At 42.0% G+C, this 72,089-nt stretch overlaps 3 protein-coding genes and 15 non-coding genes across 18 annotated transcripts in view; 17 read left to right on the top strand and 1 right to left on the bottom strand.

Moving 5' to 3' along the window:
* The window catches only part of LOC139441823 (uncharacterized), a 3,506-nt gene extending 1,694 nt beyond the window's left edge, over positions 1 to 1,812 (bottom strand). Inside the window, exons 1-3 of the mRNA XM_071222579.1 lie at positions 1,717 to 1,812; positions 889 to 1,254; positions 356 to 655 (exon numbers count right to left, since the gene is read on the bottom strand). Of these exons, the coding sequence (XP_071078680.1) occupies positions 356 to 655; positions 889 to 1,254; positions 1,717 to 1,768 (718 nt within the window). The 5' untranslated portion in view covers positions 1,769 to 1,812. The remainder of the gene's footprint in view (positions 1 to 355; positions 656 to 888; positions 1,255 to 1,716) is intronic.
* A 406-nt stretch (positions 1,813 to 2,218) lies between these two features.
* On the top strand, positions 2,219 to 5,629 carry LOC139441822 (uncharacterized). Its single transcript, XM_071222578.1, has 6 exons — positions 2,219 to 2,270; positions 2,979 to 3,341; positions 3,763 to 4,074; positions 4,564 to 4,641; positions 4,944 to 5,036; positions 5,376 to 5,629. Exons 1-6 carry the CDS (start codon positions 2,219 to 2,221, stop codon positions 5,627 to 5,629), a joined length of 1,152 nt encoding a protein of 383 aa, XP_071078679.1.
* A 19,014-nt stretch (positions 5,630 to 24,643) lies between these two features.
* LOC139441816 (multiple epidermal growth factor-like domains protein 6) lies at positions 24,644 to 49,210 on the top strand. Its single transcript, XM_071222573.1, has 13 exons — positions 24,644 to 24,698; positions 25,399 to 25,704; positions 26,051 to 26,335; positions 26,695 to 27,000; positions 27,362 to 27,658; positions 28,186 to 28,488; positions 35,036 to 35,120; positions 35,470 to 35,520; positions 37,200 to 37,250; positions 37,802 to 37,815; positions 47,524 to 47,580; positions 48,031 to 48,099; positions 48,493 to 49,210. Exons 1-13 carry the CDS (start codon positions 24,644 to 24,646, stop codon positions 49,089 to 49,091), a joined length of 2,478 nt encoding a protein of 825 aa, XP_071078674.1. The 3' UTR covers positions 49,092 to 49,210.
* Positions 49,211 to 55,479: 6,269 nt separating this feature from the next.
* LOC139441840 (U2 spliceosomal RNA) lies at positions 55,480 to 55,672 on the top strand. Its single transcript, XR_011651681.1, has one exon. It is a non-coding gene; the product is annotated as a U2 spliceosomal RNA (small nuclear RNA).
* Positions 55,673 to 56,645: 973 nt separating this feature from the next.
* Positions 56,646 to 56,838, top strand: LOC139441839 (U2 spliceosomal RNA). Its single transcript, XR_011651680.1, has one exon. It is a non-coding gene; the product is annotated as a U2 spliceosomal RNA (small nuclear RNA).
* Positions 56,839 to 57,811: 973 nt separating this feature from the next.
* On the top strand, positions 57,812 to 58,004 carry LOC139441838 (U2 spliceosomal RNA). The gene has a single exon (XR_011651679.1). It is a non-coding gene; the product is annotated as a U2 spliceosomal RNA (small nuclear RNA).
* A 973-nt stretch (positions 58,005 to 58,977) lies between these two features.
* Positions 58,978 to 59,170, top strand: LOC139441837 (U2 spliceosomal RNA). The gene has a single exon (XR_011651678.1). It is a non-coding gene; the product is annotated as a U2 spliceosomal RNA (small nuclear RNA).
* A 973-nt stretch (positions 59,171 to 60,143) lies between these two features.
* Positions 60,144 to 60,336, top strand: LOC139441836 (U2 spliceosomal RNA). Its single transcript, XR_011651677.1, has one exon. It is a non-coding gene; the product is annotated as a U2 spliceosomal RNA (small nuclear RNA).
* A 972-nt stretch (positions 60,337 to 61,308) lies between these two features.
* LOC139441834 (U2 spliceosomal RNA) lies at positions 61,309 to 61,501 on the top strand. The gene has a single exon (XR_011651676.1). It is a non-coding gene; the product is annotated as a U2 spliceosomal RNA (small nuclear RNA).
* Positions 61,502 to 62,474: 973 nt separating this feature from the next.
* Positions 62,475 to 62,667, top strand: LOC139441833 (U2 spliceosomal RNA). The gene has a single exon (XR_011651675.1). It is a non-coding gene; the product is annotated as a U2 spliceosomal RNA (small nuclear RNA).
* Positions 62,668 to 63,640: 973 nt separating this feature from the next.
* On the top strand, positions 63,641 to 63,833 carry LOC139441832 (U2 spliceosomal RNA). The gene has a single exon (XR_011651674.1). It is a non-coding gene; the product is annotated as a U2 spliceosomal RNA (small nuclear RNA).
* A 974-nt stretch (positions 63,834 to 64,807) lies between these two features.
* On the top strand, positions 64,808 to 65,000 carry LOC139441831 (U2 spliceosomal RNA). Its single transcript, XR_011651673.1, has one exon. It is a non-coding gene; the product is annotated as a U2 spliceosomal RNA (small nuclear RNA).
* Positions 65,001 to 65,975: 975 nt separating this feature from the next.
* Positions 65,976 to 66,169, top strand: LOC139441829 (U2 spliceosomal RNA). The gene has a single exon (XR_011651671.1). It is a non-coding gene; the product is annotated as a U2 spliceosomal RNA (small nuclear RNA).
* A 973-nt stretch (positions 66,170 to 67,142) lies between these two features.
* On the top strand, positions 67,143 to 67,335 carry LOC139441830 (U2 spliceosomal RNA). The gene has a single exon (XR_011651672.1). It is a non-coding gene; the product is annotated as a U2 spliceosomal RNA (small nuclear RNA).
* A 977-nt stretch (positions 67,336 to 68,312) lies between these two features.
* LOC139441844 (U2 spliceosomal RNA) lies at positions 68,313 to 68,505 on the top strand. The gene has a single exon (XR_011651685.1). It is a non-coding gene; the product is annotated as a U2 spliceosomal RNA (small nuclear RNA).
* Positions 68,506 to 69,479: 974 nt separating this feature from the next.
* On the top strand, positions 69,480 to 69,672 carry LOC139441843 (U2 spliceosomal RNA). The gene has a single exon (XR_011651684.1). It is a non-coding gene; the product is annotated as a U2 spliceosomal RNA (small nuclear RNA).
* Positions 69,673 to 70,639: 967 nt separating this feature from the next.
* On the top strand, positions 70,640 to 70,832 carry LOC139441842 (U2 spliceosomal RNA). The gene has a single exon (XR_011651683.1). It is a non-coding gene; the product is annotated as a U2 spliceosomal RNA (small nuclear RNA).
* A 973-nt stretch (positions 70,833 to 71,805) lies between these two features.
* Positions 71,806 to 71,998, top strand: LOC139441841 (U2 spliceosomal RNA). Its single transcript, XR_011651682.1, has one exon. It is a non-coding gene; the product is annotated as a U2 spliceosomal RNA (small nuclear RNA).
* Positions 71,999 to 72,089: the final 91 nt, after the last annotated feature.

The raw sequence follows: 72,089 nt of genomic DNA, 5'->3' as shown, positions 1-72,089 counted from the left end.
CGAAGCATCGCTGAACCCAACACAGTGATGCAATATTTACAGTGAGTGAGTGAGTGAGTGAGTTGGGTTTAACGCCATTTTAACATTATTCCAGTTATATCACGGCGTATCAGCTTAATGTGGGGGGAAAGCCCGAAGTGATGCAGGTCTAAGACGTTTACCACTTCGGTGAAACCCACGAGCACGGGTATGGTGCTGACACACCTAGAAATATAATTGGGGCGAACATGGATTCGAACCCACAATCATAGGTTTCTGGCGTGCCCAAGGGACGCAATTCTGCACAGCGAATCGCGGCGCCTTAGACGACTGGGCCACCCGTGCCCCCGCAATATTTACAGAATAACATGGGTACCTGTAGTGGGAAGTTCTCCTGTAACATCAATTCTAACGCTCCTTGAGAAATTCTTTAGTCGACAGATCAAAGATGAGCTCTTCGTAACGTGATGCAGGAGAAAGCTTGAACAATTGAACATCTCGCCTTCTGAGGCACATTCTTCTCGGGAACTGACAACTGTGTGATTATCTGCTGTGGACCAGATCCAACCTGATGTTTCATGTTTCATCAGCATGAAGCATGTTACTCTCACCACGTCCCCGGGTCGGTGTTCGTGTCTTGGGTGAACGAGGCTGTCCATGTATGGACATACGTTACCTGAAACATTATATCTTTAGTCATTAACGCCATCCGTACATTCAGAGAGAGAGGGAGAGAGAGAGAGAGAGAGAGGGGGGGGATGAGAGAGAGAGAATGAGAGAGAGAGAGAGAGATAGAGAGAGAGAGAATCAGAGAGAGAGAATCAGTGAGAGAGAGAGAGAGAGAGAGAGAGAGAGAGAGAGAGAGAGAGAGAGAGAGAGTTGTTTGTTGTACGAGCTATCACAGTATACCTTTCATCTTCAGATATACTGTGACGGATCCAGAGTTCATGCTGGAGTGTTGTGTTCTGACGGCCATAATGCACGAGTAATCACCAATGTCATCACAAGTCACATCGGGCAATGTTAGCTGCAAGTAGGCTTCTGGCGTTGTGAGTGACGAATTCACCACAGCGATGTCCTTCAATCTTTTATCATACATCTGAGTCTTGCGGTCTGTAAATGCCACAGCAAGCGTAGTCTCCTTTCTTCTGATCATGATGGAATATACCCTTACAACTTCTGGGAAGAGCAAATTAAGTCTACACCGGATACTGACAGGTACAACATTAGTAGGCGTGATCACTTCCGGGTTTACCGTTAAGTCTATGGTACAATCTGAAACAAAAATGTTTCTATGTTAAAGATTGAAACATCAACATTCGACACAGACACCATGCAAAGACAACCTCCTTCAAAGTCAATTACACAACAATAACCTTTGACTACATATTGAGGCAATTATCCACACAAGCATGAATACAGTTTCGTCAATGATGTCAGCATAGTAATAGTATTAAAGCAGCACATTGAGCCTTTGAACGCTCCACTACATCACCCCCATAATCCTGTTGTTACAAATACAGGCCACGGTGATATGCAGTCTACTCATTCACACCAGAAACAGATTTGCTCCATCATGTAACACATTCCCAAGGATTCATGTTCAAATGATTAACGCACTGCAAAACCGAAAATAGCGTTCATTTGCATGGACATACTTAGACAAAACTACATATTAAAATAAAAAAAACACTGCTAGATATAACAATGGGATACTAGTATACCTAAACTACTTACATGTCCGCTGGACAAGGATTACAAACACCAAGTACACCGTAAGTCGTCCCATATTGAAGCTCTATGTTTCGTTGCAGCTCTCGTCGTTCGATGCTGTGTATGATCGCGCAGTACCTTTCTGCGTAGCTGGCAATCTATTTTTACCTTGTGTGTAATACGTCAATTTGAATTGGCGCAATATGGCTGACGGGCGGAATGACAATAACAGAAAATACGAGTGTGCATTTATGAGTGCCTCTTGATATGCTCTAGGCCTACACGGAAATGAGTCAAAGTATTTTTCTCTAGACAGAGAGAGCAACACTCACACACACACACACACACACACACACACACACACACACACACACGGTAATGATGACTAAAACTGGTCGTAACAAAATATTAATCATTTATGTTTTCTTTCCGGCTATGTGTCATGATATAGTTCCCCAGACAATTATACCCTGCTGCATATCCCGGCTTACAACGCGTAGTGTACATTTCCAGTACAAGCAGCGAAATGATTTTGTTACCTCGGATGATACTTTTTGCGTTATTGGGTCGGTTGTGTGGTAAGTTTTACCTATTGGCACCAGAGTCTGTTGGTCATGTGAGTGAATTTGGTTTAACGGCGATTGGAACAGTATTTTTGACAGATCATGTTGTGTAAACTTGATGTGCGTTTGTTTAATTTAGTGTTGCTAGACACAACGTTGTATGCAGTCAATTACACAATTACATAATATTTGAAATATTATGCCGTGTGTTTCATGGCACACCTTGTATAATGTATATATGCCTAGTATTATAATATGGATATATTGGTAAATATATAACGTCAACACCAGAGAATAACCAGTCTCGATTATCCGCCTAAACAGATTCCATTGGAAGTAAAAGGCAAAACTGATGTTAAAATTATATGGATTGCGTTATATGGAATTATATTGTAGAATCGATAGGATTACATGTATGTAATGGAATTAAAGGAATGATGTGAACTTCCTCATTATTGTCAGCATAATAAGATCTGAGTACATCACGTCCATTGTAATACAAATGTAACTATGGGCCGTTGGCTTACACTTACGAAATAAACCGAATTGAATATATTCATTCCATTAATTCCATAATATGATTCTTTATCTTTCCTTTTATTTGTGATGTCATATGAATGGACTTCGTTTAATGCCTGCTATGCTCATTACAACAATATAACATGTTTCTTATTGATATTACAAGCACATTGTCATGATCCAACTTCATTCCTTTTATGCCAGGATGCCATATTCAACTTGATATCCTGCCGAAAACAATTCGTCTTGAAAGTTCACGCCACGCGACTCTACGATGTAGCCTCGATCTGATACTCGCGAGAACGGAGAAGGTCTACTCTATAATGCTTAAAAAAGGAGAGGCGACCGTTGTTGTTTTATTGCAGGATAGAATTGAAGAGTTGACGGAACGAAAGTATAACATCACTGGGTTCGTGACAACAATATCTTCATCCGCTGTTTTCCTCCAACTATTCCTGGATAAAGTCACGTGTCTTGACAGGGGAAATTACTCTTGCATCATGGCAGTAAAACGTTTGGGTATAGCTACGACTATGGGACCGGTTACATCTCGTTTGGAAATCAAAGGTCAGTGTTCCCATTGCTGTCTCTGATTATGTGTTTGATCGCATTGGTATTTTCCTTGCTATAAGGTTTGAATACATCTTGGTACTGGTAACATACACACCCAATGTAACGGAGTTAGGCCTACGTGTGTAGTGCAAGTAGCCTCTGTTCTGCACCGGTGTTATTAAAGCCATCGAATGTATTTAACATCCTATTAATATTGCTGGTATGTACCGAATATCGCATTGAGACATTACAGAACAGCGAAAAAATATTTTTTTATGACTATGACATAACAATTCCTTCGTAAAACATGACTTCCAAACCCTAAATGGATGAACCGTCATGATAATACATATCTACATACACAATAATAATCTGTCATGTGATTATAAATACTCAAAGACACATGCATGAAAGTGAAACTTCCATTTCCGTCCAGGTGAACCCAGGGGCATGTTCCTCATACTGACACCGGACACGCCGGCCTACACTGACGGGGAAGTGGTTAACATCACTTGCTATGTGCTCCTGAACTCACATCAAGCCTTCTGGTCGTGGTCTGCGCCAAATGAAAACGAGCACACAGAACTGAACAACTGCACATACAACGAATCTGAATGTATATACATGTGTATAAGTTCAGTGTTGTACACTGTAACCATGCAAGGCTCAGGATGTCGTCTTACATGTCACACTGGAGGATTCGTAAAACATATAACATTAAACCTATCAAACCCTCATGGCGTGAACGGTAAGGAACCGAGCTGATATATGGGTGGGGTTGGGGGTGTGTGGGTGTGGAGGGGGGGGGGGGGATGTGTTGTGTGGGTGTTGGTGTGGGTAGGGGTTGGATATTATTTTCAGCTACAGCTGCATAACCAACTGTAATTAAAAATTTGAGCCAAAATATTTTTTCCTAAATAAACTTTTGCAAAACAATTTCATTTTTGTGGTACACAATTTCTTTTTTTCAACAATTTGAAGCATTATTATTTGTCAAGAATGTTTGGGCACAATTCTTTTTCTCACATCATCGTACATTCTCGTGTTTATGTTTACGTTAACAAAAGAGAAGGGATAGGAATGATGGTACTATATGTACCTTTGTCGGCGTTTATTTTCAGCTACAGCTGCAAAAACTAATATTTTTGTAATTAAAACTATGACCCAAATATTTTTTTAAATAAAACAGATTTCAGCAATGTCAATTTTGTGCACTTTGCAGTTTATACACTTTCAGGCCTGCCAATGAATAAAACAACCAATGTTCCATTGACCAACATGACACTTGTCTCCTCGAGGAACACCACGCCACCAGGTAGGTTGAAGAATACCGTATATGTATCTTGAGCAGTCACTCCAAGATTCAGCTTAGATAACTCTTGAATCTGATTCTTCAAAATATCCTGAGTAAAACATATCAACATTAATTCTGTTTTCGTACAATTTATACCTGAATTGACTGATGTTGTTTGGTAGGACAAACAGGACCATTAAGATCTTTGTCTAAAGCTGTCAATGTTAATTACATGCAGATACATACAATGTAAATTCGTAAGATATATACCCCTATGTAGCATTATCGTACATTCTAATGTCTATTACTGTTAACTTTAACAGAAAGAGCAGGGATAGGAATGATGGTGCTATATGTTCTTGTGTCGGCGTTTGCTGTTGCCCTGGTATTCACGCTACTCTATCTCTTCTTATCAGGTAAATTTGTTTCATAGTGTCTTTTCATTGTAAATCCTGGATACACAATCGTTGAGCGTAAACACTTTACATTGAAACCATACTTCTTGATATGCCGTTTGGAATTCTGGAGCAGCCTGGAATTCTTTTGAAAGATACATAACTACAAATCTTAATTAGGCCTGTTTGTGGAAAAAATAGTAAGTGTTCTCTTGAAATGCAGTATGTCTTGAAAAAGTATATTATGTAACGCTACACTTTTGTTAAGAGCAATGGTACATGCACATCAAACATCCTTGCCTTAATGGTAGTGATTATCACGGTGACTTGAAATAACAACTTGTTCGCTTTTATTTCTAGATCGGAAATGTAAATGTCACAACCATCCTTCAAAGAACTCTCACTTTTCGAAAGGAGGTGAAAGGGCCCGTACCGACCGTACAAGACGAAGAGTAATGGTCCTTCAATCCCGAAACAGAACTCGTCCACTTCCTAACCAGCACAGAGGATATGATGAAACAGGATGTCATGAAACTGCCTATCTTCATCCTCAACACTCTGCAGACAGCAGCGTGTCACAGAATATTGAACCTGTATACGATGAGATTGATTAGACAAGAACATTGTTAATAGTGTGTACATATTCCAACAAATACATTTAAGCTGTCAACATGGTTGTTACCTAAGCACATATGTCGTTGGCGAGTGGGTGAAGAAAACGCGGCTGTAACGTTTACAATCCCGATACAAGTAGAAATTGGTCTCAACATGTAGTGGTTCTCCACATTAGAGTTTTCTTGTTCTCAATTTTGACATGTGCCACACGGTATTCATACATGTTTTAACAAAAGGAGAGTCGCAGGTGTTTAGATATCGCCCTTGTACTCTTTTTACAAAATTGCTCAGGAATAGTGTCATTCGTTCATTGATTAATATATACTGCTAAAAAGATGCTAAAAGGAACACCAATTCATTTATATGACTACAGTTAATCTGTCATGCCACGACAGATTAAAAATATGAATGAATCGGGTCCTGTTCTTCTACTTCTCTTTTATAACCGTGCCCAGGGCTTATATAAGAGAGCTAACTATGCAAACGCATTCATTGCTATACCAACCAAATGACCCGTTTACAGCTGTTTGAAATAAAATGTCAGCTACCAGGATCTTAAACTCGTTGCCGCATAATGCGATAAGGCTACCTGTCCCTTTGATGGAAAACTGAGTTTATACTTAACATACGCCTTATTGTCCTTTGTACGATGCCCAATAGATTGCAGTCGTCTGGATGAAAAACCCATAAAAAGGATCACGTCAAGTTATCTAATCGTCTCTCTGTTCAGTGGTATTCAGACCGGGTCCTGTCTCGACTGATATTTGAGTCGGTTTCACATGTAACCTGCAGGATGCATGTAGTAAGGCTTGAGTTATCTCCCATTACATTATGAAACACTGACTGCGTTCGATTGTGAAAATTTGAGTGACTTCAGTCAACCGAGGTTACCAGGGTTGACTAGAGTTAACCTGGGTTAACTAGTGTTAATCAAGGATAACTGGGGGTAGTATACGAAATAGAACGCGTAAAATGCAACCTTAGAAATAATAACGGCTTCCAGGAGACGGAGATACATAACAACCATCTACTATAACACACAACTATGAGAAGTTAACAAGCGTTTACTTTCTTTACAAAGCTGTCATTGTATCTTGTCTATTGAATACATGTGTAGCCGGGCGTGGTAAGGTATGTCTAGCCACTGAGCTGCTTGGATTATGAAAACGTTTATTCTTTGTGTTTATCAGATGATAGGAGGGAAGCTTGAAATAGGGGAACCTCCCAGCAAAAGCGTTCATGCCGAATGCATGAGGAGAGCAGGATGTCAAGATGTTACATAGTGATATGGAGTGGTGGAAGTGACCTATGATATTTGCATCTCTATCAGCATATGACCCCAACGGATATCGTTTTCATCCGTTGGCTTTATCCTGCCGAGAAACCTACTTATTGTATGATAAACAATCAATACCTTCTTCATTATATAACGCATTTTCTTTACCGATGACGTCACCTGGAGGCTGCTAACCAGAGTACCACACCCAGGGGTCCAGTAGGTATGGGCAACCTAGGTCAACCGAAGTAGGACGTATATGAGTTGTGATAAGGTTAATTTGGGTTATACCATGGTCACGGGGGATTCACCTGGATCGTCCAGTGTTTTCAAATCGAAGCACTGCTCGTCACACGTCCATTGTATTGTTTAATCCCATATTTGAAATCAAAATAATTGTTTAATTACAGTACACACTATCCAAACTTCAATACTTAACATCAATCAATAAGGCTACAATAAAACATTCCCCATCATTAGATGCATCAGCCATAACGGCTTCTAACCCTATAGTTCGAATCCAAGTATATCCCTTTAACACAATGACCCATTGTTATAGATATAAATGTAACCATGTATACGTGTGTATGTGTATTCGTGTGTTATACTGTATATATGTACATGGGTACGCGCGCGCGCGCGCGCGTGTGTGTGTGTGTGTGTGTTATTCCAATTACTTGTATATAATTTCTCTGCACTGTACTATTATCATTCACATATGACAATGTAACGAAATGTATGTGGGAGAAGGCCTCGTAAGTGTGTCACTTGAGCCTAATCCATTTAATTTCTTGCAATAAAATATGTTTAAATCAAACCAACTGTTGGCTTTAGATGGTCATTTAGTATACATTCAGTAAACAAATATGTTTTCTTTTCCAAGTTTAAAACCTCGACACATTTTCTTAACATTGATGATTTTTAACAGCTGTTAGATCACCCTATTATATTTGTCTGGTAATTTCATAGGTTTCGAGCATGTAAATTTGCAAGTGAACACAGTATTGTTTACAGGTATCTTTGCAAACTGTGTTGTGTCATTACGCCCTGGGCCCGCCTGCACAAATCACACTTTGTTACAATCGATTATAGACTCTTAATACAAAATCGCGACTAAGCCCTCTCCATAATTATTCATCGGAAATGTCTGTCAAAAGCAGAGTCGATTGTATGATTCCTACTATGAATTGAGCATGTGTTTATGAATCACTTTCAAATAGTGATGATACCAGATGTTCGCGTAAAGGTGAGCGTATCCTGCCCCACTGTTGTGACCTGTCTCAAACACATGTAAAGGCAAGTCAAACTAGGGAATTGCATCGGGCATGATTTTTGTCACTGACGCCTCAAATATGGAAATGTCTTTCTTAAAACTTTTTAAAAGCTTCAATGACGTCATGCATGTCTTAACCTTGGTTAAACATCTTCTGAGCAAGTGTTGTATGGCACTTTTTGAAATCTTGGTAGAAATGACATGATCGATTGTACCTAAAAAAATGTGAAATGAAGACACCAAAGGCTGGAGCTGCTTGAATATTGCTCAACATCCCAAAGTGGGATTCGAACCCATGAGCATGGCATGGTTCTGACAAACTGGGATTCGAACCCACGAGCATGGTATGATGCTGACAAACAGGGATTCGAATCCATGAGCATGGTGTGGTTTTGACAAACTTAAATATAATTAGAGCTAATCTGGTATTCGACAGCCCGAAGCGATGCAGGTCTAGCATGTCTGAGTGGGTTGAATGTATGCAGTAGTGATGTGCTTCCTTAAACAGTACTTCACCCACTCGCTTTGTTACTCCTATACACTTGCACCGTCTATCTATGGATACATTACGTCAGCGTTACAGAATTCTCACCATTAGTAACGACTTATCGACGATTTATGTTATTCCTTTGAAATCGTTGATAACTTTGCAATTATCAGTTCAAGGTGGCTCATTTCAGGTTTTCATGTAAAATGCTAGACTTCATCATTGAAAACATGTTTTTTGTGAATTTGGGGGTTTGACTGTTCAGGTGAACAATTGACTTGCCTTTGCATGTGTTTGAGACAGGTCACAACAGTGGGACAGGATACGCTCACCTTTACGCGAACATCTGGTATCATCACTATTTGAAAGTGATTCATAAACACATGCTCAATTCATAGTAGGAATCATACAATCGACTCTGCTTTTGACAGACATTTCCGATGAATAATTATGGAGAGGGCTTTGTTACGATTTTGTATTTTGTCTTTAATTGATGGTAACAAAGTGTGTTTTGTGCAGGCGGGCCCAGGGCGTAATGACACAACACAGTTTGCAAAGATACCTGTAAACAATACTGTGTTCACTTGCAAATTTACATGCTCGAAACCTATGAAATTACCAGACAAATATAATAGGGTGATCTAACAGTTGTTAAAAATCATCAATGTTAAGAAAATGTGTCGAGGTTTTAAACTTGGAAAAGAAAACATATTTGTTTACTGAATGTATACTAAATGACCATCTAAAGCCAACAGTTGGTTTGATTTTATTTCAAGAAATTAAATGGATTAGGCTCAAGTGACACACTTACAAGGCCTTCTCCCACATACATTTCATTACATTGTCATATGTGAATGATAATAGTGCAGAATAAATGTACAGTGCAGAGAGGTGAGGTGAGGTGAAATTGGGTTTAACGTCGCGTCCAAGATTATTGCACTTATATAGCGACGTGCATGCACGTGTATGTGTGTGTGTGGCTGCTTGTACTAGTCCGGACTGATGCCGATTTATAGTGCTAGCCCACTGAGATACCATGCCGCAGTTTAACATGAATACCCCACTCAGACACAGTATACTGACTCTGAGCCGACCAGTCCTTGTTTTAGCCCCTTAATGCCGAGCGCCAGACAGGGTAACAACAAGTACAATCTTTTAACGTCTTTTTGTATGACGCGGCCCGGGATCGAACCCTGGACCTTCCGCTCTCCGGGCGGACGCTCTACCACAAGACCACGGAGGCGGTCCCAGTGCAGAGAGGTTATATACAAGTAATTAGAATAACACACACACACACACACACATGTACACATGTACATATATATAGTATCGCACACGCATACAGATACACACGTATACATGGTTACATTTATATCTATAACAATGGGTCATTGTGTTAAAGGGATATACTTGGATTCGAACTCAGTATGCTAGAATATGTCCATGGTTATAGGGGTAGTAGCCGTTATGGTTAATGCATCTAATGATGGGGAGAGTTTTAGTGTAGTTTTATTGATCGCTGTTAAGTATTGAAGTTTGGATGGTGTGTACTGTAATTAAACAATTAGTATGCTTTCAAATATGGGATTAAACAATACAATGGACGTGTGACGTGCAGTGCTTCGATTTGAAAACACTGGACGATCCAGGTGAACCCCCCGTGACCAAGATATAACCCAAATTAACCTTGGTTGACCAATGTTAGCGCAACTCATATACGTCCTACTTCGGTTGACCTAGGTTGCCCATACCTACTGGACCCCTGGATGTGGTACTCTGGTTAGCAGCCTCCAGGTGACGTCATCGGTAAAGAAAATGCGTTATATAATGAAGAAGGTATTGATTGTTTATCATACAATAGGTAGGTTTCTCGGCAGGATAAAGCCAACGGATAAAAACGATATCTGTTGGGGTCATGTACGGATAGAGATGCAAATATCAAAGGTCACTTCCACCACTCCATATCACTATGTAGCATCTTGACTTCCTTTGACCTGCCCTCCTCATGCCCTCGGCATGAACATTTTTGCTGGGAGGTTCTCCTATTTCAAGCTTCCCTCCCATCATCTGATAAACACAAAGAATAAACATTATCATCATCAAAGAACTGCCTCATGTTTAAACTAGCAACCCGGTGGCTGGACATACCATGCCACGCCCGGCTACACATGCATTCAATAGACAAGATACAATGACAGCTTTGTCAAGAAAATAAACGCTTGTTAACTTCTCATGGTTGTGTGTTATAGTAGATGGTTGTTGTGTATCTCCGTCTCCTGGAAGCCATTATTAATTCTAAGGTTGCATTTTACGCGTTCTATTTCGTATATTACCCCCAGTTATCCTTGACTAACACTAGTTAACCCAGGTTAACTCTAGTCAACCCTGGTAACCTCGGTTGACTGAAGTCACTCAAATTTTCACAATCGAACGCACTCAGTGTTTCATAGTGTAATGGGAGATAACTCAAGCCTGACTACATGCATCCTGCAGGTTACATGTGAAACCGACTGAAATATCAGTCGAGACAGGACCCGGTCTGAATACCACTGAACAGAGAGAGATGATTAGATAACTTGACGTGATCTTTTTTATGGGTTTTTCTATCCAGACGACTGCTATCTATTGGGCATCGTACAAAGGACAATAAGGCGTATGTAAAGTATAAACTCAGTTCGCCATCAAAGGTACAGGTAGCCTTATCGCATTATGCTGCAACCAGTTTAAGATCCTGCTAGCTGACATTACATTTCAAAAAGCTGCAAACGGGTCATTTGGTTGTTATAGCAATGAATGCATTTGCATGTAACCAGAGTGGTTTATGTGAATGAATCACTAAACGCAGGCTGATTTGTGGATGCCAGTTGTTTTAATGCATAAATAAACAGAGGCCCTGTGAAAATAAATACACAGAGTTAATAAATGCACAATACCTACACATACAAATAAATCATTTCATTATAACTTATTAACAAATATTAGAATCTTATATATGATCATATACATTGTTACGATCCATCGTAATTAGCATGATTAGTTTTATCTTACTGTACTCTAAATATTACAGGATATTTATCATATATTAAATTGACAAACATAGTTTCTCAATAATTGGAGAATAATGATAAATGCATTAATACATAACACACAATTTCAGTACATATCACTATAAATACATAGAAAATATAAATGTCCTCACCAGGTGTATGGCACTGTGCCCTATGATGTCACAACATTAGACATTTGCTTTACCAGTACACACCTGAACATAAATATATACATTGTATAACATAATTACAGTGTAACATATTACATCAATATGTTTACATCCTTAGGTATATACAATAACCCTAAAATTATATTCTAATCACTCACCTCATCATACAGACATGCATTCATACATGTGCAGTTAGGTGCAGAACTTTAATTTACAGGTAAATAGCTCCAGTAAATGTACTCATTATGTTTAGTTACACAATAAGTTAAGTAATATCGACATGGCAATGCTAGTTAAGATTATCTATTACAAACATACTTACATACTTAAAGTATTTAAGCAAATTTAGCCTAACTACATTTACCTGAATACGATGACTGATATGATATATATTTATCACACCTAACAATATAAGTATCATTAAAGGAAGTTAAGAAACCAAACATATGCACCTTAACAAACCCTTCAAAGCACTAGATAAGAACACATAAATACACAATTCAAACAGACTAACTTGTGACAATTGACTCAATTATTTCAGCGATGGACTGACAACTTGTCTCCATACATAGTCAACTACAAGTGTGACTTTAAACTGACCAGTCCCATAATGCACCCTGTCAATGAAGTAAGGGGCTGGGGCTAGACAATAGTTACCATAGAAACAATAGAGAAGGCAAGCGCATGGGTGACTGTGCTATTGTATTAGTGAAGCAGGTTAGACTGAAGGGTAGACAAAAAATTAGGTATTAAAATAAGAGGTGACCTTAAAATACACTTGATGATATGTACATAATTACATACTACTACATTTTTCCCTCCCCACGGAAATGACGTCTTCGTCATTCTGAGTTTTGGTGAGTTAAAATAGATATAAATGCTTTCGTGATGTCCGTTGTAGTCTGTTCCAATGTTCCAGCGCTCGTTAAATGATCCAGGTAACGAACCCTAACCATCCAATCTGGCTCTACTGCTGCATGACTCAGCGCATACTGCCCTGAACGCACCCAACTTGGAGGGTGTCGCTCACGTGTTGACCCTCGTGGAACAACATCAGCTCCATCTGTATCAGGAACAGCATCACCTGTGACATTCATCTCGTCAACATGTTCTGCTTCAGCTGAAGGAACTTGATCCAGAACAGTATCATCATCTTTAGTTTCATCTTCAGCTTTAGGAATGACATCATCTTGGTGATGAGCTGGAGTAGTAGCACCAGCATCTTCATCCATTTCATCATCAATAGGATTTACCTCTGTTTCTCCCTCTCCTGGGATGTGACCGTCATCACCAGAAATGTTCTCCACTGCTGCCTCAGCCTCATGATCGTCACCACTTGCCTGAGTAGCAGTGTCCACACCTGCAGGAACATCCTGATTGCTATCTGTGGGGATACCAGCAGCTGCAGCATCTCTATTTGGGGTGTGGATCTCTACAATGATGTCTTGCTGATTAGTGTCTTCATCTGGGAGTGTCTCTAGCTTTGGTTGTGGCTTAGATCGTCTTGGCCTTGGTACAGGTCTTGATGATATAGGCTCTGGTTCATGTGATGTTTCAATCTCTCCAGGGTCATGAAGAGCACCAATAGGCAAGAGAAGATTCCTATGTAAAGTCCTCTGTCGACCTTCACCATTCTCTTTCTGCACTAAACATACGGGCACTTCTTGATTGGGCTGTTGCAGAATGATGTAAGGATCTTCTTCCCACTTATCTGAGAGCTTGTGTTTACCATCAAATGCCAATATTTTCACTAGAACGCGGTCTCCAGTCTGTGGTGTGGCTCCTCTCACTCTAATGTTGTAGCCTTTCACAGCCATTTCATAAGATTTCTTCAATCTTTCTCTGAGTAATCTGGTGTACTCTGCAAGTGACTGTGTCAATCCAAGTTCTAGCCCAAAAGCAAAATCTAAAGGAAGACGTTGCTCTCTACCAAACATTAAAAATAATGATGACTGTCTAGTTGTCTCGTGATTTCCAATCACTCTTCTGGTCAGGTGATTAAGTTCCCAACATGTCACATAAAGTGTGATTGAACCTCTCACACATGCCATTGCCCATGGGATGATACGGTGTGGTCCTGGACTTCTTCATGCCAGTAAGTAAGCACAATCCCTTTATGAGATTCCCATCAAAGTTAACACCTTGATCAGAGTGTATCCGCTGTGGAATCCCATAAAGAACAATGAAGTTGTCAAAGAAGGCTTTAGTGGTGGCTTTGGCTGTCATGTTGTTGGTAATATATGCCTGTGCATATCTAGTGAAGTGGTCCGTAACAACTAACACATTGTGTTTCCCTCCCTTGCATGGTTCAAGGTCCAAGAAATCCATGGACACCAGCTCTAGTGGCTGAGTAGTCTCAATTCCAATGAGTGGATCTCTCTGGTTGGTTGGAGTCTTCCGACAGATGCATCTTCTGCAATTCTTAATCCAGTCATCAACATCCTTAGACATACCTGGCCAGAAGAATCTGTCTCTCAAGAGTGCCAAGGTTCTGTCTCTTCCTGGATGACCCACGTTGTTATGAAGACCTTCTAATGCATCTTGAATTGGTCTTCCGGTAATACCAACTGTTGTCTAGTTTGTCCGTTGATTATTGCTTCTCTGTAGATAATCCCCCGCCGAAGATGGAGATTACTTGACATCTTGAGCAAAGCTGAATGAGCAGTGGAATCACATAAATCATGTCTCCTTGGTTTGTAGCCAGACTGTAAACATCTTGTCCATTGTCGTAAGATAGGATCTTGGTACTGCGCTTTCCTCCAGGCCCTATGTGACATCCTTGCTAAAGGGACACCAATAGTGTCGAGGTTCTCTTCGTGGATACATAAACTCTCCACATAAGGTTGGGCATGAATGATGTTACATACAGCCTTTACCGATTCACCCAGCATATGCTCCTGGTCTCCATTTGTCGTCATCCCTGGTAAACGTGACATACCATCTGCATCTGCATTGTTAATCCCTGGGCGGTACTTGATGTCAAAGTCATAGGGTGCCAAGGCTGCTAACCACCAATGTCCTGTTGCATCAAGCTTTGCTGAAGTGAGAATGAGGTCAACGAGTTGTTATCTGTATCAACTCTGAACTTCGTACCATAGAGGCAATCGTTGAACTTTTCAGTAATTGCCCACTTCAAGGCTAGAGACTCTAGACGATGTGCAGAATAGTTCTTCTCAGCTTTGTTCAGTCCTCTACTAGCATACGCAATCACTGGTCTCTGTCCACCCTGCTCTTGATAGAGAACAGCGCCAAGTCCATGTGTGCTGGCATCTGTATGGAGCTCATATGGTAGACTGTAATCTGCATAGGCCAGAATAGGAGGTGAAACCAGAAGTTCTTTCAAGTAATGTAATGCGTTGTCTAGCTCTGGTCCACATGTCAATGGTTGTTGACTCAATTTCTTTCTTGTTCTCTTTGTCTGCGTTGGTGGGGACATAAGACTTGACAGGGGCTTGATGACTGCAGCAAAGTTCTGCACAAATCTCCGATAATACCCTGCAAATCCAAGAAACTGTCTCACTTCGTTTGGATTCTTTGGTGGGGGCCCACGTGTCTCGTTTAATAAAGCTATATATTTAAGCAACTTTGTGTGAGTTCATTGGAGCATGAACCTTTATTGAGTCAGGGCCAAACTGTATGAATGTCAATTTCGCGGTCATGTGACCAACCTCTCGTCCAATTAAAAAGTAGCGTTTCTATCTGATGTAGTCCGTGATCAAATACAAAAGCAGAAGATAGAAATGTTTATATTTACATTCATGACGAATTCATATCTTGTGTCATATACTTTTCTTGCAACATGTTGGAACAAGTGCCTATCTTTCGATGCCAATCAAATGTTTACAACGGGTATCTACAATATAAAGTTAACATTTTGTTAACATGATTAACATTGTATTGCATTTTCCTGCAGGATTTCTTTATATTGATATATAGATATAGTGTGTGTGTGTGTGTGTGTGTGTGTGTGTGTGTGTGTGTGTGTGTGTGTGTGTGTGTGTGTGTGTGTGTGTGTGTGTGTGTGTGTGTGTGTGTGTGTATGTGTGTGTGTGTGTGATTTTATACAAAACAAAACCCATTAATTTTCCACGATTATGCTGGAACAAATGCTGATGCATCAGACAATATTGCCTGATACACTTCAAAACTTAATTGTGCAACTCTAACTGGAGTAAGTGAGTATGGTTTTACGCCGCTTTTAGCAATATCGCAGCAATATCACGGCGGGCGACACAAGAAATGGGCTTCACACATTGTACCCATGTCGGGAATCGTACACAGGGCTTCTGCGTGACGAGCGAACGCTTTTACCACTAGGCTACCCGACCGCCCCACTTGAAATGGAAGTTGAACATTCAAACAAGGTTTTAAGGCACACAAATATTATGATGACAGCCAATCATCATTTCCTCTCATTGTCAAAAACAAACAAAATGAGTCTTTCTAACCAAAGAGTTGGTTATGTATTATGTGAAAACATGTCAGTATTAAACACAATGTCAAAAGTCCTGTGTCATCAACCATGGTGCTCCTCTACAAGAATAGATATTTTCCTATTTAACAAGTAATTAGTGATCAGTTATAACATTGTTCATCGTTGTGGTGAAGAAATCGGTCCTAAAAGCGATTTCTATGAGCCTGCTCTCAGGTGGCCCAGGCAACCGGTGTCTGTATAATTGACACAGTGTATACGAGGGTTTACATGGGCTCCGAGCCTCACAGACAAGGAATAGAGTTACAGTGAAATCGTTTGTTGAGGACTTTACATGATGTCACAGAGGAATATCTACAAAACGTTAAGTCGACTTGTTTCGTTGTGACACATAAGTAAAATAGGCAAGGGTCTATGGAATATGGACAAACCTGAGGATCGTACAGGATTCAAGTACTGCCCTGAAGGGCGTAACACCAAACAAATCCCATGAAGATATGAATACAACACGACGGAAGGATGCCCCGACCTCTGCCACGGTAATGAGGTGGGCAGCAGAGTTGGCTAGCGTGTCAGGGAGAGTCTTGAACATGACACCTGTGCTGGAAAGCTGGTCACGTCAGAAACACTAGGAATAATCCTGGAGATCCTCAATATGGTGATGCCCGACCGGCGAATACCCGAGCTTCATATTTCTCATGAGAGAGTACAGTCCACTATGACCGAAACTTTGGCAAAGAAGAAAGTGTCAGCTCGTTGGGTTTCACAGTTTCAGCCATCTCATCAAAAACGGCCCAGCCACAACATGTCTCGTTATAATCTAGCTCTGTTGGAAGCTGATCCAGAAAGTTTCCTGCAGCGACTTGTGACTATAGATGAAACTATATATAAGTCCGTGCCACTTCACAACAATAAAATCAGTGAAAGCATTTGACATCACCACCACCCAAGTAGACAAAGACTGTCCCATCAGCTGGAAAGGTTACGGCCTCCGGGTGCTGGGACGCCGAGGATGTCATCATGGTGGACTGTCTTCCAAAAGGCCAGACAATACCGGAGCATATAATGATGGACGTTTAGGGCAATCACGGGGTGGCATAAGACGTGGAAACCTGATCAAAAGTGTGCTCTTCCATCACGACAATGCGCTAGTGCACAACCCAGTCATTACCATGGTTACCACCCACGAGTGGGACTTGACCTTCTTCAGCACCCATCCCTTATCTCCTGACCTGGCTCCATCAGACTCCCATCTGTTCCCAAGCATGACGAAATCTCTAACCGGACCCATCTCGACTTGTCAACAAAATGTAAATATGTGGAAGGGGAAATGTTGAGAAATAGCATTTTGATGTCTTTAAGAGGCTCAGAACCTGTCAGTCAGCCCTCGTGTCACTATCCCGATGTGGACTCCGACAATCTGTACCTCGTCCTACAGACAACACATGACATAATATATTGTGATACACTGCAGATTCCTAAGATGATATATTGTGATGCACTGGAGATTCCTAAGACCATACATTGTGATACACTGCAGATTCCTGAGACGATATATTGTGATGCACTGCAGATTCCTAAGACGATATATTGTGATGCACTGGAGATTCCTAAGACGATATATTGTGATGCACTGCAGATTCCTAAGACGATACATTGTGATACACTGCAGATTCATAAGACGATATATATTGTGATGCACTGCAGATTCCTAAGACGATATATTGTGATGCACTGCAGATTCCTAAGACGATATATTGTGATGCACTGGAGATTCCTAAGACGATATATTGTGATGCACTGCAGATTCCTAAGACGATATATTGTGATGCACTGCAGATTCCTAAGACGATATATTGTGATGCACTGCAGATTCCTAAGACGATATATTGTGATGCACTGCAGATTCCTAAGACGATATATTGTGATGCACTGGAGATTCCTAAGACGATATATTGTGATGCACTGCAGATTCCTAAGACGATATATTGTGATGCACTGCAGATTCCTAAGACGATATATTGTGATGCACTGCAGATTCCTAAGACGATATATTATGATGCACTGCAGATTCCTAAGACGATATATTGTGATGCACTGGAGATTCCTAAGACCATATATTGTGATACATTTTAGGTATCCGACGAGTTAATATACTTGATATCAAAAGACACCAGGGTGAGATTCTATTTAAAATTTAACACTTACATTTAAGTGTAAAAAGTATTGCTAACCTCTTCAGTAGCAGAGCCATTAGTAAATATCATTTCATTGTGACCTCATGGTAACAATGACATCACAATGGTCTACAAAGCATTGTGATGCAATTTCTTTGCAGCGATATCTGGGTGATCTCACCCAAGGGATATCTCCTGTGGGAGCCAGTTTGGGATGATAAATAGAGAATCTCACCCTCGTGTCTTTTGATATAAAAAATATCAACACTCGTTGATAAAAGTGGAAAAGGGTTGAGATTCTCTATTTATCATTCAACATCATTCCTTGTAGAACTGTTTTCAGTTTGTAGTAATAAGAAGAGTCCTAAGTGTAAAAAGTACTGCTAACAGCTTCAGTAGCAGATCTGATATATTGTGATACATTGTGGGTACCTGACATGATATATTGTGATACATTGTAGATACCTGACATATATGTTTATTCTTTGTATGATTCAGCATCACATTGGCAGTGTGCTTTTATATACTCCAACATTATAACCTGTTTATCAGTTCTTGCCACTGGAAATACATGTATGATGATATCTATTACCAAGTATTTTTTGATGTATGGCATTTGATTTGTAGTTGTTGAACAATGTTGTATTTGAATTTAAATGTTCTTTGAAGATTATGTCGAGGTTCATGACATTGTGTTTCAACAACAATTACCGTAGTTGTCAGGAACTTTTACTATATAAGAAACTGTAAGGAAGTTATTATATTATGATGCTTTTGGAGTCAAATGTAATCTGGAATCTTCTAAAACAGTTATAGACTAAATCAGCATGGTATGGAACCTTCTCGAAGGTATTTAAACTATATAAGTGGGCACATCTATGCCTCTCACATCTCCCATTACAGCAAGATCAGCGGCTGTGTGAACATCACTTTTCACCTTGGATATCCAGCCTAGGCCCATTTTGGAAGCTTGACACTGTTGTTGTTTGCAGTAATTACAGTACCATCACTCATTAGGATCAGGAATTGCTTACTGGGATTCCCCACCTTGTATTATTTGTGAACCATAAAGGGAGATAATTTGTATTGATTTTCTAAAACTCGTCAATTAGATAATACAATTGTTGATTGTATAACATATTTTTGTAACTTGTTTCAAAACTAAATACTTTTGGGTATAGGTTTATGGGTTAACCACTTTTCTCACAGACTTTTTAAGGAATGTGTAAAGATCAGTCCACACCGAAACATAGCTCGTAAGAAGTTGTATATCTATGTGCCAGCTGAAGGTGGTTGTCACAATGGCATTAAAGACGTTAACACAGAACGTTTTGTTTGTTGTTTAATGTTGCACTCAGAAATATTCCAGCTATATGACGGTGGTCTGTAAATAATCGAGTCTGGACCAGACAATCCAGTGATTGACATCATGAGCATCGATCTATACAATTGGGATATGATGCATCAACCAAGTCAGCGAGTCTGACCACCCGATTCTGTTAGTTGCCTTATACGGCCGGCATAGGTTGCATACAAAGATTCATGAAGACACATTGAACGGTTTATGAGATTGCTCTTGGTAAGAAAGTATGACGGAAAGACAGAGCTTGTTTCTATATGAAACCGCACCCCCGCCCCCTCGCCACGCCTTATAACGAACAAAGGAAACTGTGACCCACTCTCCACAGAATCCTCATGGGGAGGGATATGATAAGCATGTTGATATCTTCAATCATTGGAAGTCTGTTGTTGCTCTCTCAGTGTGGGCACGGGCGTTATCATGCTGAAACTCGTGGTTGCGGCGATGTGCCAAATGATGTATGGCGTGCGGGCTCAAGACTTGATCAATGTGCCGAGATGCTGATTCAACATTGCCTCTCCCTGGACCGATGTTCTGGAAGAACACAGGGCCGACCCTCTGTGCATTACCAATTACACCCCACAAACGCATCCGAATAACGTTCCCCACGGCGTCGCCAGACTCTCTGCCATCTGCTGTTGAGATACATTAACGGCTCTCGTCTGAGAAGAGGACTCTTCTCCGCTGTTGTTGGCGCCAATGCTGGTGCTGTGTTGCCCACTAAAGACGGTCCCGGCGATGACGTGGTGTCAGAGTGGGTTCTCGGTGTGGCTTGTCAGAGTGGAGGTATCTGCTCGTCAATCGTCGACGCACGGTGTCAGCACTAATTTGTCGCTGGTGTGTCCCCATGGTCTGTTGAGCAGTTTCCGCAGCAGTAACAAAGCGATCAAGAAGATGCCGTCGCACAATCTGACGATCCTGACGTCGGGTGGTGACCCTTGGTCTTCCACTACGTGGTCGGTCATCTGTAGTGTTGGAGGTTTGGTACCGTTGCTGGATCCTGTATATGGTCCTTAGGTGGGATTGAAATGCATTGGCTACTTGCCGGGCGGTTTGGCCAGCTTGTAATCGTCCAAGGGCTTCGTGTCGCTGATTTCTTGTCAATTTTGACATGTGGTAGCAATTCAATAACGAATGAATGTTATCCGATCTGGGTGGATTTTTATGCGGCAAGAAATGGGGGAACGCATGTGCATTTCATTTTGCCCGGACATCGGGTTACCATGACCGTTGCCGTGATGCGTTTGGGAGATCGGTTTTATTGTCATCTGTATTTTCATTTTTCCGGACAAGGTTATGTTAAATTGTTAAACTTTGACCAAAATTACCCAGATATTTAAATGACAACTTTTCACGCAATGTTACTTGGGGTGACGTTTCTTTTGCTGTTCAGTATATATATTTCTGCAGGGGGAGATCTACAGGAGATTATTGTGAAGGTAAATAGGTGGAATCCAATCAAGGAACCCGCCTGCTGAGAGATTGTATGAAATATTATTTGTTCAGTTGAACAGAAGAGGATTGGTATTCCAACGTAGTAATTAATTAAGGAATACTTTTTCTGTAGAATGTAAGCCTTGAAAGCGCACCTTTAATAGCTATAATTATTATTTATCTTTTTTATTATTTACTGCAAAGCCAGATCATAGATGTATTTCTTATATGTGAAAGGAACATATTATTCTACGTACATTTTGACCATAATCGTTTGTAATTGCCGGGCTGACAACTGGACACAGTAAACGTGATCAAGGCTGATCGGAATATTTCCGAAAGACCTCTTTTAAGGAACTTCTAGCTCCTTGAACTTTGACAGAGGGAAACAAGTCTTTTACAGTTGAAGTCGTAACCTTAAGGGCATGCATTTTGTTCAATATATCTTTAAGTAGAAGGGTGTTTAGGTACCAACGCACGCACGAACGCACCCACGCAAGCACGCTTTAAGTAGAGAATTGATCATATTGTATTTGTTTGTTACAAGTTAGGGGCACATTTTGTCAGACCTATTGGTTATATTGTGTTTGGTACTAGTGAGGGTCACATTAGAGAGACCTACACTAGAGTGACTGTTGTTGGTAGAGGTAAAGGATATATACATCAAAACGGATTAACTGTCTGTTGGTGTCCTAGTAACTTGTACCGCGCGTATGGGACAGTGCACATTGTTTCTGTTGAGATTCGGTGGAAGCTCATTACATTGTATTTGGACAAGCATTATTTGTCAGGAATGTAGCATTATTTAATGGAAGCAGAGGTGAGTTTAGCTATATTTAGCTACTAGTATTGTGTGTAAACTTCCGGAAAAGCATGGATGGATGTCAAGCCTCAGAATATTCTGTGATGTAATGACACTGTGTGTAAAGTTCTGGAAGCTATTAATACTATAACAGTACTGTCATTCAATTATACATCAGTCAGCACCCCAGTAATAACAATACTATAACACATTAATACAACAGTCAGCACTGCAGTACCACAAATACTGTAACACAGTAAAACATCAGTTAGCCCTACAGTAACACCAATACTGTAATATAGTTATACAACAGTCAGCACTGCATTAACACCAATACTGTAATACAGGTGTACAACAGTCAGCACTGCAGTAACACCAATACTGTAATACAGGTATACAACAGTCAGCACCTCAGTAACACCAATACTATAACAGATTAATACAACAGTCAGCACTGCAGTACCACCAAAACTGTAATACAGTTATACATCAGTCAGCACTGCAGTAACAACAATACTGTAATACAGTTATACAACAGTCAGCACTGCAGTAACAGCAATACTGTAATACAGTTATACAACAGTCAGCACTGCAGTAACAGCAATACTGTAATACAGTTATACAACAGTCAGCACTGCAGTAACACCAATACTGTAATACAGTTATTCAAAAGTTAGCACTGCAGTAAAACCAATACTGTCATAGAGTCATACAACAATCAGCACGCAATTTACACCAATACAGTAATACAGTTATACATCAATCAGCACTGCATTACCACCAATACTGTAATACAGTTATACATCAGTCAGCACTGCAGTAACAACAATACTGTAATACAGTTATACATCATTCAGCACTGCAGTAACACCAATACTGTAATACAGTTATACATCAGTCAGTACTGCAGTAACACCAATACTGTGATACAGTTATGCATCAGTCAGCACTGCAGTAACACCAATACTGTAATACAGTTATACATCAGTCAGCACAGTAGTAACACCAATACTACAACACATTAATACAACAGTCAGCACCCCAGTACACAAATACTATCATACAGTTATACAACAATCAGTACTGCAGTAACACCAATACTGTAATACAGTTATACAACAGTCAGCACTGCAGTAACACCAATACTGTAATACAGTTATACTACAGTAAGCACTGCAATAACACCAATACTGTATTACAGTTATACAACAGTCAGCACTGCAGTAACACCAATACTGTAATACAGTTATACAACAGTCAGCACTGCAGTAACACCAATACTGTGATACAGTTATACAACAGTCAGCACTGCAGTAACACCAATACTGTAATACAGTTATACAACTGTCAGCACTGCAGTAACACCAATACTGTAATACAGTTATACAACAGTCAGCACTGCAGTAACACCAATACTGTAATACAGTTATACATCAGTCAGCACTGCAGTAACTCGACTCCTCTGTTCAGTGTGCATGTGAATCCGGCTCTGTGGACAACACTTGGCAATCGATCTGGTGAGTCGACAATGAGTATGTACCTCGATGCAACAGGGCGTAAACCCAGACGAAGTCTGCACCATCTGGATGTCTTCTCGTATAAAGCTTCGATCGCCTGCAGTCTATTCAACTGCGCTTACATTGATCAGGCCTACCCTGAAAAGCTTCACAGGCTATAAGATTACACTGACATGATTCAGGTGTTGCCCCGCCAACGTTCAGTTCACAAGCTGTACAATTGCACTGACACAACTCGGGTGTAGCCACGCCCTACTTCAGTGCACAATCAACAGGTATTGCCTCGCTCAATCGGCGTTACCTACCAGAGGAGATTGCAATTCTGATGAGTGTTGTTTGATTGTTGTTGAATATATTGGAGGGACACTAGCTTGGGACTTGATGCGGCTGTGACAGCAGTCTGTTCATGATTTGGGGTAAGTCGACATCCACTTATAAAGTTACAGCCATATTAGACTTGTATATATTCGGAACACACAACTCCAGATGTGTCGTTGAAATTGTTCTTAGTTACAATACCACTTACTACAGAAAGCGAGATGCAGCATGCCAACATCACGGCAGATCCACGTTGACATAATACAGTGCAGATTAATATACCAACGTGGGGTACAGTATGTAAATAATCGAGTCTGGGCCAGAAAATCCTGTGATCATGAGCATCAACAAGCAAGGGGTTGCTGAAGATGAATTCAAACACGGAACTCAACGGGTCTCTTTGTACTTATGTTTTGAGATCTATTTATAAGAATTGTATTAGCAAAATATAACTTGTTACAGTGTAATCATAACAATTTGGTGACATCGTGTAGTTGTATTTTTTTGTTTTTCTGTCAGGAGGTATTGTCTGCATGCTGAAATGCGTGGATCGTCGTTGCTGATCATTTTGGGTAAGTGCCCAGGGTACCACTACATTAACTGCTATATTTACCCTTGCAGGTAACTAAATGTATATACTTCTTTAAATGACACGACAGAAGCTACAGTGAAAATGAAAACGAAGTTGACTTTTGGCTTTCCACTTTTTTTATTCTATCAATGCAAAGTTTCGATACAGATGCAAGTATATTCCTTTACCGACAGCAACAGCTCGGTAGAACAAAGTCGCTTAGCTGATACCTAAATGATGATTGACAGAAGATGAAATCCGTTATTCAACCCTGTCTCCATACATGTATGTTCACTCAAAATGAGCGACAACTGGGTCGGACAAGATCATACAACTGATACATTAATGAAAGAGGAAAGACGTCTAAATCGACCATTCCACCTGTTCTTCATACATGTATACACACGAGAACCCATACTGACTGTGTGTTGTGACCTTGTAATGCTTAACTAGACTGAGGTCGACCTGTCTTATATAATATGTATGTATTGTGACATTGTTATGTTTAACTAGGCTGAGGTCGACCTGTCTTATATATATATCTTGAAAAGTGGAATGGGGCTACCATCAGTAACCAAAGTTCATACTCATAGTCATGTGATCTTTTAATGAGTGACTTTGGCTCAACACTGTTTAGACGACATGTCAACTTAATGTGGGAGGATATTCCTACGTGAAGCAGGTCTTCGATGTTTGGTACTGAGATAGGATGTGGTGCTGACAAACCTGGACACATGGTCAGTGTGAATATGGGAAACCCACCTACGTGTCTTAACTCCTTACGTGGTTGGGGCCTTCATGACCCCGATCTATTGACTACTGAGAGACATTATTACTAGCCTAATCATTCAAGCTTCAAACACGTCGGCAGTAGATATGTATCGCATTTCACTTTTGTTTTCAGTTTCTGCAGTACAGGATGTCGCGGTGTGCGAGTGGGGCAAGTATGGACACAACTGTGACCGACTATGTTCAGATGACTGTGGACTTTACCATGGCAGAAACCTTCGACCCTGTCACAAAGTTACTGGGAAGTGTTTACAAGGGTGTGTTCGTGGTCGGCATGGTGACCACTGTGATCAACTTTGTAGCCCGAACTGCATCAGCACCACGTGCAACCAAGGCAACGGGGGATGTACCATCGGATGTATAGAAGGATACAGTGGATATTTCTGTAACATAACAACAGGTGTACAGACACAGACAACAGGTACATAGAAACAGTTCTATACACAGATTCTGTTGTTAGTATTCTTATCTTACCTTTTTTATCTTTTTTCTGAATATGAGATTATTATTCTGTTTTCAGTTGGGATGAACTTTGAAGTGATGGTTAGCAGATCACTTTCATTGAACTGTTTTCAATGAAACTTTTGCAGTACTTTCTACACGAGAAATGTGCTCACATATTCGATTCCTTTGTTGGTTGCGCAAATACATGTGATTATTTTTATGCGTTTAAAACATAAATCTAATCCAAGGGAAGTAACTCTTCTCTCTTGAAAACTTGATCAAAGTATTCTCCAAGTTAACTCAGAATGAATTTTTGTTTTCAGTTTCTACAGTACAGGGTGTCCCGGTGTGTGAGTGGGGCAAGTATGGACACAACTGTGACCGACTATGTTCAGATCACTGTAGACTTCATCCTGTCAGAAACCTTCGACACTGTCAGAAAGATACTGGGAAGTGTTCAGAAGGGTGTGTTCGTGGTCGGCATGGTGACCACTGTGATCAACTTTGTAGCCCGAACTGTATCAAAAATTCGTGCATTCAACTCAAAGGGGAATGCACCATCGGGTGTATGGAAGGATACAGTGGATATTTCTGTAACATAACAACAGGTACGCAAATACAGACAGCAGTGCACAGATACTGTTCTATAAACAGATTCTGATGTTAGTATTTTTATCTTACCTTTTGTATCTTTTTTCTGAATATGAGATTATTTCTCTGTCTTTAGTTGAGATGAACTTTCAAGTGATGATTAGTAGAGCACTTTCATTTACCTGTTTTCTTTGAGACTTTTGCAGCACTTTCTACACAAGAAAAATGATCACTTTTTCGATTCCTTTTCACTGTTGGTTGCACAGATACGTATGATTATAAAACACGAAACTCATTCAAGGGAAGTAACTCTTCTCTCTTGAAAACTTGATCCAACTATTGCCCACATTAACTCCAAATGAATGTTTGTTTCCAGTTTCTACAGTACAGGGTGTCCCGGTGTGCGAGTGGGGCAAGTATGGACACAACTGTGACCGACTATGTTCAGATGACTGTGGACTTTACCATGGCACAAAGCTTCGACCCTGTGACAAAGTTACTGGGAAGTGTTTACAAGGGTGTGTTCGTGGTCGGCATGGTGACCTCTGTGATCAATTTTGTAACCCGAACTGCATCAGCACCACGTGCAACCAAGGCAACGGGGGGTGTACCATCGGGTGTACAGAAGGATACAGTGGATATTTCTGTAACATAACAACAGGTGTACAGATTCAGTCAACAGGTACATAGATACAGTTCTATAAACAGATTCTGATGTTAGTACTTTTATCTTACCTTTTGTATCTTTTTTTCTGAATATGAGATTATTATTCTGTCTTCAGTTGGGATGAACTTTGAAGTGATGGTTAGCAGATCACTTTCATTGAACTGTTTTCAATGAAACTTTTGCAGTACTTTCTACACGAGAAAAATGCTCACTTATTCGATTCCTTTTCACTGTTGGTTGCACAGATACGTGTGATTATATTTATACGTTTAAAACACAAAACTCATTCAAGGGAAGTAACTTTTCTCTCTTGAAAACTTGATCCAACTATTGCGCACATTAACTCCAAATGATTTTTTGTTTTCTGTTTCTACAGTACAGGGTGTCCCGGTGTGCGAGTGGGGCATGTATGGACACAACTGTGACCGACTATGTTCAGATGACTGTGGACTTTACCATGGCAGAAACCTTCGACCCTGTCACAAAGATACTGGGAAGTGTTTACAAGGGTGTGTTAAAGGTCGGCATGGTGACCACTGTGATCAACTTTGTAACCCGAACTGCATCAGCACCACGTGCAACCAACTCAACGGGGGGTGTACCATCGGGTGTACAGAAGGATACAGTGGATATTTCTGTAACATAACAACAGGTGTACAGATTCAGTCAACAGGTACATAGATACAGTTCTATAAACAGATTCTGATGTTAGTATTTTTATCTTACCTTTTGTATCTTTTTTTCTGAATATGAGATTATTATTCTGTCTTCAGTTGGGATGAACTTTGAAGTGATGGTTAGTAGATCAATTTCTTTTAACTATTTTGATTGAGACTTTTGCAGTACTTTCTACACTAAAAATATGATTCCATTCCTTTTCACTGTTGGTTGCACAGATACATGTGATAATATTTATTCGTTTAACAGGGCGGTCGAGTAGCCTAGTGGGTAAAGCGTTCGCTCGTCACGCCGAAGACACGGGTTCGATTCCCGACGTGGGTACAATGTGTGAAGCATATTTCTGGTGTCCCCCGCCATGATATTGCTGGAATATTGCTAAAAACGGCGTAAAACCATACTCACTCACTCACTCACTGTTCTTTTAAAACACAAAACTCATCCAAGGGAAGTTACTCTTCTCTCTTGAAAACTTGATCCAACTTTAGTCCACGTTAACTCCAAATGAATGTTTGTTTTCAGTTTCTACAGCACAGGGTATCTCGGTGTGCGGGTGGGGCAAGTATGGACACAACTGTGACCGATTATGTTCAGATCACTGTGGACTTCACCTAGGGAGAAACCTTCGACCCTGTGACAAAGACACTGGGATGTGTTTAGAAGGATGTGTTCGTGGTCGGCATGCTGACCGCTGTGATCAACTTTGTAGCCCGAACTGCATCAGCACCAAGTGCAACCAACCCAACGGGGGATGTACCCTCGGGTGCATAGATGGATACATTGGGCAATTCTGTAACAGAACAGGATCACAGATACAGACAACAGGTACTGGCGTCAGTTCTATAAACAGATCCTGATAAGAGTTGAGTCAGAACATAGGATAGATGTTAAGAAGATGGCATACAGCAGATTGGCAGCTCCTAGTTGGTTTGTACGACTATTTGGATATTATGTGTAAATGTACATCATGTTTTGACATAAATCCAACCATAATCCAACCCGTTTATTTGGTTTTACGCCAATAGATTATAATTTTTTGCCGGATGTAATATGTGAACTCGTCACTAAAATGCACTTCAATAGTGACACCCAAGATAAAATATGTCAGCTTCCTTTGAATGAGAAATGTTACTGTATACGAATGTGCTTACTTTCTTTGCACCGACTATATAAGTGAGGTGTTTTTGTTGCACTAATGACATACTTATATAACGATACTGTCATAACAATAAATAAAATGATTAAAATAATACTAGGACATGAGAACATTGGAGTTTCAACGTATTAATTAACAGTATGTGTCGAATACTTCATCTGTTGAATGTAAGCCAGTGAAAGCCCCCTTGTCAAAGGGCCATAACATTATATGAACATGTTCTGTCGAAATTACTGATCTGAGCTGTTAAAACAACCAACAAAACCTCGCAAGTCACCGTGGTAATTGATAAGGAAATGAGATGCGATTTGGAGACATATAGAGGACATGCTGGATGTTACCTGGCAACGTTTCAGCATTTATGAGTGGCAGACAATGACAACGGTCAGTTATGCGTGTCGCTATGTTGCACATGTCGCACAAACTACATTGGACAGCTCACGGGAACCGAGCTTGAAAGAAGTAATAGCTGAAATACAAGGCATGAGGAGGGACATGCCAACTAATTTCGACAAAATGAGCACTATAACACAAGTAGAGAAAGAGGTACATATTCTATCTGATGAAAATGGTGACTTTCGGGACCAACTTACTAACTTAAGTCGTATAGTGGACATGCTAGATAGCTAGCAGAGAAAGAACATTGTAAATGTTTATAACGTCGAGGAGACATTTAGAGAGTTAACAGAAGAGACAGAAAATAAACTGCTTGGTGTGATTGTTGATAACGTGGAAATACAGGAAGAAACAATATTTGACAGAGTGAGTTGGCTTCCAGCAAAATCAAGTGGACCAAGGCACATTCTAGCTACGTTCAGGACTCCAAAACAGGAAGCTACTATCATGAACCAAGTTAAGAAACTGAAAAGGCATAACATAGGTATCTCTGACGATTATACAGATGCATAGAGACGTAGCCGACAAACCTTCAATCCCTTCTTGGAGAAAGCAAAGGAAGAAGGCACTTTTTTTCTACTTTGAAACATGACATGGTGCGATTGCTGAGCCAAAAATAAAATATTATTCATATGCATGTGTACCACTTCGAGTTCAGTAAGGCTGAAATGGGGAAAATGCTGGGCTTATGATGTTAAAGACGTGTCATATAAGTATGGTTTTGGAGACGTTTTGCCCCATCAAAGTGTTGGTTGTGTTGATTTATTTATTGATTAATTTCTACAATGCTGTAAAGATATTGATTACGGATATGGAACGGTAATATCACTTCTCCAAAGTTGGTCTTTTACAAACATGTTAATAGAATATGGTTTGGAAGATTATATTTTCTTTATTGACAATATGATCGAACTAAAAACTTTAGCTAAATTTAGATGCTCTTAGGTCGACAGTATATTATTATCTTTGCATAGATTTAACAGTAGAATCAAAATTTTTGTATCCAGTGTCTATTCTATGCAGGTGTAAGAGACATTATTTTACCAAAGTATTATTGTGTCCATCCAAACCAGCAAAAACTTAAAATGCTGTTCTTCAGCTCAAATCCGTCTTTACTTAAGAGTCTTGGGAAATATATACTGAACAACAAAAGTTCCTGTGACATTGAATAAGATTTAATGCAAAGTAATGTTTTTAACAAATATGAAACAATTTCGGTTTGCAACAGATAAAAGACTCCCTTGTAAGTGGTTTAATTTGCCATACTGACTTCAGAAAATGCGTGATTTCATACAAAAACAAAACATGCCAAAATGTCAATTTACAAATCAATAGCGTGTGTGTCCACCTCTGGTTGCGATGCAAGCAACACATCTTCGTCTCATGAAATGGACCAGGCGTCGCAAAATGTCCTGTGGGATATCTGTCCATATGTGCTGGAACATGTTTCAAAGTTACTGGAGTGTCTGTGGCACACGTGGTTGACGTCGAAGGTGGCGATCCATCTCATCCCACATGTGCTCGATTGGTGAGAGATCAGGGGAGCGAGCCGGCCAGGGGATGACATTCACATTGTTTTGTTGAAGAGAATCCTGAACAAGTCGATCAATATGAGACTGGGCGTTGAAAGGTAGTGCCCGGCCCATGTCGACGCAAAAACGGTAGAACAACAGGGCCGATGATCTCGTTGAGATTTCCCTCTATCGCTATCAAACGGGTCCTCTGTCTTGCTGTAATCCCACACCATACCATGACGCTGCCGCCCACCTACCGATCCTCTTCCATGACACAGTGATTGACGTAACGTTCAACTCGACGTCGGTACACTCGAATCCGTCCATCGCTGTGGCTGAGGTGAAAACGAGACTCATCACTGAATAGAACTTACCGTTAACGCACATGTTTTTATACCCATTCTTGGGTAGTGAAATGCATGGGGCTTGCATAAAAGTCAACTTTTGCATGGAATGCATGCTTTTCTGTAGCGTTTGCGTTTTTGTGACTTTATTCCATGTACTACAATATTGAAAACCCAACGTTACTTGTTTGAAAAATACACTAAACTATTGATGTCACAGGAACTTTGGTTGTTGAGTATATTTTCTTAGCACTTAATGTCATTAATTATCCTAAGTAGTAATATTGTCCACTATTTGTACATCATCGTGTGTGTGTGTGTGTGTGTGTGTGTGTGTGTGTGTGTGTGTGTGTGTGTGTGTGTGTTTGAGTGTGTGAGTATATACAATACAACATAGATATCTGTTTTTTTTATGTTTTTACAAGACTTCATCAACAAAGAAGGAAAATTGTGTTTTTGACCATAAACGTATTTAATTGCCGGGTTGATAAAGGTACACAGTATAATATAATAAAAGTTGATCGGCATTTCATTGAGAGGCCTGATTTAAGGAACGACTATTATCACTTTGACTATGACAAGTCTTTCAAAGAAGAAGTCATAAACTTAAGGGGGTGTATATTGAGTCTATAAATAGAGAATCTCACCCGAGTGTCTTTTGATATCAAATATATCAACACCAGTTGATAATAGTGGAAAGTCCCGAGGCTTGCCGAGGATTTTTGACACTTTTATCAACGAATCTCACCCGAGTGTCTTTTGACATCAAATATATCAACACGAGCTGATAAAAGTGGAAAAATTACGAGGCTTGCCGAGGATTTTGGCCACTTTTATCAACGAGTGTTGATATATTTGATATCAAAAGACATGAGGGTGAGATTTGATTTATCATTCAACATCATTCTTCCAACTTTTTCAATTTGTAGACAGTGATTAGCAGTGTCTTCAGTGTAAAAATTACTGGTAACAGCTTCAGAAGCAGAGCCATTAGTGATGTCAATTGATTGTGATGTCAAGGTAACCAGTGACGTCACAATGGTCTGCAAAGCATTGTAATGTAATTTCATTGCAGCGATATCTACAGTGTAGATATCACTTGATCTTACCCAAGCGATATCTCCTGTGGGAGCCAGTTTTGGATGATAAACTAATTAGTCATATTGTGTTTGTGTGTTACAGGTGAGGGACACAACAGGCAGACTAATTATTCAAATTGTGTTTGTTTGTTGCAGGTGAAGGGCACATCAGGCAGACTAATTAGTCATATTGTGTTTGTTTGTTGCAGGTGACGGGCACATAAGACGGATTAATTAGTCATATTGTGTTGGTTTGTTACAGGTGAGTAGCACATAAGACGAATTAATTAGTCACATTGTGGTTGTTACAGGCGACTAATAAGTCATATTGTGTTTGTTTGTTGCAGGTGTGGGGCACATCAGACGAATTAATTAGTCATATTGTTTTTGTTTTTTACATGGGAGGGGCACATCAGACAGACTAATTAGTCATATTGTGTTTGTTACAGGTGAGGGGCCCATCAGACAGACTAATTAGTCATATTGTGTTTGTTTGTTACAGGTGAGGGGCACATCAGACACACTAACTAGTCTTATTGTGTTTGTTTGTTACAGGCGAGGGGCACATAAGACGAATGAATTAGTCATATTGTGTTTGTTTGTTACAGGTGGGGGGCACCATAAGCCGGATTAATTAGTCATATTGTGTTTGTTTGTTACAGGTGGGGGGCATCATAAGCCGGATTAATTAGTCATACTGTGTTTGTTTTTTACAGGTGAGGGGCACATAAGATGGATTAATTAGTCATATTGTGTTTGTTTGTTGCAGGTGAGGGGCACAACAGGCAGACTAAGTAATCATATTGTGTTTGTTTCTTACAGGTGAGGGGCCCATAAGACAGATTAATTAGTCATATTGTGGTAATGTGTTACAAGTGAGGGGCCAATCAGACAGACATATTAGTCATATTGTGTTTGTGTGTTACAGATGAGGGACACATCAGACAGACTAATTAGTCATATTGTGTTTGTTTGTTACAGGTGAGGGGCACATCAGACACACTAATTAGTCATATTGTGTTAGGTTGTTACAGGCGAGGGGCACATAAGACGAATGAATTAGTCATATTGTGTTTGTGTATTACAGATGAGGGACACATCAGACAGACTAATTAGTCATATTGTGTTTGTTTCTTACAGGTGAGGGGCCCATCAGACAGACATATTAGTCATATTGTGTTTGTTTGTTACAGGTGAGGGGCACATAAGACGAATGAATTAGTCATATTGTGTTTGTTTGTTACAGGTGAGGGGCACATAAGACAGATTAATTATTCATATTGTTTGAGGGGAACATAAGACAGATTAATTGATTATGTTGTGTATGTTTGTTACTGGTGAGGGGCACATAAGACAGATTAATTAGTCATATTGTGTGAGGGGAACATAAGACAGATTAATTGATTATGTTGTGTATGTTTGTTACTGGTGAGGGGCACATAAGACAGATTAATTAGTCATATTGTGTGAGTGGAACATAAGACAGATTAATTGATTATGTTGTGTATGTTTGTTACAGGTGAGGGGCACATAAGACAGATTAATTAGTCATATTGTGTTTGTTTGTTACAGGTGAGGGGCACATAAGACGAATGAATTAGTCATATTGTGTTTGTTTGTTACAGGTGAGGGGCACATAAGACAGATTAATTGATTATGTTGTGTATGTTTGTTACTGGTGAGGGGCACATAAGACAGATTAATTAGTCATATTGTTTGAGGGGAACATAAGACAGATTAATTGATTATGTTGTGTATGTTTGTAACAGGTGAGGGTCACATAAGACAGATTAATTAGTCATATTGTGTGAGTGGAACATAAGACAGATTAATTGATTATGTTGTGTATGTTTGTTACAGGCGAGGGGCACATAAGACGAATGAATTAGTCATATTGTGTTTGTGTGTTACAGATGAGGGACACATCAGACAGACTAATTAGTCATATTGTGTTTGTTTCTTACAGGTGAGGGGCCCATCAGACAGACATATTAGTCATATTGTGTTTGTTTGTTACAGGTGAGGGGCACATAAGACGAATGAATTAGTCATATTGTGTTTGTTTCTTACAGGTTAGGGGCACATAAGACAGATTAATTAGTCATATTGTGTGAGGGGAACATAAGACAGATTAATTGATTATGTTGTGTATGTTTGTTACTGGTGAGGGGCACATAAGACAGATTAATTAGTCATATTGTGTGAGGGGAACATAAGACAGATTAATTGATTATGTTGTGTATGTTTGTTACTGGTGAGGGGCACATAAGACAGATTAATTAGTCATATTGTGTGAGGGGAACATAAGACAGATTAATTGATTATGTTGTGTATGTTTGTTACAGGTGAGGGGCACATAAGACGAATGAATTAGTCATATTGTGTATGTTTGTTACTGGTGAGGGGCACATAAGACAGATTAATTAGTCATATTGTGTGAGTGGAACATAAGACAGATTAATTGATTATGTTGTGTATGTTTGTTACAGGCGAGGGGCACATAAGACAGATTAATTAGTCATATTGTGTGAGTGGAACATAAGACAGATTAATTGATTATGTTGTGTATGTTTGTTACAGGTGAGGGGCACATAAGACAGACTAATTAATCCTATTGTGTGAGGGAAACATAAGACAGATTAATTGATTATGTTGTGTATGTTTGTTACAGGTGAGGGGCACATCAGACAGATTTATTAGTCATATTGTGTTTGTTTGTTACAGGTGAGGGGCACATAAGACACACTAATTAGTCATATTGTGTTTGTTTGTTACAGGTGAGGGGCACATAAGACGGATTAACTAGTCATATTGTGTTTGTTTGTTACAGGCGAGGGACACAACAGGCAGACTTTTTAGTCATATTGTGTTTGTTTGTTGCAGGTGAAGGGCACATTAACCTGAGTATGCAGTTGATGTGGATATTACTGGTATTCTTTATCTTTTCAACAATGTGTTGCTGGAAGAGGTGAGTTTACTTTGTGTGGGTCGGGTGCTAACCTCAGACTACATCAGCATCTACTTTATGATCAGTTCAGTTTATTCAGCGTAACTTTGACACATTTTCCTTGGATATAATGTTGTATATAATATAATCACACGATTTCAGATTTTTTGAATACACAAATATTATTCTATATTTACCATGTTGCCATCAGCGGCAATTGTATTCGGTCGTTCATTGATGCCAATTTTCATTCAACACATGATATGTTATACTTGCAAATGTGAATACGTATTTGTGTGGGGTAACCCTGGTGAATACGAGGAAATGTCAAGCAGGTACACTGTGTATTAATAACTAAATCTATTTGCAGTGCTCAATGTAGAAGAACGCTTGTCGAATGGTTTACACGTCTTATCAGAAGGTAATTTCCATGAAGACTTGTTCTTTAAAACATGTGGTATTATCTTCTCTAAATGATTGTTGGTAGTGTTAGTGAAGAGGTGGGTGAGTAAGTTTGATGTAACGTCGCATTCAGCAGTAGTTAAGTTATATCACGGCGTGTCAGCTTCATGTGGGAGGAAAGCTGAAAGATAGATATTCTTTATTTCCTCCACCTGAATGAAGATTACAGCATGTAGATATAATTATGTTACATGTTTAACATGAATAGGGGGTATATTTACACATGTTCATAAACATACAAATTTTTAGCAGGCATCGCCATTTCCTTATAAAGCGACTACCATTAATTATTACTTCTGCCCACACATCCCTTTCTGGTACCATAATACATTCTATTGGACATCCACCAAGTATAAACGCAAGAATGACATTATCCTCTTTCTCCAAGACCTTAACAAAAGCATTTACCTCCAGGATATAACATATGCTGTTAAAAAGTACATTTCGGTCATTCATATTGATCGTACAAGACATAAACACGTCCTTTACAACATCATTGGCAACAGTTTTAGAAGAGCATTTTCTAGATAATTTCAGCTGATCCATAGAATACAAGTCTTGCAATATTAGTTAATAATGGTCAAACTCCTCCAAGGCTAGTTTCCAGACTCACAGCTTAGTGGTAGTGTATTTTCTGACAGGTGGTAATACTTTAAGCAGGGCCCTACATTATTACTGTATTAGCCCTATATTACCATCTTACTGAGACAAGGGAGTTAACTGACTATAAAAGTCCACTTTCCACCCTTGCCGAACTAGGTTGGAATTCCTGGGCTCGACCGTAGCACCACCAGTGGTTATTACGAGTTATGTTCCTTCTAAGCCTTTCCTATGGACCAATCAGATTCCACCTCTCGTATCACTTACATTTCTTTCAAACAAAATGGTGGCGCCCAGTCAAAACGATCTGATTGATAATCAAGATCTATATTGTGATAAAACGGGTCTTACATAGCGAAGTGCATCAAATCACGTGAGCGCCTTGATTAAAAACACGAAAAGACTTGGAAAATATCTGTTGACAACGAGTTGGCGGTGCACATGCTATGCAAATCCTGCAATCGACAGAAATCTGCACGACATTTTACAAACCGGATTTCGATTTCGGTGCGGGGTTTTGATTTGACTTTCCATAGACTCGTTAGCCCAGCCAAAATGTAACTCCATAATACCAGCCTTGTTCGGCAAGGCTGGTAATTGGACTTTTATAGTCAGTTAACTCACTTGCCTCGGGAAGATGTAAATGGTGACCTGGTGTCGTTATCTATATCCTCTATTGTTTCAATATTAGCAACCTGTTCTTAACATTCTGAGCATGTATGTAGTCACATTTTACATCAGGGCAAGGTACAGTTATTGTTTGAAAATAAAGTCCAAACAGATTGCAAATATCCTTTCCCTAGTAACAAGTTTGAGAGTCATAAACAAGCTTTTCAGTATTACCTGTTTAGCGTTTGTAACGCTTTGGCCTTTTGTAGTATTCTTTGACATCTACAGCAGATCTTTATCTTTTTGACAATTTGTTGCTGGAAGAGGTGAGTTTACTTCGTGTGGGTTGGGTGCTAACCTCAGGGGTTGGTGTATACGAGGAAATGTCAAACAGGTACCCTGTGTATTCATAACTTAATCTATTTTCAGTGCTCGATGTATAAGAACGCTTGTCGAATGGTTTACACGGCTTATCAGAAGGTAATTTCCATGAAGACTTGTTCTTTAAAACATGCGGTATTATCTTCTCTAAATGATTGTTGGTAGTGAAAAGGTGGGTGAGTAAGCTTCATTTATAGTAGTTCAGTTATATCACGGCGTGTCAGCTTGATGTGGGAGTACAGCCGGAAGATAGATAGATAGATAGATAGATAGATAGATAGATAGATAGATAGATATTCTTTATTTCCTCCAATTGAATGAAGAGTACATTATGCAGATATAATTATGTTACATGTTTAACATGAATAGGGATAATATTCACACATTTTCACGTAAGTGACACCCACGGACTTGGTTATGGTGCTGCAAACCTAGACATATAATCAGGGCGATATGGGATTATACCATCCTAGGTTTTCGCCATGCCCAAGGGACACTACTTTGTCACGCGAAAAGGATGCAATCCTGCACAACAAACTGTAGGGTATACGATGACTGAGCCATATGTGCCCCCTTGTTATTGATAAATACGCCAAAACTTTATTTAAATTTTATCAGTTTTAAATACCTCCTCATTTATTCTTTTTCAGGAATCCAAGGCCTTGTAAGTAGTACAATATATTTTCGTCTAAACATATTCTTATTGCAACCAACCAACCAACTGTTTGGGATGTGGACGTTCTTGTTTCACATTTTACGACTGCCTCTGCACTTTTGCCAGAACCAGCATGTGACAGCAATGTCAGGTTACTTGTCTGAATCTAGCAAAGGGAATTCACTATTATTTGAGTTGATATTTTAACAATTCACACTGCTATCTCTGACAGCCACATAATTCACAATTCTCTCAAGCCACCTACTTGGACAGTTAGGTAAATACAACACAACCAAACAACACACGGATGACAGTATGTCAAATCATAGGTGTCTACTGTAGCCACACATAACGGTCTCTACAGCCATGACAGGCACCCCTAGGAGTCTACTGTAGCCACACAGACAACAGACTATAACACCAAGTCATGCACCCGTATGTCTCCACAGCAGTAACACGGACAACAGACTTTAACACAAAGACAGGCACCCCTATGTCTCCACTGCAGTTACAAAGACACCAGACTTTAACACCAAGGCAGGCACCCCTATGTCTCCACTGCAGTAACACAGACATCAGACTTTAACACCAAGGCAGGCACCCCTATGTCGCCACTGCAGTAACACAGACAACTTGCTTTAACACCAAGGCAGGCACCCGTAGGTCTCCACTGCAGTAAAAAAAACAGACTTTAACATCAAGACAGGCACCACCATGTCTCTACTGCAGCAACACAGACAACGTGCTTTAACACCAAGACAGGCAGCCCTTTGTCTCCAGTGCAGTTACAAAGACACCAGACTATAACACCAAGACATGCACCCCTATGTCTCCACTGCAGTAACACAGACAACAGGTTTGAACACCAAGACAGGCACCCCTACGTCTCCACACTAAGACTGTTTGGTAGTGAGGCAGGTGTATGGTAGTAAGGCCGGTGTTTGGTAGTGGGAGGGTGTTTGGTAGTGTGGCCGGTGTTTGGTAGAGTGGCTAGTGTTTGGTAGTGAGGCTGGTGTTTGGTAGTGAGGCGGGTATTTGGTAGTGAGGCGGGTGTTTTGTAGTGAGGCTAGTGTTTGGTAGTGAGGCGGGTGTTTGGTAGTGAGGCGGGTGTTTGGTTGTGAGGCGAGTGTTTAGTAATGGGGCTGATGTTTGGTAGTGAGGCAGGTGTTTGGTAGTGAGGCAGGTGTGTGGTAGTGATACAGGTGTTTGGTAGTGAGGCGGGTGTTTGGTAGTGAGGCTGGTGTTTGTTAATGAGGCGGGTGTTTGGTAGTGAGGCAGGTGTTTGGTAGTGAAGCAAGTGTTTGGTTGTGAGGCGGGTGTTTGGTAGTGAGGCAGGTGTTTGGTAGTGAGGCTGATGTTTGGTAGTGAGGCTGGTGTTTGTTAGTGAGGCTAGTGTTTGGTTGTGAGGCGGGTGTTTGGTATTGAGGCTGGTGTTTGGTATTGAGGCTGGTGTTTGTTAGTGAGGCGGGTGTTTGGTAGTGAGGCAGGTGTTTGGTTGTGAAGCAAGTGTTTGGTTGTGAGGCGGGTGTTTGTTAGTGAGGCGGGTGTTTGTTAGTGAGGCGGGTGTTTGTTAGTGAGGCTGATGTTTGGTAGTGAGGCGGGTGTTTGGTAGTGAGGTTGGTGTTTGGTAGTGAGGCAGGTGTTTGGTAATGAAGCAAGTGTTTGGTTGTGAGGCGGGTGTTTGTTAGTGAGGCTGGTGTTTGGTAGTGAGGCTGGTGTTTGGTAGTGAGGCTGATGTTAGGTAGTGAGGCTGATGTTTGGTAGTGAAGCAAGTGTTGGGTAGTGAGGCGGGTGTTTGTTAGTGAGGCTGATGTTTGTTAGTGAGGCGGGTGTTTGTTAGTGAGGCTGGTGTTTGGTAGTGAGGCGGGTGTTTGGTAGTGAGGCTGGTGTTTGGTAGTGAGGCAGGTGTTTGGTAGTGAAGCAAGTGTTTGGTTGTGAGGCGGGTGTTTGTTAGTGAGGCTGGTGTTTGGTAGTGAGGCTGATGTTTGTTAATGAGGCGGGTGTTTGGTAATGAGGCGGGTGTTTGGTAGTGAAGCAAGTGTTTGGTTGTGAGGCGGGTGTTTGGTAGTGAGGCTGGTGTTAGTGAGGCGGGTGTTTGGTAGTGAGGCGGGTGTTTGGTAGTGAGGCGGGTGTTTGGTATTGAGGCTGGTGTTTGGTAGTGAGGCGTGTGTTTGGTAGTGAGGCGGGTGTTTGGTAGTGAAGCAAGTGTTTGGTAGTGAGGCGGTTGTTTGGTATTGAGGAAGGTGTTTGGTAGTGAGGCGGGTGTTTGGTAGTGAGGCGGGTGTTTGGTAGTGAGGCTGGTGTTTGGTAGTGAGGCGGGTTTGGGAGGATGACAAACAGCTGAGGGTTGTAACGCCTGACCTTTTTTTGCCTAACTCTTTCAGACCAGCACAATGAGAAATGTTGGTCCTGTCCGATGTGCGGTATCGGTTTGATCCTTGGCAGGTTTTTTTTAAAGACAATGGAACTTGGTCCGTTAGTTGTGACATTTCCTTATTTCACAATTTCCAATTATTGATATGTGGCATGTTATGTGATAAGATGTTTGTAAAACTTTGTTTGTCCATTTTCTCCATGTTAAAATATGTATGCGCATTTGTAATTGTTGTGACGGAGTTCGATCCCTGGGCGCATTCATCTATAGATCTGATTTATTAAAAGTAAAATAAGCAGTCACTATTGATAAGCGCGATAACGCGACATTTCATCAATAAGTTAGCGGCTGAGTGAACAGTGTCGCGACGTCTTCGTTGTTTACTTTTCCGTTTCTCAATAGATTCATTTATATTAGCTTGACGGCTTGGTGGATGATATTAAAGATTGTAGTAAGACTTACAGTATATCACTCCACACCCATTAATTATGGAGGCTGCTGTTTGGATGGTAAAACTGTAGTATAACTCCAAACTGCATTAATGCGACTGTGTGGATGGTATGGTTTAGCGCCACTAGCGGTTGATCGGTACAAGCAGTCGAGCGCCAAACTATGCCATGCTCCTAACACGTCACATTGACGTCATAACTCGCACCTTGGCGGCCGTAGTGTCGCCACTCAAGGCATTTCATGACCGGCAGTGAGATGTGTCACGCGTGTTAGGACGTAATCGGTGGGTAAGTCATCAGTTTCTACTTTTATAATCATTTAGGAAATTAAATGAAACAGAAATTGTAAATAAAGTAAGATTGATGAGCAGCAGAAATGAATGTTGTAGGAATCAGGTGCTTGCTTCACACAGTGTTTACACCAAGACGGTTGTTTAGCATGTCACCGGGGAGAAACAAACGTCTGGACGTAAACATTTATAAATGGCGTTTCAACCACTGGGGGAAACTGTATTAGCCTCGGCCTTATTTTGTTTGTGTAACAAATGCAGATATCTGCACCAACATTTTTGAAGAGTGGCAATGAAATTTAGAAAATAGGGTGGGGCAAAGATGTTGAATACGAAAACCATATCGGCGCACACCACGCGGGCAGTCGCCATTTCACTCTTTGTCGTCATGTAGATGCAGGCCTATCATCACGTGTTTGTACTCATGTTCTTTAGGCAAATATCGCATCAATTTGCCTGACATTCAAATACCAGCATAAGAAAAACCCACCTTGTCGAACGTAAAAGAATATATGTAAATAACATAATGCTCCCTTGTCAATATATTCGTTTCTATTTTATGAAGGATCAGGCCTACTGAGTATTATAATTATGGCATTTTTCTCAGAGAAATATCGTCACATGACACAGGCTTCAAGACGAGAATAGTTGCAACAGTTTTAAAAGTTAAGAGTTTCGGTTTGTGTGTGTGTGTGTTAAAGTGTGTGTGTGAGCGCTATAGATTCTGTTATGCAGACATTATGCTCCAACGAAATAACGCATCAACTTTGGGGCCATGTTCCTCGCGTCTCTCCTTCAGCGGTAGAAACTAACAGTTTCAGTCCACTAGTCTTTATAATGATAACATATAGCAAAACCTTTAAAAATGGTTAATTTCTACTAGTCCTTAGGATACCTTTACTATTGGGCAGTTTGGCAAGGACTATAGGACTAGTGCCAATTTATAACCCTGTCCTTGATGTTTTAGTATTTACGTATCCCCTTAAAATCAGTGCTAGTAACCTGTTACGTCAGTGTTATTACTTGGCTTACTGCACCTATTGTCAGATGCAATATGGACATAGGGAAACCATCTAGACAGTTGTCAATTTGTGTACAATGTTCTTTGAATTGCGATAAATACAGACGTCGAATAAACGCTACACTGGTACAACACTGGTACTACACTGGTACACCACTGTTACTACACTGGTACAACACTGGTACTACACTGGTACAACACTGGTACAACACTGGTACTACACTGGAACAACACTGGCACTACACTGGTACAACACTGGTATTACACTGGTACAACACTGGTACTACACTGGTACAACACTGGTACTACACTGGTACAACACTGGTACAACCCTGGTACTACACTGGTACAACACTGGTACAACACTCGTACTACACTGGTACAACACTGGTACAACACTGGTACTACACTGGAACAACACTGGCACTACACTGGTACAACACTGGTATTACACTGGTACAACACTGGTACTACACTGGTACAACACTGGTACTACACTGGTACAACACTGGTACAACCCTGGTACTACACTGGTACAACACTGGTACAACACTCGTACTACACTGGTACTACACTGGTACTACACTGGTACAACACTGGTACTTCACTGTTACTACACTGGTACTACACTGGTACAACACTGGTACTACACTGGTACAGCACTGGTACTACACTGGTAGGGCCTGCCACACTGGTACTACACTGGTACTTCACTGGTACTACACTGGTACTACACTGGTACAACACTGGTACAACACTGGTACTACACTGGTACAACACTGGTACTACACTGGTACAGCACTGGTACTACACTGTGTACAACACTGGTACTACACTGGTACTACACTGGTACTACACTGGTACTACACTGGTAGGGCCTGCCACACTGGTACAACACTGGTACTACACTGGTACTACACTGGTACAACACTGGTACTACACTGGTAGGGCCTGCCACACTGGTACTACACTGGTACTACACTGGTACTACACTGGTACAGCACTGGTACTACACTGGTACAACACTGGTACTACACTGGTACTACACTGGTACAACACTGGTACTACACTGTACTACACTGGTACAACACTGGTACTACACTGGTAAAACACTGGTACTACACTGGTACAACACTGGTACTACACTGGTACAACACTGGTACTACAATGTACTACACTGGTACAACACTGGTACTACACTGGTAAAACACTGGTACTACACTGGTACTACACTGGTACAACACTGGTACTACACTGGTACAGCACTGGTACTACACTGGTACAACACTGGTACAACACTGGTACTACACTGGTACTACACTGGTAGGGCCTGCCACACTGGTACTACACTGGTACAGCACTGGTACTACACTGGTACTACACTGGTACTACACTGGTACAACACTGGTACAACACTGGTACTACACTGGTACTACACTGGTAGGGCCTGCCACACTGGTACTACACTGGTACAACACTGGTACAACACTGGTACAACACTGGTACTACACTGGTAGAACACTGGTACAACACTGGTACTACACTGGTACTACACTGGTACTACACCGGTACAACACTGGTACTACACTGGTACAACACTGTTACTACACTGGTACAACACTGGTACTACACTGGTACTACACTGGTACAACACTGGTACTACACTGGAACAACACTGGTACTACACTGGTACAACACTGGTATTACACTGGTACAACACTGGTACTACACTGGTACTACACTGGTACAACACTGGTACTACACTGGTACTACACTGGTACAACACTGGTACTACACTGGTACTACACTGGTACTACACTGGTACAACACTGTTACTACACTGGTACAACACTGGTACTTCACTGTTACTACACTGGTACAACACTGGTACTACACTGGTACTACACTGGTACTTCACTGGTATTACACTGGTATTACACTGGTACAACACTGGTACAACACTGGTACTACACTGGTACTACACTGGTACAACATTGGTACTACACTGGTATTACACTTGTATTACACAGGTACAACACTGGTACAACACTGGTACAACACTGGTACTACACTGGTACTACACTGGTATTACACTGGTACAACACTGGTACAACCCTGGTACTACACTGGTACTACACTGGTACTACACTGGTACTACACTGGTACAACACTGGTACTACACTGGTACAACACTGGTGCAACACTGGTACAACATTGGTAAAACACTGGTACTACACTGGTACAACACTGGTACTACACTGGTACAACACTGGTACTACACTGGTACAGCACTGATACTACACTGGTACTACACTGGTACAACACTGGTACTACACTGGTACAGCACTGGTACTACACTGTGTACAACACTGTACTACACTGGTACTACACTGGTACTACACTGGTACTACACTGGTACTACACTGGTAGGGCCTGCCACACTGGTACTACACTGGTACTTCACTGGTACTACACTGGTACTACACTGGTACTACACTGGTACTACACTGGTACAACACTGGTACTACACTGGTACAACACTGGTACAACACTGGTACAGCACTGGTACTACACTGTGTACAACACTGGTACTACACTGGTACTACACTGGTACTACACTGGTACTACACTGGTAGGGCCTGCCACACTGGTACAACACTGGTACTACACTGGTACTACACTGGTACAACACTGGTACTACACTGGTAGGGCCTGCCACACTGGTACTACACTGGTACTACACTGGTACTACACTGGTACAACACTGGTACTACACTGGTAGGGCCTGCCACACTGGTACTACACTGGTACTACACTGGTACTACACTGGTAGGGCCTGCCACACTGGTACAACACTGGTACTACACTGGTACTACACTGGTACTACACTGGTACAACACTGGTACAAAACTGGTACTACAATGGTACAACACTGGTACTACACTGGTACTACACTGGTACAACACTGGTACTACACTGGTACAACACTGGTACAACACTGGTAGGGCCTGCCACACTGGTACAACACTGGTACTACACTGGTACAACACTGGTACTACACTGGTACTACACTGGTAGGGCCTGCCACACTGGTACAACACTGGTAGGGCCTGCCACACTGGTACAACACTGGTACAACACTGGTACTACACTGGTACAACACTGGTACAACACTGGTACTACACTGGTACAACACTGGTACTACACTGGTACTACACTGGTACAACACTGGTACTACACTGGTACTACACTGGTACAACCCCGGTACTACACTGGTACAACCCTGGTACTACACTGGTACAACACTGGTACTACACTGGTACTACACTGGTACAACCCCGGTACTACACTGGTACAACCCTGGTACTACACTGGTACAACCCCGGTACTACACTGGTACAACACTGGTACAACACTGGTACAACACTGGTACTACACTGGTACTACACTGGTACAACCCTGGTACTACACTGATACTACACTGGTACAACATTGGTACAACACTGGTACAACACTGGTTCTACACTGGTACTACACTGGTACTACACTGGTACAACACTGGTACTACACTGGTACTACACTGGTACAACACTGGTACAACACTGGTACTACACTGGTACTACACTGGTACAACACTGGTACTACACTGGTACTACACTGGTACAACACTGGTACTACACTGGTAGGGCCTGCCACACTGGTACTACACTGGTACTACACTGGTACTACACTGGTACTACACTGGTAGGGCCTGTCACACTGGTACTACACTGGTACAACACTGGTACTACACTGGTACAACACTGGTACAACACTGGTACTACACTGGTACAACACTGGTACTACACTGGTACTACACTGGTACAACACTGGTACTACACTGCTACTACACTGGTACAACCCTGGTACTACACTGGTACAACCCTGGTACTACACTGGTACAACACTGGTACTACACTGCTACTACACTGGTACAACACTGGTACAACACTGGTACAACACTGGTACTACACTGGTACAACCCTGGTACTACACTGATACTACACTGGTACAATACTGGTACAACACTGGTACAACACTGGTTCTACACTGGTACTACACTGGTACTACACTGGTACAACACTGGTACTACACTGGTACTACACTGGTACAACACTGGTACAACACTGGTACTACACTGGTACTACACTGGTACAACACTGGTACTACACTGGTACTACACTGGTACAACACTGGTACAACACTGGGAGGGCCTGCCACACTTGTACAACACTGGTACAACACTGGTACAACACTGGTACTACACTGGTACAACACTGGTACTACACTGGTACAACACTGGTAAAACACTGGTACAGCACTGGTACAACACTGGTACAACACTGGTACAACACTGGTACTACACTGGTACAACACTGGTACTACACTGGTACAACACTGGTACAACACTGGTACTACACTGGTACTACACTGGTACAACACTGGTACTAAACTGGTACAACACTGGTACAACACTGGTACTACACTGGTACAACACTGGTAGAACACTGGTACAACACTGGTAGGACCTGCCACACTGGAGGGCGCCATGTCCTTATGGTCATAGAAAATAACGGTGTGCATTGATTCTCACAGACAACACATAGATCTACCTGATTATCATTTAAATACACAGAAGCGGCAATGAAAATTAACGTGTAAATATGTAGCAATGCACCTGTGATTTTGGAGGTTGACTATTCCTACATTACTCATATGCAGACATTATGTAATTTGGCTTTCAGTGTAGCAAAAACAATGTTCGTGTATGCTGTGTGTTTGGGTTCCAAAACAACATAACAATCTATTTATTCACTGTAGTCAGCTGGGCCTATTCCTAGAACATTTTATCAAAGAGTGGGAATGTACTCTGTAAGTCAGCACAAAGGCAGTGTACAGCTTAACACACATAGATTCCAACATAAGAAATAGGATTCTAACGTGTTTCATGTTATTATGTATAAACACATACGGGGCACATGACCAACAATCAAGGTGTGTGTTGTATGCGGGATTTATCCAGGATTCTGAACAAAGACAGATTGGGAACATATCGTTATTTGTTTTTTCCAGAGTTTTGTAACGTTGTATTAAGATTGTAGAATCAGTGTAATAATATAAAACTAAGAATTAAAACTCTCCCTATTTGTTGGTCCTGATATCAGTGAAATACAGGTTAGCCCTACAAATCCAAACAAACTCCTTTAAAATGGCAAATTTCTACTAGTCCTTATGATACCTTAACTATTGTGCAGATTGGCAAGGACTATGGGACGAGTGCCAATTTCTAACGCTGATATATAACATGATGGAATGTTTACTGACATTTGCTGCAGGTCCATATTTGTGTCATTTATAGCGATTTACCAATCACTGAACTAGAATCTACCTGATATTTATATCTCTTCTTCAAACGTGTTTAAATCGTATTCATGAGTGAACGTTTTAAGAGGCGAAATATTTGTCGAAGGACAATAAGTTTTTATAATGCTTATTATATGCTATAGATCTATATTGTTTTCTAACAACCATATTCTGTTTCAGCTTCGAGTGATCCGAGTCAGGTGCCACTGGTGACGACACAACATTCTGATCGACGAGGTAGGAGGGAGAACCCAGCATGTGGTAGAGAGTGTCATTGTCCAACTTTGTATGACATTTGGTCAGATCATCATGTCATATCAGCCAGATTCTACTCCCCAAATGTCCTATAAATAGTCTCTACAAGTTGATACATGTATTCTCTTATTAGTCTATCAATTTCAAACCTGTCACCAACTGCACTGATAGGACTCATAAATGTCAATCCAACAAGCAGGTGTATAGACTCGTGGGGTGGATAACAACAATCTATAGTTGTGTTGTATTTTAATGAGAGTCATTCAATTTATTTGACAATCACTAAACTACTATATTCATACTTCTGCTATACTAAACGTATTTTAAATCAGGTCCTCAAACTGGTGGAATGGCAATAACTGGTCTGTGGCCAATATCAATAATGCTTATGTGCTATATATAGTTTTCTAAACAACAAATCCTGTGTTTCAGCCTCGAGTGACCCGAGCCAGGATCACAGCCAGAGCGAGAAGGATCCATTGCTCTCCACTGCTTCACACGGTAGGTGGGAGAACCCAGCAGGCACAAAGCTAACTGAACAAGCTTATGTAAAGCAATGTAATAATACATATCATATTACTTTAATAATTTCAAACAGCAATTAAAATGACTGACTATCTTCTTATAAAGCTCAGTTACACTCCCCAGCCATACACAGAATAATGTTACAACCACTGGATGTAGAAGAAAGCACTTGAACAAATGTCACGTGAATAGATTATTCTTAGTTCAATACATGAACCACTCCCCTCATCGTTATATTGTTGTCATCCATACAGGAAGTGGTTCATCATGTATCGAGGTTCCTGTCACGTATCAACACTTCGAGGTGTGAACACAGTAGATGTAGGACAAAGATGTCTGGATGTGTACAGAGTTTACTTTGTGTTACAGCGACTCCATCACGAGCAGACCGCGACCTCTTCTACGCCAGCGGGGCCGGGGACCTGGAGGAGGTGAAGCGGCTCCTGACTACACCGGGAGTCGACATCAACAGTAGAGGAGATGGGAGCAGGACACCGGTGATGGAGGCAGCATACAGGGGACACAGAGACGTGGTGGAGATCCTGGTGAGTGAAGGGGCCGATGTGTCACTGGTGGACAAACACGGTAACAACATCCTTCACCTCGCCTGTACGGGAGGAGACGTGGAGACGGTGAAGTATGTGCTGTCTCTGCACGTGGTGGACATCAACAGTAGAGGATGGGGGAGCTGGACACCGGTGATGGAGGCAGCAGTGGGGGGACACAGAGACGTGGTGGAGCTCCTGGTGAGTGAAGGGGCTGATGTGTCACTGGTGGACGAGGACGGTAACAACATCCTTAACTTCGCCTGTATGGGAGGAGACGTGGAGACGGTGAAGTATGTGCTGTCTCTGAACGTGGTGGACATCGACGCCAGGAACAAGTCGGGGCAGACAGCGGCGGACTGGGCGAGACTCGGGGGACGTCAGCCATTGGTGGAACTGCTGAAGTCCCGCGGCGCTCAGTGACGTCAGTGTCGTGTTTGTGTAGACGGTGGAGGGGGACATGTTGTTACAGACACTGACGTGGTTTGCCGTGCACGTCGTCGTGTTCTATATTCCCGGATTTGGTGAGAATGTTTGTTGTGTTTGAGGAGAAATAAAACTTGTTGAAAATATTTTTAGACATTTTGTCATTTGTTGTGTTTGGAACTTAACATGATCAGGTAAGAAAATTGTTGCCTCACTTAACTGAGTGTAAATATTGATGATGTGTAATTATTATGTGAACACTGCATCTCGTGATACAATTAGTCTGTGATAATTGTGTGTCACAAGTTTATAATTAATCGTGAAACACACAACAAACTGTTTGTTTACATCTCGCTGCACTCTGTGACCTCAGACTGAGCCGAGGTTCGCCCAGCTGTCGTGGCGCCAAATGTACAATGGCGGTGACGTCACACTGTCGATGACGTCACGGCATTGCGGTCAAGGTCGTGCACCAAAGTGACCGGCTGTTTTCTCTGCCAAAACAGAGTGGCACAATGCAGGCTTCATGGCATATGCATACAACACATGGACTTTGTGGTAGATATTGTTTAACAAAGGAAATATACATATATATTTATGGTGTTACTTTTAATGTGCAAATTATTGCTGCTTGACTTTAACAAATTAAACCGACAAAATCTCTCACAGAAACAGAATCGATTGTACGAATCCGACAATATCATGATCATGTGTTTATCCCTCACGGTGCCTGGCCGTCAGTCGCTGTTTCAAAAACGTATACATTGTATAAAAAGCGTTGCAACGTACTTATTTCTTCACACAGTGTAACCGAATTGTATAACATTCAACTAGAGTTGGTTGTCTTCACAACAGTATCTAATTTCAGCAAATCCCAAAGGTATATTGACAGATTGTACGATTCGGAATATTTCATATGCATGTGATTATGAATCAAATAGTGATGTTTGAAATACTTCAGGTCAACGGGTATTTTTTTTCTATCTTATTTCACCATTTCAATAAAAGAAAAATGGCTTCAATACCACCGAACGGAGTTGTTTATAATATCATTCCAACAGCAACACCTTGTATAAGTAACGGATGATGTCAAGCAGTCAGTCTTGCAGTATGGGGTCTGGCATTGTCATGTTGAAACAATGTCCCTTGCTGTTGGTTTTGTTAGAACGGAAGCTCAACTGGCTGCCACACTTGGTCTCTCGCCAATTTCTCACTTGCCAGCGTCGAACCTGCCTCGCCCATCGCAGTCTCAGGCGTCGATGTTGAGCAGTCAGTACCATTCCTAGGAAAGGACGATACGCTCGGATTCCAACAGCACGACGTCGTCATAGTACTGTACGATGATTAATGGGATGTCCCAAAGCTGTTGCTGCCGTCGCCGTCGCCGTTACGAATCTGTTTCACAGGTGAATGGGTCGTATCTGACCGTCTTCCAGTGGTGTTGTCACTCGGGGTCGTCCGGTTCTAGGCCTGTCCTGTGTCCTCCCTGTCTACCTATACCGTTGAATCAGCCTGGCTACTGTCAATGGTTTGCAACAAAACCTTCTGGCAATTGGGACCTGTGTTGCCCACATTTCGGCCATACCGATGGCTCTCTCGCTCTGCTCCTGTGACAGTCGTGGCATTTCTTTTGTGTGTTTTCTTCACGTGTGGTTATATCCTGCAGACGAACGCATTTATACAGATAACATGCACGTGCAGTTTATGCCATAGGCAGGAAACCTGTTTCACCATTTTTTTGTGACCGCACTAGCGCCGTGAAAGGCGCGTTCGGGTAAGGTGTTTTTTGGTACCTGTTCCTTGGCAGTCATATTCCCAATACCCACTTTCCACTAGTTATCGCTTTTTTAGGAAAACCTATACTCTCTTTTGCCGCTTAGTTTATGTTTACAGTGACAAATAAGGTTTCTCATATATCTATCCATGGAGACGTTTCTTTTTGCGGTTCAGCATAGATAACGAACTAAACTGCATCAAATGCAACAGTAATAGTTTTCTTATTTTCTTATTTTCTTATTTAGTTAAGTAGCTTGTAATAGTTATCTAACCAACCAACCAACCAACCAACCAGCCAGCCAGCCAGCCAGCCAGCCAGCTTCCTTGGTAGTCATATTCCCAATACCCACTTTCCACTAGTTATCGCTTTTTTAGGAAAACCTATACTCTCTTTTGCCGCTTAGTTTATGTTTACAGTGACAAATAAGGTTTCTCATATATCTATCCATGGAGACGTTTCTTTTTGCGGTTCAGCATAGATAACGAACTAAATTGCATCAAATGCAACAATAATAGTTTTCTTATTTTCTTATTTTCTTATTTAAGTAGCTTGTAGCTTGTAATAGTTATCTAACCAACCAACCAACCAACCAACCAACCAACCAACCAGCCAGCCAGCCAGCCAGCCAGCCAGCCAGCCAGCCAGCCAGGTAGGTAGGTAGGTAGCCAACCAACCAACCAACCAACCAATCACCCACCCTTGTTTTCAGTTACAAAGTTAAGCTGCATTTACCCTGACAAGCACATATGTACGAAACAATGGGGTGACCTTATTATAAGTTATTATAAGTATTTAGAGACGGAGCCCGGTTGTATGTGCGCAGGCGGCTCTTCACAGTAGTATACCAACATGTCTCTCATCACAGCTTAACTTTTTAACTGAGAAAACAGCTGTGTGTCTCAGAATTTGGAAGACACTTATGCAGCGCTTGTAGGTTTAACTTCTTTTGCAGAGACGGAATTCCATTGGTCGTAATAAGGAACCTTTATTAACAATGACGTGTGTTATTTTCAATATCTATGTTTGATGTTAAAAGGGGGAAATATTTCTCAGGCATCGGGGCGTCGCTTTGAATCCTGTGCCATTTTGGTGACTAACTTAACAAATATTTTGTCAAATTACCTTCTTTTTTTTAAAGAGGTGCCGGGAAAGGTCTATATTTTCATACGAACGTGTACATATTTATACGATTATTCATTTACAGCGGGCGGGTGGATAGCCTAGTGTTTAAGCGTTCGCACGTCACGCCGAAGACCCGGGTTCGATTCCCGACATGGGTACAATGTGTGAAGCCCATTTCTGGTGTCCCCCGTCGTGTTATTGCTGGAATATTGCTAAACGCGGCGTAAAACAATACTCATTCAATAACTCATTTACAGCAAATCTATGACGATTACTTCACAAACATACCAAAGAAAGTCGTAATCTGCACAAAAAAAAACGAAACGCAAAAGTAGTTAAATGGTAAGTATCTGCTGCGGACATCCATACAAAATAAATAACAAAACTGGATTGATATTGATTTGCACGGAAGGAATAGAGTACTGCAGAAATTTGTTGAAAAGATGAAAAAATCGCAAATACACAACCTTGTGCCGAAACACACCAAGATGACACGTGCAACATCACTTGTTGAGCTATACAACGTTGGGTTTTCATTTGCTGAGGGATTAAACGGCACAACGTTACACAGATGAGCGTCTTTGGCCACACGTCTTTCCGATTATGCAACAAGCGAACGCCATTGTCCAACAAGACAACGCCCCACATGGCATTAGCAGGAATTCAGGAATCACAACATCCAGGCCCTGCCATGGTCCTCCGGGATCTCCAGCTTGAAACTGAATCAAGACATTGATGGGTTGCACTGGATCAACGTCAGCAACACAGAACCTCCGACAGTTGGCACAAGCACTGCAGGCAGAGTGGGGGCCACACTTCGGTATCTGAGCTCATGGGACGACAATGCCAGACAGTTTCGGCCATACAAGATATTGAGAACAGATGACCTTCCCCTTCAAAATCTACTGCCCCATGTGTGCCATATGGAACCTGGATCAATCAATGAAAAAAATGTGTGCTAATTTTGAACAATCGATTATCATCTGTTGATTATATATATGATATATAAATTATATTCATATTAACGTTTGCGTCTCTTTTTGGGCAGAGTATAATGTAGTCACTTGCCATAATGTTATAACTCTATCAATGAAAACGAATAACACTAAATATTGTAAGACATAGATCATTGTCGGGTGGTCAGGCTCACTGACGTGGTTCATGCTGATTTGTCTGGTCCAGCCTCGATTATTTACAGATCGCCGTCATTTAGCTGGAATGTGCGGCGTTAAACAAACAAACAAACAAACAAACAAACAAACAAACAAACAAACAAAACATACATCATTGTTGTTGATGAAATTCATGAGCTGACCACTACTTGTTTTATCACCTCACGACCAGGCAGGGTAACAATAAGTACCACAATTTGAACGACTTTCATGTGTGTATGACGCGGCGAGGTTTTCGAACTCTGTCCACTGTGACCTGTGAAGATTCGGGTTAGACTTCAGCAGCCCAACTTCATGCTGGTCGTAAGAGGCGACTGACGGGACCGGCTGACCTGATGCATGTCTTCGTTTCTGCTGCTGCTGCTGCTGCTGCTGCTGCTGATGATGATGATGATGATTATGATTATTATTTATTTATGGAACGTCGTCACATAGCTGGAATATTGCTGGCTGCGGCGGTAAACAACAAACACACAAAAAGCGGTCTGACATTGCAAAATAACAAGCATGTAGCATAGAGGTAAATACTTAGACATACATACATACATACATACATACATACATAGCGGCCATAAAATTTCCCCGTGATGGGATTCGAACCACGGACCTTCTGATCCGAGGTCGGACGACTTGTCCACATGACCAAAGAGGTTAATCCCGTCAGCAAGCTGCCAAGGTAAAGATGTCATCTGTGGGACGACTCCACGCCCTGCTACACATACATACATACATACATACATACATACATTGGTAATGGCTGAATAAAATGATATTAACTAGAAATAGAAATACCATGAAACGGCAATAAATAAATAAATAAATAAATAAATAAACATATTCCGGCGGCCTTCTTTGTTAGACTCAAAATATTGTGTGGCAGGTTTCATTGCTGCAGACTTGTAGTATATCGAATTGTTGATCCTTATGAATATTTTGAGAAACACAAAGTCAGCGATTGTGCGTTGAAGAAAGGGTGTAAGTGCGATCCAAACACACCTGCGATCAGGTTAAAATACCTGCAGCTCGTGCCTCGTTACGTGTTCGGCGATCACTCACCGTTATTATGTAATGATGGCGTTTGTCCTCGTGTGTCAGCTGTGGCTGTCGTCCAATGGAAGTCTGTTTACCCGTGTTGGTGAGAGTTTTATACATTTATCTAACTAAGTACAAAGTATAATATTGGTGTAAATGTGAAAATATGGACTATTTCTTCAAATTTTCATATTTCAATGTTTCGTATGTTCATTGAAACCTTACTGCTCCCGTTTGATTTTAAAAACCCGTGACAACCGAGGTGAACTTGATGACCAAGGGAAAACACAAAGGTCAGGTGAGTTGACCAATGTTAGTACATGTTAAGTATTTCCTTGTATTTCCTTGTACTTGTAGTTGTAGTTGTACTTGTGTTAACGTAAGTTGAGTAAAGCCGACCACACCTCTGCCACTGTAGTGAGGTGCAGTGCTCTAGTCAGCATGCTCATGTGACGTCAGCATGCTCATATGACGTCATTTATTGGTCTGAGCGGCGGTGGAGCAGACTAGCGGTGAAAGCGTTGGCCCATCACGCCGAAGACCCGGGTACGATTCCCCACATATGTACAACGGGTATATGTATGGTTGCAATTTATTCGTTGGTTTTTTTTGCTACTGCCTTAAGTTGTCCTTTATTATTACTGGTTAACTCAGGTTGAACCTAATGAATCTGTTTGGCAGAATTGGGTTAATTGCGGCTTAAAACAATATTGCAAATAAATGCTCACAGCAATAGTGTGTGGCTGGTTGAGTGAGAAATCGAGTAAATAGATAGGTTAACTGTATTAGACATGAAATAAAGATAATATGCCAGATTCAACTGAACGCATGCGACGCGGGTTTGACGCGACTTGATGCCAGGCAGGCAGTTGGGCATTGCTGGGAAATACTGCGTAGATCACAGATTCTACTACCGCTTCAAACAATAAAATGAGAGGTCAGAGGGTCATGTAGTTTCTAAGTAGTTCCGTCAAACAATGAAACACCCATTCAAACAGCATCAATTTGATAATGTGAGTATTTAATCACTCATACTACACTACTGACAAAAACAGCAATCGCAAAATACGGAAATAGACATGCATTGAAGACAAATCTTTGGGGCTATTTCGCAAGAAATTATACCGCCTTCACAGGGATTTTAAGACGCTTTAAAAGCATTGCGTATTTGCGCCTGTAATATTGCTGGCCAATGATTTTAAGCGCTTCATGTAAATAAACAGCCCCTAAATGGTATGTTGTGTCAGTAGATGTACTTTGGCGGCGCAAGCCGGCAGCCGGCATCGCTTCTCGGCCTTTTGGCTAAGATCAAAGTGTAGTATCTGTTCTTATCAGCTTAATATCTGATACGTCTCCTAATGGAGACATCGATATTAAACTGATTTTTAGAATGGGATGAGGTGCCACGGGGCTTGCTCCGCCCTCATCACGGGTTGACCCGGTATTGCAGTACCTCCGGGAATGGCCCACCACTCATATTTCAATCAAAAATTAGAACTCTCAGCTTTGCCTACATCTTCACATTCGTCTTATTTGGCACTGCCGCTCCGTTTTTCGCCCTTAGTTCTCAATAGATACCATATTTTATTACTTTGAAACCTTAGACATATACCTGTTCACACGTGCAGTCCGTCCCTTAACCACACCAACCCCTACAAGTTTGTAAAAGTAGCATTTTTCAACTTTCAGCTACATACAGTCCCCCGTAACCAAGGCCGTCGCCCATGACGCCGCACGCCGGATATGACGTCTAGACAATCACTCTGTCACAACAACAGTCTGCTTCGTCACTACAAGACGTTTTCAACGTCGCATCCCCTCCTAAATAGATGTTTAAAGAACTACACACGCGCCTGACGCGTCATTACACTTTGTGCAAGTGAGTTCATTTTCCAATATTCATTACAGTTCAGTCGGTTTTTTTGTCTTCAATGCAATTTTTCATGCAATTCATTCATTTTTAGCTTTGCTGGACACCTTAAGTATCTTTACCTTTAGTTTATTTAATACATTGGGGCAATTTGGATGGGAATGTCACTCTTACCCACGCGCGACTCTGTCAAAGTCGGGCCCAAGCTAATTCAAGCTGGCCTGTCTCCCCTTGCCTCCCCGACTCCACTCATTAAGTCCTAATGTCGCGGCCGGTATTCAAGTTGGACTGGGTCGCTGCAGGACGTTTACCCAACGTCTGGCCATGCTTTATCGGCGCTCTCTTTATACATAGCAAAATGGGTCTATTTACTCCATTTTTACATTGATCAAAGACGCTGAAAATCTCCACAAACGTCTTGCAGTCGGCTGTCGCACTCGTGTGCTGTCAACATTTTTACAGATTTGCGCCTGTAATATTGCTGGCCAATGATTTTAAGCGCTTCATGTAAATAAACAGCCCCTAAATGGTATGTTGTGTCAGTAGATGTACTTTGGCGGCGCAAGCCGGCAGCCGGCATCGCTTCTCGGCCTTTTGGCTAAGATCAAAGTGTAGTATCTGTTCTTATCAGCTTAATATCTGATACGTCTCCTAATGGAGACATCGATATTAAACTGATTTTTAGAATGGGATGAGGTGCCACGGGGCTTGCTCCGCCCTCATCACGGGTTGACCCGGTATTGCAGTACCTCCGGGAATGGCCCACCACTCATATTTCAATCAAAAATTAGAACTCTCAGCTTTGCCTACATCTTCACATTCGTCTTATTTGGCACTGCCGCTCCGTTTTTCGCCCTTAGTTCTCAATAGATACCATATTTTATTACTTTGAAACCTTAGACATATACCTGTTCACACGTGCAGTCCGTCCCTTAACCACACCAACCCCTACAAGTTTGTAAAAGTAGCATTTTTCAACTTTCAGCTACATACAGTCCCCCGTAACCAAGGCCGTCGCCCATGACGCCGCACGCCGGATATGACGTCTAGACAATCACTCTGTCACAACAACAGTCTGCTTCGTCACTACAAGACGTTTTCAACGTCGCATCCCCTCCTAAATAGATGTTTAAAGAACTACACACGCGCCTGACGCGTCATTACACTTTGTGCAAGTGAGTTCATTTTCCAATATTCATTACAGTTCAGTCGGTTTTTTTGTCTTCAATGCAATTTTTCATGCAATTCATTCATTTTTAGCTTTGCTGGACACCTTAAGTATCTTTACCTTTAGTTTATTTAATACATTGGGGCAATTTGGATGGGAATGTCACTCTTACCCACGCGCGACTCTGTCAAAGTCGGGCCCAAGCTAATTCAAGCTGGCCTGTCTCCCCTTGCCTCCCCGACTCCACTCATTAAGTCCTAATGTCGCGGCCGGTATTCAAGTTGGACTGGGTCGCTGCAGGACGTTTACCCAACGTCTGGCCATGCTTTATCGGCGCTCTCTTTATACATAGCAAAATGGGTCTATTTACTCCATTTTTACATTGATCAAAGACGCTGAAAATCTCCACAAACGTCTTGCAGTCGGCTGTCGCACTCGTGTGCTGTCAACATTTTTACAGATTTGCGCCTGTAATATTGCTGGCCAATGATTTTAAGCGCTTCATGTAAATAAACAGCCCCTAAATGGTATGTTGTGTCAGTAGATGTACTTTGGCGGCGCAAGCCGGCAGCCGGCATCGCTTCTCGGCCTTTTGGCTAAGATCAAAGTGTAGTATCTGTTCTTATCAGCTTAATATCTGATACGTCTCCTAATGGAGACATCGATATTAAACTGATTTTTAGAATGGGATGAGGTGCCACGGGGCTTGCTCCGCCCTCATCACGGGTTGACCCGGTATTGCAGTACCTCCGGGAATGGCCCACCACTCATATTTCAATCAAAAATTAGAACTCTCAGCTTTGCCTACATCTTCACATTCGTCTTATTTGGCACTGCCGCTCCGTTTTTCGCCCTTAGTTCTCAATAGATACCATATTTTATTACTTTGAAACCTTAGACATATACCTGTTCACACGTGCAGTCCGTCCCTTAACCACACCAACCCCTACAAGTTTGTAAAAGTAGCATTTTTCAACTTTCAGCTACATACAGTCCCCCGTAACCAAGGCCGTCGCCCATGACGCCGCACGCCGGATATGACGTCTAGACAATCACTCTGTCACAACAACAGTCTGCTTCGTCACTACAAGACGTTTTCAACGTCGCATCCCCTCCTAAATAGATGTTTAAAGAACTACACACGCGCCTGACGCGTCATTACACTTTGTGCAAGTGAGTTCATTTTCCAATATTCATTACAGTTCAGTCGGTTTTTTTGTCTTCAATGCAATTTTTCATGCAATTCATTCATTTTTAGCTTTGCTGGACACCTTAAGTATCTTTACCTTTAGTTTATTTAATACATTGGGGCAATTTGGATGGGAATGTCACTCTTACCCACGCGCGACTCTGTCAAAGTCGGGCCCAAGCTAATTCAAGCTGGCCTGTCTCCCCTTGCCTCCCCGACTCCACTCATTAAGTCCTAATGTCGCGGCCGGTATTCAAGTTGGACTGGGTCGCTGCAGGACGTTTACCCAACGTCTGGCCATGCTTTATCGGCGCTCTCTTTATACATAGCAAAATGGGTCTATTTACTCCATTTTTACATTGATCAAAGACGCTGAAAATCTCCACAAACGTCTTGCAGTCGGCTGTCGCACTCGTGTGCTGTCAACATTTTTACAGATTTGCGCCTGTAATATTGCTGGCCAATGATTTTAAGCGCTTCATGTAAATAAACAGCCCCTAAATGGTATGTTGTGTCAGTAGATGTACTTTGGCGGCGCAAGCCGGCAGCCGGCATCGCTTCTCGGCCTTTTGGCTAAGATCAAAGTGTAGTATCTGTTCTTATCAGCTTAATATCTGATACGTCTCCTAATGGAGACATCGATATTAAACTGATTTTTAGAATGGGATGAGGTGCCACGGGGCTTGCTCCGCCCTCATCACGGGTTGACCCGGTATTGCAGTACCTCCGGGAATGGCCCACCACTCATATTTCAATCAAAAATTAGAACTCTCAGCTTTGCCTACATCTTCACATTCGTCTTATTTGGCACTGCCGCTCCGTTTTTCGCCCTTAGTTCTCAATAGATACCATATTTTATTACTTTGAAACCTTAGACATATACCTGTTCACACGTGCAGTCCGTCCCTTAACCACACCAACCCCTACAAGTTTGTAAAAGTAGCATTTTTCAACTTTCAGCTACATACAGTCCCCCGTAACCAAGGCCGTCGCCCATGACGCCGCACGCCGGATATGACGTCTAGACAATCACTCTGTCACAACAACAGTCTGCTTCGTCACTACAAGACGTTTTCAACGTCGCATCCCCTCCTAAATAGATGTTTAAAGAACTACACACGCGCCTGACGCGTCATTACACTTTGTGCAAGTGAGTTCATTTTCCAATATTCATTACAGTTCAGTCGGTTTTTTTGTCTTCAATGCAATTTTTCATGCAATTCATTCATTTTTAGCTTTGCTGGACACCTTAAGTATCTTTACCTTTAGTTTATTTAATACATTGGGGCAATTTGGATGGGAATGTCACTCTTACCCACGCGCGACTCTGTCAAAGTCGGGCCCAAGCTAATTCAAGCTGGCCTGTCTCCCCTTGCCTCCCCGACTCCACTCATTAAGTCCTAATGTCGCGGCCGGTATTCAAGTTGGACTGGGTCGCTGCAGGACGTTTACCCAACGTCTGGCCATGCTTTATCGGCGCTCTCTTTATACATAGCAAAATGGGTCTATTTACTCCATTTTTACATTGATCAAAGACGCTGAAAATCTCCACAAACGTCTTGCAGTCGGCTGTCGCACTCGTGTGCTGTCAACATTTTTACAGATTTGCGCCTGTAATATTGCTGGCCAATGATTTTAAGCGCTTCATGTAAATAAACAGCCCCTAAATGGTATGTTGTGTCAGTAGATGTACTTTGGCGGCGCAAGCCGGCAGCCGGCATCGCTTCTCGGCCTTTTGGCTAAGATCAAAGTGTAGTATCTGTTCTTATCAGCTTAATATCTGATACGTCTCCTAATGGAGACATCGATATTAAACTGATTTTTAGAATGGGATGAGGTGCCACGGGGCTTGCTCCGCCCTCATCACGGGTTGACCCGGTATTGCAGTACCTCCGGGAATGGCCCACCACTCATATTTCAATCAAAAATTAGAACTCTCAGCTTGCCTACATCTTCACATTCGTCTTATTTGGCACTGCCGCTCCGTTTTTCGCCCTTAGTTCTCAATAGATACCATATTTTATTACTTTGAAACCTTAGACATATACCTGTTCACACGTGCAGTCCGTCCCTTAACCACACCAACCCCTACAAGTTTGTAAAAGTAGCATTTTTCAACTTTCAGCTACATACAGTCCCCCGTAACCAAGGCCGTCGCCCATGACGCCGCACGCCGGATATGACGTCTAGACAATCACTCTGTCACAACAACAGTCTGCTTCGTCACTACAAGACGTTTTCAACGTCGCATCCCCTCCTAAATAGATGTTTAAAGAACTACACACGCGCCTGACGCGTCATTACACTTTGTGCAAGTGAGTTCATTTTCCAATATTCATTACAGTTCAGTCGGTTTTTTTGTCTTCAATGCAATTTTTCATGCAATTCATTCATTTTTAGCTTTGCTGGACACCTTAAGTATCTTTACCTTTAGTTTATTTAATACATTGGGGCAATTTGGATGGGAATGTCACTCTTACCCACGCGCGACTCTGTCAAAGTCGGGCCCAAGCTAATTCAAGCTGGCCTGTCTCCCCTTGCCTCCCCGACTCCACTCATTAAGTCCTAATGTCGCGGCCGGTATTCAAGTTGGACTGGGTCGCTGCAGGACGTTTACCCAACGTCTGGCCATGCTTTATCGGCGCTCTCTTTATACATAGCAAAATGGGTCTATTTACTCCATTTTTACATTGATCAAAGACGCTGAAAATCTCCACAAACGTCTTGCAGTCGGCTGTCGCACTCGTGTGCTGTCAACATTTTTACAGATTTGCGCCTGTAATATTGCTGGCCAATGATTTTAAGCGCTTCATGTAAATAAACAGCCCCTAAATGGTATGTTGTGTCAGTAGATGTACTTTGGCGGCGCAAGCCGGCAGCCGGCATCGCTTCTCGGCCTTTTGGCTAAGATCAAAGTGTAGTATCTGTTCTTATCAGCTTAATATCTGATACGTCTCCTAATGGAGACATCGATATTAAACTGATTTTTAGAATGGGATGAGGTGCCACGGGGCTTGCTCCGCCCTCATCACGGGTTGACCCGGTATTGCAGTACCTCCGGGAATGGCCCACCACTCATATTTCAATCAAAAATTAGAACTCTCAGCTTTGCCTACATCTTCACATTCGTCTTATTTGGCACTGCCGCTCCGTTTTTCGCCCTTAGTTCTCAATAGATACCATATTTTATTACTTTGAAACCTTAGACATATACCTGTTCACACGTGCAGTCCGTCCCTTAACCACACCAACCCCTACAAGTTTGTAAAAGTAGCATTTTTCAACTTTCAGCTACATACAGTCCCCCGTAACCAAGGCCGTCGCCCATGACGCCGCACGCCGGATATGACGTCTAGACAATCACTCTGTCACAACAACAGTCTGCTTCGTCACTACAAGACGTTTTCAACGTCGCATCCCCTCCTAAATAGATGTTTAAAGAACTACACACGCGCCTGACGCGTCATTACACTTTGTGCAAGTGAGTTCATTTTCCAATATTCATTACAGTTCAGTCGGTTTTTTTGTCTTCAATGCAATTTTTCATGCAATTCATTCATTTTTAGCTTTGCTGGACACCTTAAGTATCTTTACCTTTAGTTTATTTAATACATTGGGGCAATTTGGATGGGAATGTCACTCTTACCCACGCGCGACTCTGTCAAAGTCGGGCCCAAGCTAATTCAAGCTGGCCTGTCTCCCCTTGCCTCCCCGACTCCACTCATTAAGTCCTAATGTCGCGGCCGGTATTCAAGTTGGACTGGGTCGCTGCAGGACGTTTACCCAACGTCTGGCCATGCTTTATCGGCGCTCTCTTTATACATAGCAAAATGGGTCTATTTACTCCATTTTTACATTGATCAAAGACGCTGAAAATCTCCACAAACGTCTTGCAGTCGGCTGTCGCACTCGTGTGCTGTCAACATTTTTACAGATTTGCGCCTGTAATATTGCTGGCCAATGATTTTAAGCGCTTCATGTAAATAAACAGCCCCTAAATGGTATGTTGTGTCAGTAGATGTACTTTGGCGGCGCAAGCCGGCAGCCGGCATCGCTTCTCGGCCTTTTGGCTAAGATCAAAGTGTAGTATCTGTTCTTATCAGCTTAATATCTGATACGTCTCCTAATGGAGACATCGATATTAAACTGATTTTTAGAATGGGATGAGGTGCCACGGGGCTTGCTCCGCCCTCATCACGGGTTGACCCGGTATTGCAGTACCTCCGGGAATGGCCCACCACTCATATTTCAATCAAAAATTAGAACTCTCAGCTTTGCCTACATCTTCACATTCGTCTTATTTGGCACTGCCGCTCCGTTTTTCGCCCTTAGTTCTCAATAGATACCATATTTTATTACTTTGAAACCTTAGACATATACCTGTTCACACGTGCAGTCCGTCCCTTAACCACACCAACCCCTACAAGTTTGTAAAAGTAGCATTTTTCAACTTTCAGCTACATACAGTCCCCCGTAACCAAGGCCGTCGCCCATGACGCCGCACGCCGGATATGACGTCTAGACAATCACTCTGTCACAACAACAGTCTGCTTCGTCACTACAAGACGTTTTCAACGTCGCATCCCCTCCTAAATAGATGTTTAAAGAACTACACACGCGCCTGACGCGTCATTACACTTTGTGCAAGTGAGTTCATTTTCCAATATTCATTACAGTTCAGTCGGTTTTTTTGTCTTCAATGCAATTTTTCATGCAATTCATTCATTTTTAGCTTTGCTGGACACCTTAAGTATCTTTACCTTTAGTTTATTTAATACATTGGGGCAATTTGGATGGGAATGTCACTCTTACCCACGCGCGACTCTGTCAAAGTCGGGCCCAAGCTAATTCAAGCTGGCCTGTCTCCCCTTGCCTCCCCGACTCCACTCATTAAGTCCTAATGTCGCGGCCGGTATTCAAGTTGGACTGGGTCGCTGCAGGACGTTTACCCAACGTCTGGCCATGCTTTATCGGCGCTCTCTTTATACATAGCAAAATGGGTCTATTTACTCCATTTTTACATTGATCAAAGACGCTGAAAATCTCCACAAACGTCTTGCAGTCGGCTGTCGCACTCGTGTGCTGTCAACATTTTTACAGATTTGCGCCTGTAATATTGCTGGCCAATGATTTTAAGCGCTTCATGTAAATAAACAGCCCCTAAATGGTATGTTGTGTCAGTAGATGTACTTTGGCGGCGCAAGCCGGCAGCCGGCATCGCTTCTCGGCCTTTTGGCTAAGATCAAAGTGTAGTATCTGTTCTTATCAGCTTAATATCTGATACGTCTCCTAATGGAGACATCGATATTAAACTGATTTTTAGAATGGGATGAGGTGCCACGGGGCTTGCTCCGCCCTCATCACGGGTTGACCCGGTATTGCAGTACCTCCGGGAATGGCCCACCACTCATATTTCAATCAAAAATTAGAACTCTCAGCTTTGCCTACATCTTCACATTCGTCTTATTTGGCACTGCCGCTCCGTTTTTCGCCCTTAGTTCTCAATAGATACCATATTTTATTACTTTGAAACCTTAGACATATACCTGTTCACACGTGCAGTCCGTCCCTTAACCACACCAACCCCTACAAGTTTGTAAAAGTAGCATTTTTCAACTTTCAGCTACATACAGTCCCCCGTAACCAAGGCCGTCGCCCATGACGCCGCACGCCGGATATGACGTCTAGACAATCACTCTGTCACAACAACAGTCTGCTTCGTCACTACAAGACGTTTTCAACGTCGCATCCCCTCCTAAATAGATGTTTAAAGAACTACACACGCGCCTGACGCGTCATTACACTTTGTGCAAGTGAGTTCATTTTCCAATATTCATTACAGTTCAGTCGGTTTTTTTGTCTTCAATGCAATTTTTCATGCAATTCATTCATTTTTAGCTTTGCTGGACACCTTAAGTATCTTTACCTTTAGTTTATTTAATACATTGGGGCAATTTGGATGGGAATGTCACTCTTACCCACGCGCGACTCTGTCAAAGTCGGGCCCAAGCTAATTCAAGCTGGCCTGTCTCCCCTTGCCTCCCCGACTCCACTCATTAAGTCCTAATGTCGCGGCCGGTATTCAAGTTGGACTGGGTCGCTGCAGGACGTTTACCCAACGTCTGGCCATGCTTTATCGGCGCTCTCTTTATACATAGCAAAATGGGTCTATTTACTCCATTTTTACATTGATCAAAGACGCTGAAAATCTCCACAAAACGTCTTGCAGTCGGCTGTCGCACTCGTGTGCTGTCAACATTTTTACAGATTTGCGCCTGTAATATTGCTGGCCAATGATTTTAAGCGCTTCATGTAAATAAACAGCCCCTAAATGGTATGTTGTGTCAGTAGATGTACTTTGGCGGCGCAAGCCGGCAGCCGGCATCGCTTCTCGGCCTTTTGGCTAAGATCAAAGTGTAGTATCTGTTCTTATCAGCTTAATATCTGATACGTCTCCTAATGGAGACATCGATATTAAACTGATTTTTAGAATGGGATGAGGTGCCACGGGGCTTGCTCCGCCCTCATCACGGGTTGACCCGGTATTGCAGTACCTCCGGGAATGGCCCACCACTCATATTTCAATCAAAAATTAGAACTCTCAGCTTTGCCTACATCTTCACATTCGTCTTATTTGGCACTGCCGCTCCGTTTTTCGCCCTTAGTTCTCAATAGATACCATATTTTATTACTTTGAAACCTTAGACATATACCTGTTCACAACGTGCAGTCCGTCCCTTAACCACACCAACCCCTACAAGTTTGTAAAAGTAGCATTTTTCAACTTTCAGCTACATACAGTCCCCCGTAACCAAGGCCGTCGCCCATGACGCCGCACGCCGGATATGACGTCTAGACAATCACTCTGTCACAACAACAGTCTGCTTCGTCACTACAAGACGTTTTCAACGTCGCATCCCCTCCTAAATAGATGTTTAAAGAACTACACACGCGCCTGACGCGTCATTACACTTTGTGCAAGTGAGTTCATTTTCCAATATTCATTACAGTTCAGTCGGTTTTTTTGTCTTCAATGCAATTTTTTCATGCAATTCATTCATTTTTAGCTTTGCTGGACACCTTAAGTATCTTTACCTTTAGTTTATTTAATACATTGGGGCAATTTGGATGGGAATGTCACTCTTACCCACGCGCGACTCTGTCAAAGTCGGGCCCAAGCTAATTCAAGCTGGCCTGTCTCCCCTTGCCTCCCCGACTCCACTCATTAAGTCCTAATGTCGCGGCCGGTATTCAAGTTGGACTGGGTCGCTGCAGGACGTTTACCCAACGTCTGGCCATGCTTTATCGGCGCTCTCTTTATACATAGCAAAATGGGTCTATTTACTCCATTTTTACATTGATCAAAGACGCTGAAAATCTCCACAAACGTCTTGCAGTCGGCTGTCGCACTCGTGTGCTGTCAACATTTTTACAGATTTGCGCCTGTAATATTGCTGGCCAATGATTTTAAGCGCTTCATGTAAATAAACAGCCCCTAAATGGTATGTTGTGTCAGTAGATGTACTTTGGCGGCGCAAGCCGGCAGCCGGCATCGCTTCTCGGCCTTTTGGCTAAGATCAAAGTGTAGTATCTGTTCTTATCAGCTTAATATCTGATACGTCTCCTAATGGAGACATCGATATTAAACTGATTTTTAGAATGGGATGAGGTGCCACGGGGCTTGCTCCGCCCCTCATCACGGGTTGACCCGGTATTGCAGTACCTCCGGGAATGGCCCACCACTCATATTTCAATCAAAAATTAGAACTCTCAGCTTTGCCTACATCTTCACATTCGTCTTATTTGGCACTGCCGCTCCGTTTTTCGCCCTTAGTTCTCAATAGATACCATATTTTATTACTTTGAAACCTTAGACATATACCTGTTCACACGTGCAGTCCGTCCCTTAACCACACCAACCCCTACAAGTTTGTAAAAGTAGCATTTTTCAACTTTCAGCTACATACAGTCCCCCGTAACCAAGGCCGTCGCCCATGACGCCGCACGCCGGATATGACGTCTAGACAATCACTCTGTCACAACAACAGTCTGCTTCGTCACTACAAGACGTTTTCAACGTCGCATCCCCTCCTAAATAGATGTTTAAAGAACTACACACGCGCCTGACGCGTCATTACACTTTGTGCAAGTGAGTTCATTTTCCAATATTCATTACAGTTCAGTCGGTTTTTTTGTCTTCAATGCAATTTTTCATGCAATTCATTCATTTTTAGCTTTGCTGGACACCTTAAGTATCTTTACCTTTAGTTTATTTAATACATTGGGGCAATTTGGATGGGAATGTCACTCTTACCCACGCGCGACTCTGTCAAAGTCGGGCCCAAGCTAATTCAAGCTGGCCTGTCTCCCCTTGCCTCCCCGACTCCACTCATTAAGTCCTAATGTCGCGGCCGGTATTCAAGTTGGACTGGGTCGCTGCAGGACGTTTACCCAACGTCTGGCCATGCTTTATCGGCGCTCTCTTTATACATAGCAAAATGGGTCTATTTACTCCATTTTTACATTGATCAAAGACGCTGAAAATCTCCACAAACGTCTTGCAGTCGGCTGTCGCACTCGTGTGCTGTCAACATTTTTACAGATTTGCGCCTGTAATATTGCTGGCCAATGATTTTAAGCGCTTCATGTAAATAAACAGCCCCTAAATGGTATGTTGTGTCAGTAGATGTACTTTGGCGGCGCAAGCCGGCAGCCGGCATCGCTTCTCGGCCTTTTGGCTAAGATCAAAGTGTAGTATCTGTTCTTATCAGCTTAATATCTGATACGTCTCCTAATGGAGACATCGATATTAAACTGATTTTTAGAATGGGATGAGGTGCCACGGGGCTTGCTCCGCCCTCATCACGGGTTGACCCGGTATTGCAGTACCTCCGGGAATGGCCCACCACTCATATTTCAATCAAAAATTAGAACTCTCAGCTTTGCCTACATCTTCACATTCGTCTTATTTGGCACTGCCGCTCCGTTTTTCGCCCTTAGTTCTCAATAGATACCATATTTTATTACTTTGAAACCTTAGACATATACCTGTTCACACGTGCAGTCCGTCCCTTAACCACACCAACCCCTACAAGTTTGTAAAAGTAGCATTTTTCAACTTTCAGCTACATACAGTCCCCCCGTAACCAAGGCCGTCGCCCATGACGCCGCACGCCGGATATGACGTCTAGACAATCACTCTGTCACAACAACAGTCTGCTTCGTCACTACAAGACGTTTTCAACGTCGCATCCCCCTCCTAAATAGATGTTTAAAGAACTACACACGCGCCTGACGCGTCATTACACTTTGTGCAAGTGAGTTCATTTTCCAATATTCATTACAGTTCAGTCGGTTTTTTTTGTCTTCAATGCAATTTTTCATGCAATTCATTCATTTTTAGCTTTGCTGGACACCTTAAGTATCTTTACCTTTAGTTTATTTAATACATTGGGGCAATTTGGATGGGAATGTCACTCTTACCCACGCGCGACTCTGTCAAAGTCGGGCCCAAGCTAATTCAAGCTGGCCTGTCTCCCCTTGCCTCCCCGACTCCACTCATTAAGTCCTAATGTCGCGGCCGGTATTCAAGTTGGACTGGGTCGCTGCAGGACGTTTACCCCAACGTCTGGCCATGCTTTATCGGCGCTCTCTTTATACATAGCAAAATGGGTCTATTTACTCCATTTTTACATTGATCAAAGACGCTGAAAATCTCCACAAACGTCTTGCAGTCGGCTGTCGCACTCGTGTGCTGTCAACATTTTTACAGATTTGCGCCTGTAATATTGCTGGCCAATGATTTTAAGCGCTTCATGTAAATAAACAGCCCCTAAATGGTATGTTGTGTCAGTAGATGTACTTTGGCGGCGCAAGCCGGCAGCCGGCATCGCTTCTCGGCCTTTTGGCTAAGATCAAAGTGTAGTATCTGTTCTTATCAGCTTAATATCTGATACGTCTCCTAATGGAGACATCGATATTAAACTGATTTTTAGAATGGGATGAGGTGCCACGGGGCTTGCTCCGCCCTCATCACGGGTTGACCCGGTATTGCAGTACCTCCGGGAATGGCCCACCACTCATATTTCAATCAAAAATTAGAACTCTCAGCTTTGCCTACATCTTCACATTCGTCTTATTTGGCACTGCCGCTCCGTTTTTCGCCCTTAGTTCTCAATAGATACCATATTTTATTACTTTGAAACCTTAGACATATACCTGTTCACACGTGCAGTCCGTCCCTTAACCACACCAACCCCTACAAGTTTGTAAAAGTAGCATTTTTCAACTTTCAGCTACATACAGTCCCCCCGTAACCAAGGCCGTCGCCCATGACGCCGCACGCCGGATATGACGTCTAGACAATCACTCTGTCACAACAACAGTCTGCTTCGTCACTACAAGACGTTTTCAACGTCGCATCCCCTCCTAAATAGATGTTTAAAGAACTACACACGCGCCTGACGCGTCATTACACTTTGTGCAAGTGAGTTCATTTTCCAATATTCATTACAGTTCAGTCGGTTTTTTTGTCTTCAATGCAATTTTTCATGCAATTCATTCATTTTTAGCTTTGCTGGACACCTTAAGTATCTTTACCTTTAGTTTATTTAATACATTGGGGCAATTTGGATGGGAATGTCACTCTTACCCACGCGCGACTCTGTCAAAGTCGGGCCCAAGCTAATTCAAGCTGGCCTGTCTCCCCTTGCCTCCCCGACTCCACTCATTAAGTCCTAATGTCGCGGCCGGTATTCAAGTTGGACTGGGTCGCTGCAGGACGTTTACCCAACGTCTGGCCATGCTTTATCGGCGCTCTCTTTATACATAGCAAAATGGGTCTATTTACTCCATTTTTACATTGATCAAAGACGCTGAAAATCTCCACAAACGTCTTGCAGTCGGCTGTCGCACTCGTGTGCTGTCAACATTTTTACAGATTTGCGCCTGTAATATTGCTGGCCAATGATTTTAAGCGCTTCATGTAAATAAACAGCCCCTAAATGGTATGTTGTGTCAGTAGATGTACTTTGGCGGCGCAAGCCGGCAGCCGGCATCGCTTCTCGGCCTTTTGGCTAAGATCAAAGTGTAGTATCTGTTCTTATCAGCTTAATATCTGATACGTCTCCTAATGGAGACATCGATATTAAACTGATTTTTAGAATGGGATGAGGTGCCACGGGGCTTGCTCCGCCCTCATCACGGGTTGACCCGGTATTGCAGTACCTCCGGGAATGGCCCACCACTCATATTTCAATCAAAAATTAGAACTCTCAGCTTTGCCTACATCTTCACATTCGTCTTATTTGGCACTGCCGCTCCGTTTTTCGCCCTTAGTTAGATACCATATTTTATTACTTTGAAACCTTAGACATATACCTGTTCACACGTGCAGTCCGTCCCTTAACCACACCAACCCCTACAAGTTTGTAAAAGTAGCATTTTTCAACTTTCAGCTACATACAGTCCCCCGTAACCAAGGCCGTCGCCCATGACGCCGCACGCCGGATATGACGTCTAGACAATCACTCTGTCACAACAACAGTCTGCTTCGTCACTACAAGACGTTTTCAACGTCGCATCCCCCCCTAAATAGATGTTTAAAGAACTACACACGCGCCTGACGCGTCATTACACTTTGTGCAAGTGAGTTCATTTTCCAATATTCATTACAGTTCAGTCGGTTTTTTTGTCTTCAATGCAATTTTTCATGCAATTCATTCATTTTTAGCTTTGCTGGACACCTTAAGTATCTTTACCTTTAGTTTATTTAATACATTGGGGCAATTTGGATGGGAATGTCACTCTTACCCACGCGCGACTCTGTCAAAGTCGGGCCCAAGCTAATTCAAGCTGGCCTGTCTCCCCTTGCCTCCCCGACTCCACTCATTAAGTCCTAATGTCGCGGCCGGTATTCACGTTGGACTGGGTCGCTGCAGGACGTTTACCCAACGTCTGGCCATGCTTTATCGGCGCTCTCTTTATACATAGCAAAATGGGTCTATTTACTCCATTTTTACATTCATCAAAGACGCTGAAAATCTCCACAAACGTCTTGCAGTCGGGTGTCGCACTCGTGTGCTGTCAACATTTTTACAGATTGGCGCCTGTAATATTGCTGGCCAATGATTTTAAGCGCTTCATGTAAATAAACAGCCCCTAAATGGTATGTTGTGTCAGTAGATGTACTTTGGCGGCGCAAGCCGGCAGCCGGCATCGCTTCTCGGCCTTTTGGCTAAGATCAAAGTGTAGTATCTGTTCTTATCAGCTTAATATCTGATACGTCTCCTAATGGAGACATCGATATTAAACTGATTTTTAGAATGGGATGAGGTGCCACGGGGCTTGCTCCGCCCTCATCACGGGTTGACCCGGTATTGCAGTACCTCCGGGAATGGCCCACCACTCATATTTCAATCAAAAATTAGAACTCTCAGCTTTGCCTACATCTTCACATTCGTCTTATTTGGCATTGCCGCTCCGTTTTTCGCCCTTAATTCTCAATAGATACCATATTTTATTACTTTGAAACCTTAGACATATACCTGTTCACACGTGCAGTCCGTCCCTTAACCACACCAACCCCTACAAGTTTGTAAAAGTAGCATTTTTCAACTTTCAGCTACATACAGTCCCCCGTAACCAAGCCGTCGCCATGACGCCGCACGCCGGATATGACGTCTAGACAATCACTCTGTCACAACAACAGTCTGCTTCGTCACTACAAGACGTTTTCAACGTCGCATCCCCCCCTAAATAGATGTTTAAAGAACTACACACGCGCCCTGACGCGTCATTACACTTTGTGCAAGTGAGTTCATTTTCCAATATTCATTACAGTTCAGTCGGTTTTTTTGTCTTCAATGCAATTTTTCATGCAATTCATTCATTTTTAGCTTTGCTGGACACCTTAAGTATCTTTACCTTTAGTTTATTTAATACATTGGGGCAATTTGGATGGGGAATGTCACTCTTACCCACGCGCGACTCTGTCAAAGTCGGGCCAAGCTAATTCAAGGCTGGCCTGTCTCCCCTTGCCTCCCCGACTCCACTCATTAAGTCCTAATGTCGCGGCCGGTATTCACGTTGGACTGGGTCGCTGCAGGACGTTTACCCAACGTCTGGCCATGCTTTATCGGCGCTCTCTTTATACATAGCAAAATGGGTCTATTTACTCCATTTTTACATTCATCAAAGACGCTGAAAATCTCCACAAACGTCTTGCAGTCGGGTGTCGCACTCGTGTGCTGTCAACATTTTTACAGATTGGCGCCTGTAATATTGCTGGCCAATGATTTTAAGCGCTTCATGTAAATAAACAGCCCCTAAATGGTATGTTGTGTCAGTAGATGTACTTTGGCGGCGCAAGCCGGCAGCCGGCATCGCTTCTCGGCCTTTTGGCTAAGATCAAAGTGTAGTATCTGTTCTTATCAGCTTAATATCTGATACGTCTCCTAATGGAGACATCGATATTAAACTGATTTTTAGAATGGGATGAGGTGCCACGGGGCTTGCTCCGCCCTCATCACGGGTTGACCCGGTATTGCAGTACCTCCGGGAATGGCCCACCACTCATATTTCAATCAAAAATTAGAACTCTCAGCTTTGCCTACATCTTCACATTCGTCTTATTTGGCATTGCCGCTCCGTTTTTCGCCCCTTAAT

The sequence above is a fragment of the Haliotis cracherodii genome, unplaced genomic scaffold (genome assembly GCF_022045235.1).
Source record: "Haliotis cracherodii isolate W230 unplaced genomic scaffold, xgHalCrac1.p SCAF_45, whole genome shotgun sequence".
Lineage (NCBI taxonomy): Eukaryota > Metazoa > Mollusca > Gastropoda > Lepetellida > Haliotidae > Haliotis > Haliotis cracherodii.
This window is presented reverse-complemented; position numbering and strand designations above follow the sequence as displayed.

What these genes read in the sequence shown, in the direction of transcription:
- LOC139441816 (XM_071222573.1), top strand. Translation starts at nt 24,644, where the DNA reads ATGCAAAGTTTCGATACAGATGCAAGTATATTCCTTTACCGACAGCAA. An exon ending in ATCACAGATACAGACAACAG is followed by an intron (nt 28,489 to 35,035) that starts GTACTGGCGTCA and finishes TGTTTGTTGCAG; the next exon opens with GTGAAGGGCACATTAACCTG. An exon ending in ACAACATTCTGATCGACGAG is followed by an intron (nt 47,581 to 48,030) that starts GTAGGAGGGAGA and finishes CCTGTGTTTCAG; the next exon opens with CCTCGAGTGACCCGAGCCAG.
- LOC139441822 (XM_071222578.1), top strand. Translation starts at nt 2,219, where the DNA reads ATGATTTTGTTACCTCGGATGATACTTTTTGCGTTATTGGGTCGGTTG. An exon ending in GTTATTGGGTCGGTTGTGTG is followed by an intron (nt 2,271 to 2,978) that starts GTAAGTTTTACC and finishes CTTTTATGCCAG; the next exon opens with GATGCCATATTCAACTTGAT. An exon ending in ATCTCGTTTGGAAATCAAAG is followed by an intron (nt 3,342 to 3,762) that starts GTCAGTGTTCCC and finishes ATTTCCGTCCAG; the next exon opens with GTGAACCCAGGGGCATGTTC.